Source organism: Bactrocera oleae, chromosome 2 (genome assembly GCF_042242935.1).
Source record: "Bactrocera oleae isolate idBacOlea1 chromosome 2, idBacOlea1, whole genome shotgun sequence".
Taxonomy (NCBI): domain Eukaryota; kingdom Metazoa; phylum Arthropoda; class Insecta; order Diptera; family Tephritidae; genus Bactrocera; species Bactrocera oleae.
The window spans coordinates 69943645-70015733 of NC_091536.1; the positions used below are offsets into that span (position 1 = coordinate 69943645).

The 72089-nt window shown below is 34.2% G+C and overlaps 4 protein-coding genes across 4 annotated transcripts; 1 reads left to right on the forward strand and 3 right to left on the reverse strand.

Moving 5' to 3' along the window:
- Positions 1 to 17124: 17124 nt before the first annotated feature.
- LOC106616238 (CLIP domain-containing serine protease B8) lies at positions 17125 to 20262 on the reverse strand. Its single transcript, XM_014232804.3, has 4 exons — positions 19366 to 20262; positions 19191 to 19287; positions 17757 to 18055; positions 17125 to 17667 (listed from the first exon to the last, which is right to left on the reverse strand). Exons 1-4 carry the CDS (start codon positions 19934 to 19936, stop codon positions 17336 to 17338), a joined length of 1299 nt encoding a protein of 432 aa, XP_014088279.2. The 5' UTR covers positions 19937 to 20262; the 3' UTR covers positions 17125 to 17335.
- Positions 20263 to 23169: 2907 nt separating this feature from the next.
- LOC138855740 (serine protease 7) lies at positions 23170 to 30805 on the reverse strand. The gene is made up of 4 exons (XM_070105584.1): positions 30064 to 30805; positions 26235 to 26741; positions 25952 to 26060; positions 23170 to 24035 (listed from the first exon to the last, which is right to left on the reverse strand). Exons 1-4 carry the CDS (start codon positions 30140 to 30142, stop codon positions 23441 to 23443), a joined length of 1290 nt encoding a protein of 429 aa, XP_069961685.1. The 5' UTR covers positions 30143 to 30805; the 3' UTR covers positions 23170 to 23440.
- Positions 30806 to 37082: 6277 nt separating this feature from the next.
- Positions 37083 to 40283, reverse strand: LOC106616219 (serine protease 7). Its single transcript, XM_036368382.2, has 5 exons — positions 40140 to 40283; positions 39653 to 40048; positions 38228 to 38336; positions 37858 to 38153; positions 37083 to 37496 (listed from the first exon to the last, which is right to left on the reverse strand). The coding sequence occupies exons 1-5, from the start codon at positions 40222 to 40224 to the stop codon at positions 37192 to 37194; spliced, it is 1191 nt and encodes a 396-aa protein (XP_036224275.2). The 5' UTR covers positions 40225 to 40283; the 3' UTR covers positions 37083 to 37191.
- A 19458-nt stretch (positions 40284 to 59741) lies between these two features.
- Positions 59742 to 62513, forward strand: LOC106616247 (uncharacterized). The gene is made up of 4 exons (XM_070108257.1): positions 59742 to 59901; positions 59975 to 60071; positions 60949 to 61022; positions 62307 to 62513. Exons 1-4 carry the CDS (start codon positions 59746 to 59748, stop codon positions 62418 to 62420), a joined length of 441 nt encoding a protein of 146 aa, XP_069964358.1. The 5' UTR covers positions 59742 to 59745; the 3' UTR covers positions 62421 to 62513.
- The last annotated feature ends 9576 nt before the right edge of the window (positions 62514 to 72089 follow it).

Consider the following 72089-nt stretch of genomic DNA (forward strand, 5'->3'; position numbering starts at 1 on the left):
CACGCTTACGCTGACGACTGAGATGGTTACGGTGACGGACAGACGGACAGACGGACGGAGACTGTATGTAGTTGATGAGCTGGACAATGCACTCACTCCGGCCAATATGTAATGTAGTCGATATAATGATGATGGTTATGGCACACATGACCGCGACCCAGTCTCCGTTATCCCCGGGGAATGTTGTTTTACTCCGCACAACATATTCATTTGTTGTTGTGTATTTATGCAGCTTAATCGGTAATCAATGAAGTAGCAGTTGGTCCTTTCTTGTCCTTTTTGCATTTTTATGTATTTTCTCTATTTTTTGTTGTTTAATATTAGAAGTCGAGGCTGCAAAAAACGCGTTTAAGGGAATAATAGTTTAGTATATGGCGGCGGATGCGAAGTTGATTAAATAGCAACAAAGTCATTCCGGCGTATTGATTTCGTTTAATGCGTCGTAATTGTGACGTATATCCGTCGAACGGTTTCTTCGTAGACATAATACCATTGCAAGTAATATACATACATATATTTATATATGGTATGTATGACATGATGAATAACTGATCAATCCGATAATTGAAGTTAATCATGTGCGTTGAGATTTAATTTCTTGGTATTTTCCGTTTCATTATTATTACCTTTATGAAGAGATTAGTTTTTTATTTTTGCATTGGCTGGATTATTACGGGTCTAGACTTGCGTATATTTAATGCACTTTTATCATAAGATCTTTCTTTATTGTTGGAATGGTGGTGCAATAAACAATTCTGGCCGAGAGAAGAGCCAAGTCAGCTAATCATGTCAACGTTACTCATATTATCAAACCTATGAAACACGAAGTGAAGGCAAGCTCTTCTTCATTTAGTATTTCTAACCCAAATTACCGACCGCTATTGTCAAAATGGGTGAGTGTCGGGCCCAGTAAACATCCTGAATTAACACAAGTATCTGAAGTAATCCATACAATTTTTTTGAGCAGTTCAAATTGGTTCTCGATGTTTTAGACTTTGGACTTTCGAATAGTGTTACATTTTTCGTTATGACAACTTCCTGGGAGCTTAACTTGGACCGTAATTAGGCGATAAATGGTACCCTTGCCAAATATTATCTAAAGACTTTCTGATTAGACTGACGTCGCTTCTATTAAGTATTACGGTCTGATCAAAGTTGAGCCGGATTTTCCAAAATGAATTGCGCATGCAATCCGATTGGAATAATATTTTATTCCTAGATTGGTTCGTTTGAAGTTTGGTCGCCATTTATGAATTAGATGCGAATAGCTGGCGATTTTTACCATGGTAAAAAATTTAACAACGACTATGGAATCATTGAAAATCTTTGCAGAAATGTTTTGGAGAGTCTACTTGATCACGAACACAAGTGTTTGATTGGCACAAAGCATTCATTGATGGTCGAGAAGTTATCGATAACTTGCCTCAAGCAATGAAAATCGATATGTTGACATTAGAGAGATAGCTGACGATCTCAACATTCTTACGGATCGAATCAGCACATTTGGCTAGACTCATACCAAAATAGTCAGTCTGTTGCAATAACAACGTCGAGATCGATGCTTAACTGAGGGCCATACATTTACACGGGTTCATGAATATAACGTCGAAACTGTTCAACAATCTAGCGAATGACGCTAAAAAAACTAGACAAAACCGAAAAAACCAAAACTTGCTGAGGACATTGAAGACAATCCCAGCCATGGTATTGAATACGTGAATATGTTTTTTTAATACGCTTTTATTTTTGTCAGTTTGATCCGAAAAATTCGAATAATAATATTCTGACATCATGCTAGGGAGTACACCCTGGGCATGATGTCTGTGGCAACAATAAATATCCTACCTACTATATGTAATTATTTTGAGGGATAAGCTGGGAAACTGAGTTATGAAACCCTTTCATGGAAAGGAAATTCTTTGATAATATTTGAGATCTGGGTGAGAAAGTTGGTGTAGTTTAGCTAGGGAAATAATGTCTTTCAAAATGACACAAGCTACAAAAACATCTATTCTTAAGGTTGCCACTTAACTAAGCAGATCTTTAGTGCCGGCTCAAAAGCAGATTAGAAAATATCTGTCACGTCTGTAGTATTCTTCAAAGCATTGTGGAAAATTGTAAGGCTGATAAGTTTGTCATACGAATGACCCCACTATTTTGGGGGATAAGCTTCTCTAATCTGTTAAAACCATTAATAAACTAATCTAACATTACTCAGTTTAAAGTTAATCGATTTATAATTGCAAATGATTAGATTACGAAGTTTTTTCGTATTGAACTCAAACTGGTTAGAGTCGTTGAAAAAGAAATTTAAGAACAACCAACATGATAGTCAAATACAAAGTTCGAAACAAAATTTATCCTCCACACACATATATTTTTTTTTAATCTATGCATTTTCCAGACAATTGAACAATTATGCGCGTTTTCCGAATTAGATGCTCTTCCGTAACAATCTCAAGATGGATGACTTCCTAACTTTGACTACACGAGTGTAAGCATAAATTTTGTTGGCAACAAAAGAAAAATCATTCCTATTAATTTGAACTGTTGGAATTTTTCATTACGACACAAATTAAACGCCTCGCGAAAAAGTAAGGAAAACCCCATACTAATTCATCCCTTTGAAAAAAGCACACGCAAACATACATACACCCATACCCTAGAGTTAATCTATCTCGGTCCATGTGAGAGGGAAAATTCTTAACGCGAATACAATAAAAACGAGTATAATAGTAGTTACGTCGCTGGTATGAGTATTTCACCTTTTGTATTCATATGTAAATTTACAAGTACCGCAAATGTGAAATTGTATTATTTCTTGCTTTTCCTCCTTTTCACTTTACCCTTACAATGGGCACAGCTCATTTTCTTCGTTGGAAAACAGCTTTTGAGTTAAACAAAAGTCATTGAGCCTCGCTGATCCTTGGCTTGAATTTGAATTGAAACTTGCTTGATGTGAAATGTGTCGAACAAATTTAAATAATTCATTTTACAATGGAAAACACGTAAATATGTACCGGTGGCTTTTGTTATTTGGCGCTCGCTGTGAGCGATTAAAAATTCTTAACAATAGGAAAAATAAGTAATTTTCTTACCTACAACTGCTTTTATGAATTAGATGTATGTAGGCTGCATGTGTTTGTATGTGTGTTTGGAAGTTGAAATCTAAAGCTTCTCCGTATGCCTTTAAGAATCTACGTCTTCTCGAACTGGCATAAGTTACTTATGCACATATAATCTTATATATACTATAAATATCCTATACAGAAAATACTACTATACGCGTAAGTAGTATTTTCTTTCTAGCCACTAAAGCGCTCATAGCAAATGGCCTGTATAGGGGTGGGGTGTGTGCGGGTTTTTCATTCCTTTAACGATTTTGTGTGATTTTATTCGTTGTGTTGTTTAACAATCCGCGAATTGCCATAAACATTTTATGTGCCTTTAATGGGGTTAAATGGTTGCCTCGACTAGTCGAGCGTATGTCAATAGGACTATGCGGACTGTAGTATCTTCCCTCACTTGCTGCATATATACATAGTTATTACTTTAGTAATTTACTTAGATTTTGTATAAATTAGATTGTTGCTGTTTTAGATCAGTATTTGAATAAGAGCAAATGCTTATACGACCGTAAGTTTGCGAAAAGTAAAAGAACACGCAACTCAAACAAAATTTGTTGAGGTCAATGAGCGACTGCTTTAAGTCTTACTTATATGCATATTATCAAGTTTAACTAACACTTCTTGCAAAACTAAGATTATTTATTGAGCATCCAGACTTAAAAAGCTCTGTTGATCAACAGTTTCTTCAGTTATTGCCACAGTTTCTCCAAATAAAAATAGGATCTGCTACAACAACATCTCAATATAGTCATAAAAATGCCTAAACGTAAATAAAAAAATCATTGTTTCACTTGACCATATTTTTTCAGAGTCTTACCTAATGTCCGCATCACTTTTCTTTTATTTCAAAAGCTTCTAGTTGGAACATACATACATACATACAAAATATATGTATCTAAATATTAGAATACAATATCCGTTATCAATCAACCTATTTCCTCTAACAACTGGCTCTGAATATCTCCATAGTTTTCTGGAAGGGAAATACACTACCGTAATACTGGACTGCTCCATTTAAACAAGGCACAAACAGAATTGATAACATTTTTTTCCTAGATTGGTAAAACCCTTTTTATGTTCTTGTAGCCATCCATAACAAGTGAAGGCGGTAATACAGATTTTTATTAAAATTTCAATATGTTTTTAAGCACTAGAAGAGAATAGAAAACAAGAAAAAACGTTAACTTCGGTTGCGCTGAAGCTATAATACCCTTCACAAATACAAAGGCCCCTTACAAGAACTTGATTCCGAACGTTCAATTTGTATGTCAGCTATATGATATAGTAATCTGATCTGACCAATTTCTGTGGAGAATAATTTGTTACGTTAAGCAATAACTCGTGCCTAATTTCGTGAAGGTACCCCGTCAAATAAAAAAAATTTTCATGCAAGCACTTTACTCCGATCGTTCCTCGTCAAATGAAAGAGTTTTCCATACAAGCACTTCATACCGATTGTTCAGTTTGTATGGCAGCTATATGCTATAGTCATCCGATCTGAATAATTTCTTTGGAGATTACATTGTTGCCTTAACTAATAATCCGTGCCAAATTTCGTGAAGATACCTCGTCAAATGAAAGAGTTTCCCATACAAACACTTGATTCCGATTGTTCAGTTTGTATGGCAGCTATATGCTATAGTGGTTCGATATCGGAAGTTCCGACAAATGAGCAGCTTCTTGGGGAGAAAAAGAAGAGTTCAAAATTTCAGATCGATATCTCAAAAACTGAGGGACTAGTTCGCGTATATACAGACGGACAGACGGACGGACGGACAGACAGACGGACATGGCTAAATCAACTCAGCTCGTCACGGTGATCATTTATATATATATACTTTATATGGTGTCCGACGTTTCCTTCTGGGTGTTACAAACTTCGTGGCAAAATTAATATACCCTGTTCAGCGTATAAAAAGAATCAATGGCAGCGTCTAATAGTGCGTGTTCAAGTACATTTTCGTGCTTGTTTTTTTCTGCAACACTCTTACAATTTCATTTAAGCGGACATAGAATTCGCCATGATTACAAGGACTCTTGAAATAAGTTTGAAGGACTCTCACAATACCGCTATCGAGAAGCGGTAGATGCATAATTTAGTGGACGTAAAATATTTCGTCAATCCAAATCAATTTGAATCAAACAATCGAATTTACTCTTGATATATTCAGTGCACGACACATTCGAATACTTTTTGCTATTATTCTCCCATATGAAAACTTTAGAGAACACAGAAAACGGAATGTTGGTGTGTCACCAGCATTTGTTAAGGAATTGATTTAAGCTCAGTTTTTTCCATACAGGTTATACCTTTTACAATAAGAAACTAAAATTGTAAATCGATACCTTAGTTAGTTTTTGAGTTTCAGCCTTCTGAAATGTAACGCCTCAGTTCAATCAGCTCCACCAGTTTACATTTTTCAAATTTGTTGCAGACACAAATGATCACAATTATTATACCCTGAACAGGGTATATTAAGTTTGTCACGAAGTTTGTAACACCCAAATGGAAACGTCGCCGACCCTATAAAATATATACATAAATGATCAGCATGATGAGCTGAGTTGATTTAGCCATGTCCGTCTGTCTGTCCGCCTGTCTGTATGTATTCTCCGAAGAAATTGTTCAGATCAGATCACTATATCATATAGCTGCCATACAAACGATAGGCTGCCATGAACGATAGGAATCAAGTTCTTGTAAGTAGCCTTTGTATTTGTGAAGGGTATTATGGGCTTTGATGCAACCGAAGTTAACGTTTGTTGTTGTTTTTGTTTCCATATTGTGTTTATATGGTGGTTCTCTATACAATGACCTGCCATTTTTAACAGATCAAAATTTAAATTTTAGTAAACTAAAAATTACCGAAATTTCGGGTAAATTTCGACTTTTTTTTAAATCCGCCACTTTGAGCAACATGGGTATCTTTTTTGTTTGTTTTTTGCGTCGTAGGAGAACGAGTGTAACTCGAAAAATTTAAAATTTTTTTCTTCAAAAAGTTGACTTCATATTATTAAAATATACGAGGTATATAAAGGTAAATATAGCCTTGATTTTAAAACAATGGATACAGTAGTTTGGATAGTCCATTAATTTTGCACGATACATTTTTAAAACTGTTAGATGGTCATTTGGAAGGTTAGAAGCAATGAAGATTTTAATAGATTATTCAATATTATTGACGCATGTAAAGATACAAGGCGATCTGGTATATGTAAATTCGGTTTCCGCTGAGGATATTTTTTGTTGTTTATAACTAATCAAATTTTGCAATTAATCTCACTAAGCTCAGATGTAAGACGACATCCGTGACACTAATTTAAAAAAAATATCTATCAATATATATTGGTTAAAAAATATGTACATAGATTTAAATGTGTTGGGTGTGTTGTTGGTGTATGAGTGTGTGCATTTTTTACTGGTGATTACCAAATATGCAAATTTTAATAATTTTCATAATTTCGCGATATAAAGAAAAAGAAGCTTCTACGATTTTAATTTGATCTACCGCCGCCCGCCTCGTAAGCAGCGTTTTTAATATGCAAACACATGCTGAAGCAACGATTATGGTGATTATCCTTACAGTTGGCACAGTATTGCTTCGCTTTATGCAACATGTTGTTGTTGTTAATGAAAATGGTACTCTATGTAAATATGTGTATGCATGTGTACGAGTATGTATGTATGCATGTAATAAGTACTTGGTTTTTGCTGTTCAGTGTTTAATGTGATGTGTTGAGTATTGCACCAATAACTTGTGTTGTTGTTATTACCGCTGACATCTTATTGTCGTTATGATTATTACTGTATTGATTGTTTATCATTTTCCAACTTTCGCAAATATTAATTTTCGCATGTTGATATTGCGTGTTTGACACGTGCGCCCAAATGGCGTACGGTAGCCGAGGGGGTGGGTGCGCGCTTTCTTCTTCACTTCAACAGTAGGCAGCATTTATACATGTGTAAGTGCTTACGTGAATGTGTAAAATTAACTTGTGAACATTTGTTTTGAAAGTCGCTGGCGTTACTTTTGCTTACTTGCTTCACTCGCATATCTCTGGCTTTTGAAATGGCCTGTAGGAAAGTTACGAACAAAAGTACTGTCACACAAATTGTACGACAATTTAAACTTACTAAAACTGGCACTTATATATTTTAGTAGATTTTTTTTTGGTTAAGCTTCTACTCTCATCTAAAAGTTATCAGGCCTGTACCTAGAAAGCTTCAAAATTTTAAGTTTATTAAATTTCTTGAAGATTTACACAATTTCGAAGAGGCGACAGTTGTTTGAACATTTTTGTAATTTTAGTTTTGATTGGGATTTAGGTAAACCACATTTAAGCGTATGATAGTTGAACACTTAGCATATTCGGATATGACAGCTGGTGTGAATATGTATATAAGGCGTGGTAAAAATAAATCCAATATATTTCCAATAGATATTTCGTTGTATAAGTTCGGGTTACCCTATATGGAGTTAAAAATATACAATTTCAAATTAAAAGAACATCTCGTACCGTTTTGAGATTAATTGACCCAGTAATATTTGAGCACTTGCCAAAGGTTGACACAAGAAAAAGGAAAATACATACGTCATATTTTCCAGTTAACAAGCCAGGCGGTTGAAAACAAAAAACGCTCAGCAAGACCAATTGTCAAAAATGTCCATAGAATAAAGAAAATTGTCGAATCCGACCGTCATGTAAGAATTGCTTCAATTGCCAGCCATTACTCAAACACGAGTTAACGCATAAAACCTAATGGACTGAATTTCCATCTGTGCACCTCTGCTGAATCGACACTAATACGATTAATTTCTGAAGATGTGGCTACTGCTGACATACGACAACCTGAAGTGAAAATTATCCTGGTCGCAGTGAGTCAGCGCAAGCTTTGGCCAAACCAGGATTGATGATCGCGAGGGTTCGAGGATTGACTCTTCTCCGAAAATAACTTTCTTATCATAACTTTCATTCCAAGATTTAATATCTCAAATAGTCTATGCTTGGCTTCGTACGAAAAAAATTACTGTAAATTTATGTGTATAAATTTTCCCATATAAACTAAATATTTCCGTATGAAAATTTATTGAATTAAGTTGTTTTTGAATAACTTTGCTGAAGTTTGGGTAATATCGAAATTAAGTTGAACCTTTTTAATTTTCTACAGGGTAAACACTTTTCCTGCTCGATGAGTATCTAGAAGTATATGTGCTGTTGCTTAACTATTTTGTAGCATATTTTTGGGGTTGGCTTGAAGCGACTACAGTGAAGTCGTAAAGTGGTTGGCGCTCTATGGCAGTAGGTCTGTAAGTACAGTTAATGTACACAGGAAACGTTGTTTGTTTGTATGTATTATTGTATTTAGTTATTGCTGGATGCGGTACAGTTGCGCTTGAACTGAATTTTTGTTGTTTAGAAAAAATGCAGAATATTAACAGGTCACAACAACACACAGAGGTAATTGGATTTAATAAGCGTAAGGTTCGTGAAAAGAAGCCACTTCGTCATCAACTTGAATGTTTTCGATTTCAAAAGCTCATAAAGTGATTAGTTTACTCCCATCATTTGTGAAAGCCAATTTTGAAAAATTACTAAAAAATTACCCTGGTAAATGAAATTGCCTAATTCGCTAATTAATTGCTGGAAAATTGTTTGTGCCGCCTTTGAATGACAAGTGACCCAGGTTTTTGCTTTATTGTGGGTGAACGGTGAGTTTTTCATTCATTTGATATGGTGGGTTTTTACTTTTGCAGGGGTCGTTGTTGGTTTTTTGTTTGTGGTCACTCTTGTTGCATTTTTGATTGACAGCGAAATTTCAAAACGACAGATGCAACAATTTTTTTTTAAGTATAATAAGTTAAAAATAGAGCTGGGCATTAGAAAGCCAATAATATAAATTGTGCCTTTTGGTGGTGGGTAATTTAAAATTGCATACTCGTTGGTTTATATACAAACTCATCTATAAATTGGCTGTTATATTATGTACATATACTGCTTTACAACTATCATATATTATATAACTCATCTCACTCACGTACGAGTCTAGCATTGATACACTTCATACCCACAACATTAAAGATAACGTATTGAGTCGAAACGTAAGAAATGTTGAGGTCCTCTGCTATCTTTCTGTTGCCAACACGACGGTTCTCAAGCACCGCTTCTTTAACTTTTTCGATTTTAGCATTATGACCAGAGGTGGAAAGATGACGCGCATAAGTTTGTTCATGGAAGCTTTAAAGCTTGTGAGGAATGTGGCACCAGCAAGGGAAGTGGACGCATCGAGGGACTACTTAGATCCGAGTTAGGGATGATAAACACATAATATACGAAAAGGTTTTCTCTCTTATAATCGGCAGGGCTCCGAAACTTGGTTGCTCGATATAGACACTCACAGTATGCGGACATTGCTGTTGTGCATGTACTTGTATAAATGCCATTAGGTAGATATGGCATCAATTAGATATATAGACTCTAACTATTGGATCTCACTTTCTATCCATATATACTATTCAAAAGTTTAGAAGACTTTCACACAGGTACAATAAAGAAGTATCTCATTGCCGTAATTCGTCTAAAATTGGATGCTGAAGATGGTTACAAAGCATTTACGAATCTCTCTGGTGCTACTTCCGGGCAACAAAATGTTAAGACAACTACAAATCTTATGACTGAATCTAGGATCTCTTGAAGTTTCTGGTGCGTGAAAGCAAGGCCACTCATAGTTGCCAAATCTGTCTCTTCGAACTCGACAACAATAATATATATGTGTGTGTGTGTTCAACGTGTTTTTGATTTGATTTTAACTCGCTGTTAGTTTCTTTTTTTATAACCTTCCAAAAAAAAAGTTTATGTCTGTCTTTTTTAATTTTTCGCTTATATACAACAATAAACAACCACGATGACAATAAAAGTCAAACTGAGCTGTGACTTAGAGTACAAATATGGATTAGTCGTGACAAAAACAATTGCATATTATAGAAACATCCCTGTAGGGAAATTCGGGTGAAATCGTAATATTTAAAATAAGTTGTTGACTTATATAGAGAAATATTATTCTGAACGCATATTTCAATGAAATAATGCAATTTTAAGCTGTTGCTACCTGTATTAGAACTTACGTTTATATACTCATAAAAAAATTTTCCAACAGAGTTCATGCTTTTTTTCAAATCAATTGTTGTTATGGAGACTTGGGGTAGCCCGCTTTTTTTGGGGTAGAATGAAACTTATATTGCTCAAATAAAAGTGAAATTTGTTGTAAATGCAAGTATTTACCAAACTTGTGCAGCTGAGCTACATATTAAAATAAAAGGAAAGGTAAAGGTCGAAACAGCAATAAAATTGAATGAATACAAATACAATTAGATAATGGCTTGTGGGGTTGTAAATATATTATATTATACCTATAAACATGTGTGTCAAACTATAAAAGTTGCTCAAATAAATGTTATTTTTATTATATCAAATTGAAAGAATATCCGTCACTAAAATAGAAAAAGACGGTTTTTTTACAAATTGAATTGCTATTTAAATAAAATACATTAAAAAAAATAAATAATATTTTATTCAATATACGAGTATATATATATATTATTATTATACCACGAAGAGGGTATATTAAGTTTGCCTTGAATTTTATAACTCCCAGGAGGAAACGCCGGAGACTCTATAGAATATATATATATCATATATATACCTATGATCAGCGTGACGATCGTCTGTCTGTGCGCAAATTAATCCTTCAGTTTTTGAGATATTATTCTTCCTCAAGAAGCTGCTTATTTATTGGACCACTATAGCATATAGCTGTCATACAAACTGAATTATTAAAATCAAGTTCTTGTATGGAAAACTCGTTTACTTGACAAAGTACCTTCACGAACTATGTGATGAATTAAACTGGTCAACAGCACACCTTATTTTTGTTGCTTTTATACCTCAAAACAAAAATAAGAATAACAAGTAAGGAAGTTCTAAGTTCGGGTGTAACCGAACATTTTATAATTTTGCAACTTGCAAGGATCAAAGCCGGGAAATTACTTCAGGTGTTGGCAAAATTTTATGCTAAAGGTAAAGTTTTGATCCGATTCAACCCATTTTTGACATAAAACATACTATTATCGACAGTTTCATTTATTTATTTTATTATATGAATTTCAAATATATATCTTACACATTGACCGATATTTTCGGTAAAAAGTCAACTATAGGCACTGGGGTCCACATATTCTGTACCTAGGGGCTTGAATAGTTTTCATTTGATTTAGACAATTTTTGGTCACAAGGTGGCATACTTTAAACGCAGTCTTACCTCGATACAATCATTGATTGCATAGTGGAAAATGGAATTTAAAATGGTGTTATATGGGAAATAGGCGTGGTTGTACTCTGATTTCGCTTTATAACATAGAAAATAAGTAGAATGTTATGTACCGAATTTGGTGGAATCGGTTAAGCAGATCCCAAGGTATGCGCGGTGCCACGCCCACTGTCTAATTTTAAACACGATTCTTATAAAGTCATATCATACCACACCAGAGGTAAAACTTAATGTCTCTGGCGTCTTTAGTGCTTGATTTATCACGCTTTTAGTAGTTTTTAACAGTACCGTTATATGAAAAGTGGGCGGGTTATCACCCGATTTCAACCATTTTCACACTGTTGATAGAGGCGCTAAAAAAATGATGGAGAAATTCAAAATCATGTCACCATTTAACTCGTCATAATTTCCTTAAAACCTGCCTTCAAACTGTTTCAGGCTTTTTAATCCTCTTTGCTAAGTAACTTCAAGAAAATATCACAATAAATATTATCAAAATAGTTAATAATTATTATATATATGAGAAAATCAGCATGGGATACATGACACATTTGGAGCCCTCATTTTGTCCTGATTTCTAAACAGGTACATAGATTGATATAAGCTTGATATGCCTCAGAAATGTTTGAACTTTTTCTTAAATCATACTTTTTCTCTCTCATTTTAATAAATTCGCAAATATAGCAAAAAAGGGGATTTTTTACTGGTGATTACAGAAAACAAAATTAGGAAAGACATTATTACTCTGCAATTTGCAAACACACACTGTCGTAAACAACGAGCGATCCAAGCCACACTATTTCTCTTCCACTCTTATGAGGACAACAGCCCGCGAAATCCGACATAATATGTCCACGAAACCTAAAAATGGTCAAATCGCTATAATTGCTTAAAAAGGATTCGATTCTCGATTTGCAATCGTCTTTTCCCATATATATTTGCTTATACAATAACTAGAATATATTAAGTAAACCCATGCGTAAAACAATTTTTTTTTGTTGACCTGTGTTACTTGTATTACAAGGCTGTGCTACAACCTCCGAAAAAACTGTTAAGATCGAGCTATGCAAACTGATCGATCAAAATCAAGTTCGTTTTTTATTTTTGAAGGGTATTATAGAGTTCTTGCAAGTTAAAGTTTTTGTTTTTTTTATTCGTTAATATTTTTCAATTATTATTACAAACAATTTTAAGTTAGTTTTGAAATGGAGTAATATTACCCGACAATAGAGAGCACCATTAATTTTAAGTCCTCATCGAGTAGTTGCTGGAAGTTATCAGAAAATTTTTCTTCCGAGAAAATTATCGAATGTTAGTCATTGCCAGCCGAGTAGTTGTCGTTGTTGAAATTAACTGCGTTTTAACACTGTCTAAAGAAGTGCCGAAAAGATTTATTTAGCAAGTAACACATGCTGATATACTGTATTTCTCAATTGCAAAATGTTGCGATATTTAATTTCTAATTTTGTTGATACTTTATCATCTTATTATTTTTTTCGTTTGCATATTTTCTTTTTCGGTGATTTAATTTAAAGTTTTTTTTATTATTATTTTTTGTTTAAACTAACTTAGCTTGTAAAAGTGAATAAAATTATGTCTTGATTTGTGATCTTTGTTTCGCGTATCGCTCGATATCACTGCCATTCCATCATTAATGTAAATATATGCATCTCGCTTCATAACTCTAGCCACATTCAAATGTAGTTCAAGGTTGTCAAAAAAATACACAAAAACCGCCGGCGACTAAATCGCAGCCGACATTCAAACAACCTAATGGAAAAGGCAAATGTTGATCACATCGCGATTATAAAAAAAGTACAAACAATACTTAATTGAACTGCGTTTGAAAATACGATAGTAGAAATAAAGGGTGGTGATAATTAATAGGAGAATATGTAAATAGAGATAATGTGAAGTTTTTGTATTTTTTGGTTCATTGTAAATCCCTCAATATTTTCTCAACTAGTTTAACTTACGGCTAACGCTTCAATCTTTCTCTCAGTAAAATTTTGATCGATATTCGCTTCGGCATCTGATTTTAGTCGCATTAAATCGCAACTTAACGATTTATTAAGGTGTTCGATACATTTACTAACAAAGTTGGTGTACCATCCAAAATGATCTAATACTCACACCAAGTAAAATATTTTTTAAGAATATGGTAGCTATACTACGCTTCACAAGTGCATTTCTTATAGCAAATATATGTATGACAGTTATATGCTATAGTGATCCGACCTGAACAATATGTTCATATATTCGACTATTGTAGTGTTGCCTTAGACAATAAACTGTGCTAAATTTCGTAGAGATATCTTGTCAAATAAAAAATTTTTCTGCACAAGAACTTAACTTTGATCTATGAGTTTGTATCACAGCTATAGACTACAATGATCCGAAATCGACATATCCGACAAATTAGCAGATTCTTGGGCAGAAAAAAGCGTGTGGTTGTAGATAGCTATCTCAAAAATTGAGGGGCTAGTCGCATATATACAGACCGATAGGGAGATGGACATGGCTATATCGACTTAGATCGTCATACTTATATATGTATATACTCCATAGGGTTCGCGACGTTTCTTTTGGGTGTTGCAAACATCGAGGCAAACTAAAACCTGAAAAAAACGGACCATCCTATGTAATTGTCACTTGCTTTGACTATGCCACATAGTCGGAAAAGCCTAATAATTATCAAACCAATTCAATTCCACATATCACACATGAAGAACTGTCAAATCCACCAAACCACCGAAACCACTATTGCCAGCTTTTAAAAAGTTGAGTTCAGACGCATTTACACTTTCACTCCTCGCTTGAAGGCAGACAACCATGGAAAAGCAAAAATGCAAATCGAGGTTTCGGGCACAACTCAACTCATTGGGCAAATAATTGGTCGCCACTAAATTAAAAAAGACGGCATTGTCATTAAAGTAAACACCTTCACTTTTAGCACACATTCACACATTTTTACGCCCAAAAGCGCTAATTGTTTTTCACACTTGTTAATCGATCAATGATTACGGAATGAACCGTTCATATGATGGACATTGATTCGCCCTTTGCGAAATTAACGGGATGCAAACAATCACAGCTCATTTACCACATGAATGTATGAATCCACCTGAAACCGTCCACCTTTTCGGTTGATTTGCTGTAATATAGCATTGTTTAAAAACAGCTGACTAATTTAAATGAGCCCAGGCTTGACGCGTGGGCGATTGATTGAACAATCGGTGTCACTTCATCTCTGCGTCTCGTCGCATTGCACACAACAACCGTTAAAGCGCGCACTATTGGCTGTATGGTAGTCACAGCCGACTGTCGGTCGTTTACCATATGGTCCGGATGTTTAATTGCATCACTCGGCAAGTCACCAGCTAAGCGTGTTGCTGCGTCGCACTTGACTGTTGGCAACGAAATGCCGGCTTGCACAATGCCACTTCGGTACACACACGAACTTACACACCTTTCTGTAAATATGGTATTTGCTTGTATGAGTTGACTGTCAATTACTTTTGCTTTTGTGTCTTTGCTTTATTTAATATGAAACTATATGTGAATATATACGTATATGCGTATATATGTACATATATATATATATATATGTATGTATCTATAAACACCACCGATGACTTCGATCGTTTGTTTATTTATTATGTGTAAAAAGTGTGGCAATCTCTGACGTCAGTGGTTGTGGGAATGTAGATCAAGTTTATTATTAATTTGCGGTGGTGCGGAATATCATACACAACAGCTGACTGCTGTATATATGGTAGTATGTATTATAATGATTCATATACCTACATATGTACATGTACGTGCAGGTATTTGCACATAAATTATATGTTTGAATAAAAGGGTTATATCGGTTTGTGAATTTCAAAAAATCTAATTTTTACTTGGTATATATGTATGTATATCGAATGTACTATATATATATAAAATAATATATTTGAGTATATTCTCCGAAAGCTTTAAGTTGATCCAGCAAATAGTTTCGGAACTATAAGTGTTTTTGTAAGAACTTTTTAACTTAGTGTAATCGGTTCTCAAATCTTTAAACGCGTATTTATCGATGCGCTATGTTCAGAGTCAGTGAATAAAATTTCTCTGAAATGGCTGGACAGAACGACTTGAAATTTTTAAATGATCTTCCATTCTACATTTATTATTGCCTGTAAAATTGTTTTGAGCACAGACCGGCTCTGGCAAGATAAAACAAATGTTGGTTTCCCACTGATCAGTAATATCTCGCTTATAACAGCTCAATTTGTTACATTACCTTGATGGTAGTGCCTCTGGAGTGTCTTTTAAGAATGATTCGTTCCAAAAAGACAGTTTCCATAAATGTAAATGCGGTTACTTTGACAGCTGAGCTGATATCTATCTCTCTTGGAAATTGTATACCTCTAAAAGTACCCTATATGATTGGAAGGGTCTAATATTTTTAATACGCACTTTGATATTAACTCTCAAATTCGCAATTTTGTAATAACAAATTCCTAAAAATTAATATATAATATGAAGAAAATTAAGCTAAGATTAATATCAGTCTTCAAAAGATACATTTGATCTTTTAAAAACATTATCAAGACAGTGGCAGGGACTGACTGCTTTCCCCTACACTTGTGGGACCAAACATGATAAGAGCTAAGCTTGGTCTAGGTGCAAGGGCTGACACTAGCAATGGAGCTGAAGCTAAGCCTAGCTCAACTGAGGTGTGGGAGATGTGGCATTATTGGACAGCAGCAGATGCAGCCCGTCTCTTCTATTTCCGATTACAAAATATCGTTTATCATATCTCTGTAGTAAATAATACAGCGTTAACAGAGGTGACGAATTGCAGATACATTTTCAAACAAAATTTAGACAATGTCTTTAGTACTCCAAAATTCGCAACTAAACTCTGAAACTCACAGCATTCATTTTTCTCTCGTCGAAAACCTACTTATTATCAGCTTAGAATAAATGTTTCTATTCCCAATGAAATCTTAAAGAAAAAAATGTTAAACCGCCAAAGTCACAACACGCAACAAATTTACTTTGATAAAAATTTTTACTGTAACTGTTACTCTCAAATTACAGTATCACCAAATTTCTGTAGAGAACGTCAAATCTTAGTGTTGGTGTGGTTCGACATAGAGAGTTTTCTTCCAACAAATTCAGAGATAATCTGTATTTAAAGCGCTTTAAATATAGGGTGATCTTTCTCCCTTCGAACATTTTGCACTAAACTTTCCGTTGAAAAATTTTTATATGTGATTATTTGAATAGTCGAATATTTTAGCCTTGGCGGAGAAAACTAACACCATGAACATGAACTATGCCAGCAATGCCTTGAAAAACAATATCTATTTGCTGTTATACCTAGATACATATATACATTTCTACACACTTTATTTATTCAGCTATGTAGCATAAGAAAACTACCTAATCCATTGTCGAGCAAAAATATTTCCGCAACAGTTGGGGGTTCGTTTGTTACGTTCCGTTTCACAAGTATTTCGTTGTCATTTCCAACCTTCAATGCTGAAAATAACAAAATTGCACGAATAACGTAATATCTCTGGAACGTTAAAGGCACGAGCAAACGTGTACCACTCCACACACCGACAAATATACACAACTGCTTGGTAAATAACAAACTTCTGTTTTTCTTGTTTAAATATTCACATTTATTATTAAAAAAATAATGTATTTGTCATTACTTTTTTCTACTTGAATAGCAAATATTCATATCAAACCTAACATTGCAATTATTTTGCATAAAAAGTATTCATTCGAAGGCCATATTTGTATGCCCCAGACTCTTGAACACTTTAAATTATCTAACTACACACTTCTTTACGCTTACACTTTAAATATTTTAAATGAATTTTCATTTCGAAACCACTATTTTGTGTATCCAATCGAGGTAGGCGGCGATATCCGTATATACCGCGGGATGGCCGGCCATACCGCAACGCGTGAAGCCATAACTCACCACACCGTAGGTCACCCAACGCGAGTATTTACGATCGAAATACATGAGTGGCGCACCGCTGTCACCGGCACAAGTATCCTTGGCGAATTCACCGCCAGCACAAACCTGTTTAGGACCCAATTCGATGCCAAATGGCGACAAAATCTTCGTACAGTTGTCACGTTCCACATATGGAATGCGCAGCTTCAGCTTGATCGGGCTGTGTATGTTGCGAAAGTACTTATTAACTGAGAGAGAGAGAGGGAGATGTGAGTAAGAGTTAAGATAAAGGATTTTCATGACAATTTAAAATTTTCAACAAATTTGATTTACTTACATAAGTCGGTGCGTCCCCAACCGGAGACCGAAAACATTTCACCCTCCTTATAGGGACTCTCCTCATCTTGGCTTGGCAGACAAATTGGCATGATGAAATGCGTGAAAGACACTGCACGCTTTAGTCGTATTATGGCGATATCGTTGAATTTGCTAAACGAATTCTCATTGTATTCGGGATGCACGAATATGCGTTCGTAGCCGATGTCCACAGCAGCGTCCGCACAGTTCAGATAATCGGGTTCCTCAATACAGTCTGGTTCGGTTTTGACATTGAATTCACCTAAGCGTACAAGTTTCCTAAAAATTTACACAAAACACATTGTTATTATTCATTCAAATGAGGTTAGGTGTGTTTTGGAAAAAGTGGTTTCGTAATGTAGTTTATTTTGTAGGTTTCAGTGAATTCGTCAATATAGATCATATGGTAATTTTTAACTTCCCGCTAAGAAAATTGAAAATTTTCTAAAAATGGGAAATTATTGGTTTCACCCCATTTTGCAAAAATCGAGTTCTCAACAGATCTCAACGTTCTGAGGGTCGAGGAAGCTTCCCCGTATTGGGGCTTGGCTTGGTGAACTATTCTTAAAACCTACATTTTCCGAATGAGGTTCTATCTTAATAGGATTCTAAAGAAATGAACTCAAAAAGAGTTGTCATATACAGTATATTATTTTATAAATGTATTTCAAATAATGCAGAACTTTAATAATAGTGTAAGCTAGGTGAGGTAAACTGAGTATCCAAGAAGTCATAAAAAATCGTATTTTTACTACAAAAAAATTGGAGTTACCACCTCGGTTTGAATAAATTCACTTAAAAAATTGCATAACACCTAGAAAATTGTTTTTTATTTTTGCTAAAACATAATAATGCCTTGAAAAGTTTGATATGTTAGAGCAGAGCTTGTTAGAGTTTCTAATAAAATTTTTATCTAATAATTCGAAAGCAATGCTGGTTCGTTATAAAATGAGTGTTGTTTAAAAAATTAATTGCAAAAACTTGTGGTTTGTCGTTCCCACCTCATCTTCAATTTAAAACTTTAAATTTGAACTTTTCAAAACCATTGGGTTGTCAAAAAAATATTTGAAGTTTCGTAAAGTTGGCTTGAAAATTTATGTCGAAATATTTAACATTGAAAAGTTTATATTGCTCTTGAGTATTTCTTCACAATAATTAATAATGATAATAGAGTTTAACCCATAAGGTTTACTAAACGTCACTGATTTAAGGCAGCTGCTTCAAAATTTAAGGTTAAAGTTTATAGAACACTGAAGATATTACATGTATGCGTTTGAAAAAAATATCGGAAGTACTTTTTTTTTTAATAAATCTTCTTCACTTCCAAATATTCCCCACGATTAATCTCTACCGTTTGCTTACAACAGCTCAGTCACTTTTAATTATACTAATTTTCCATTCTTTGGAAACTTACAATCCTTTCTTTTCACGCACACCTTCGCCCCGCACACAATGTGCCGCAGTCAGAATATGACGATCGTCGATAAGCGCGCCACTACAGCCGAAATCATCTGCGAATGAAAGGAAGATGAAAATCACTTTCTCACACAAAAACCGCTTAAATACACATGCATGAAATTAAATCATACTTGAACTGTAGACCAGTAACGCCAGCCACGGAAACTCATCCAGTTCGGCGATCTCGCCACCATAAATACGATTTGTCACCTGTTTGCCACATTCGTTGCGCAAATTGAAACTCTCTCCCGGTTCCACAGTTTGTATGCGACGTTTTAGTTTCTTACGTTTGAATTGCGCGGTCACATTTTGAAAACGGCGATATTCGAATTTCGAAAACTTTAGTGAAGGATATAAATAGTCCTGTCCATTAGCCGGACAACAGACCAATGGCTCTAGCACATCCGAGTCATTTTCTTTACAAGAGCACTGCACTTTCTTTAGAAAATTCACTTTCTCGGCAGATATATTCGGTACGCTGCGCGCCTGTAGATAGGCTGAGCAATTGCCGACGGCCAAACAAACACCCACTTTAGCCTCATTAGGTATATCACACTTTTGCTGTGCAGATGCCGGTTGAATCGTTTGAATATATTTATTTTCGTTAACTGCTGAGGGGCCAAGTAATGGAACGTCTGTATTGGCGCGCGCCTTTAAAACGACTGTTAGCGATAATGTGACGAGCAAACGATGGAAGTGCATTGTCGACTTACAATTTCGCCGATTCGGAATTTCGAAAATGTCCCACTCATACGTAAATACCAAGTCGACCCAGTTGTCTTGTCGACACTGCAGATCGTCAATGAAGTCACGTTTAAAAACCACGATTTATGTATGTTGACGAACGTCCTCCTCGTCTCCGCCGGTGTAACTAATGCACGGCGCGCGACTTGAATGGGCTGTTCGCGGCGATAACTCAACTTTACCAATTCAATTGAATAATTCGTATAACGTTTCAGTTATCCGCTCAAAGCACGGGCACGACCACACCAGCTTGACGTACCGCTCAGCTGTGAACTTAAATAGCGCTCAACGGCAGCGTCCGCGAGAGTGAACAAAAACGTTGTCAAGTTGTGCGTTCGCAGCGCTCAAAGACATTGTATAAATAATAGTTTATTTACGCTTGTTTCTTTGCTCCGTCACAACGGCAATGTCGCGCCTTCGACAAAAAAAACTAATTAAAGTTGTCGAAGCTCCAGCAGCGTTTTCGCCTACCTTTAATGCGATTAATTTAATAATCAAATAAATATTTGGAAAAACAGTCGCAATAGTCTTAAAATAATTAGTCCATCAGCTGTGCCATCATGTGGCGCCCTTAGCTGTGCTCATTTAATGCGAAATCGCGACGCGTCCATTTCGAAAACCAGATCTCCGAGTTGGGGCTGCGGTCATTTACACTTTATGTTTACCTTTTTATTCGTCATCTACAACGACGGCGACGCCACTTCGTTGTTGAAGGGGAAAAATTATGCAATGACGTAACGTCAAGCTCTCATATGCGGCGCGTGCGTACACTTCATGGTCGCCAAGCAGCATACTTGAAGCCGGTTCCGCACAATAATAACCTGTGTTAGTTTAAACAGCTGACAGCTGTTGCGGTTTCACTTTCTTTTATATCATGATTAAGTTAGCTGCTAAATAAATCGCTTTTGCTGCATACTTTTAGGCTCTCAAAATAGCTTTAAGCTTTGTACGTTGAGCTATTTAAGTATAAGACGTCTCGTTGTGTAGGAGTGTGTATTAAAATTTATTCATGCTGAGAATTGCATACACTTGTACTCTCCTAATATAATTTAATAATATTTTAGCGAGTGACAAATCGAACATACATTTGGTATAGTATTTTACAGACAAGCCAAATCAAATAAAGGTGAAATAATAAGCGTTTATACCATTTTAATTAGGTATCCACATAATCCCTTGAATTAAATTCTACTGGTTAATTTTGTTCCTACTTGATTCTGCAAACTTTCGACCAGCGTGTATTGCTAAAATATAGCGAGCACCGAAGTAACGAATCTAAGTCGGCTAATAAACATTTGCGCTTATACTAGTAATACAAGTAGAAACTCAGTTGGACTTCTCAGTATATTTCTTATGTGAAAAATGTAGATTGCTGACTGTTGTTTTTTTATATCAAAAATGTCAGAAATATAACCGGACCTGGTACTGAATGCCAAGAAGCTATGCCATTTATAAATATGCATTTTTTAGTTGGGACTTCATTTTTCTTTAGTTTTCTTAACTAACAACCAGCTCAATTTCTTGATAAAAATCGATATATCGTTTGACAAAAGCAGTTAAAAAACGACACTCGGATGGCGTGCGAGGTTTATACCAAACTAATGAACGGAAAACCCGCAAACGGAAATGTGCCGTTAAGCTACGCATGCAAAGGTCAACTGCTCATGCTTAGAAAACCACAAGTTTAGCAGACAAATTAATAATAATTTCTAATGTTCATATAATACAAGCATTTACAATACTCGTTCTGCAAGTCATACTAGGAGAGAAAATAGTTAATACATATCATACTTATATATAGAATGAAAACAAACCGGTTGTTATCAACTATCATTGAATGGAGGAAATTCACACATATTTTTATTTAAAAAAAATTATTATTCCCATTTTGGTTAGTCTACTTTTCCTTGGTTTGGTCTTTTTGGCTATGAGATGCATTATAATTATTCATTATTGCAATAATTGCAAGTTTTCCTCAAGACTTTTCGAACCTATTGTACTAATAAGCACCATGCAAGCTGAACGATCGGCATCAAACCCTAGTATCGAAAACCTTTTTATTTTCGCGATAATTTCATGAAATTTGTCACGAATTATTGTGCAAATTAAATGTATAATCTCCGAAGAAAATGTTTAGATCGGACTACTATAGCATATAGTTGCCATACAAACTATACGATGGGAATGAAATTGCTGAATGGCAAAGAAATTCTTCAGAATGGACCACTATATTAATAGCTGCCATATAAATTGTCAAACTGTCAAAATCAAGTTTTTGTGTGGAAATTTTTGTATTTGTGTAGGTTATCATATTTTTTGTATTTGTAGCTTCGATGAAAGTTTACGTTTTTTCTTGTTTTAATTTTTGTATTGGTAAAATCTAATAAAACTAATAAATTAATTGGCATTCCGAATGTATTTATTTGTTTTGAAGAATGAAAGAACAAGCTTTTAAAATTTACCATACATAAACTTCTGTTATTCTGTTCTACCATACATGTTGAGTTCGAGTTTCACAGTGCTGTCTCTGAACAACGATAACAGTGTTGTATGTCAGCCACTGTTTAGGGAAGTCATTTTTTCAATCTATAATGTTCATTCTGATCAGATCCGATCAGAGGAGAATTCTACATATTTACATTCCTTCTAAATTGGCAGTGGATTTATATACTATTTTCTTATCGGCAATACATTCAATGGTTGGGTATTTCTCTAATTTTCGCGTGCACTCGTATTTTAACCACGACGATAATAGGTTAGAAATAGGATTGGTTTTTATCACCCTTTAACAATAATTTCTTAATACACAATTCTCCAATTCAGTAAATTTTTAAACTAAATATGTTCAAACTCATTTATATGAACTACTAAAAAGTCATAGACTTGAAATTATCGGTTTTCAATAAAGCGTTGACTGCCAATGAAGAGAATGTAATATATGTAAGTGCATTGAGGCCTAACATAGACACTGCAGGGGAACAAAGCCACCCCTTTGTATAAACATTTTGTAAATAGTTTGTCAATCCAAAAAGTTAGATTCAAAAGTATAACAGTAGTAAAACCATAGATGAAAATATTTAAGAATAATTATACTTGTTAGGGAAGATTACCATTTCAATAAGTAATAAGAAATTCGTAACATTAATATTTTTAATAATTTTTATTGAATTTTTAAAAACACGAAATAACTGTTTCTTCATTGCATTATAAATACTTGTACTATATAATATAAATTATTTTCTACATATAGCTAAATGAATTATGATAAATCTGCTTGTTATAATATATGTATATTTATGGATTATTGTTTTTGGAATACTTGAATATGACACGAACGATAATGAGAAACTAATGGCAAGATCACAATTAAATTCATGTTATTAAATGCTAATTCAACCTAGAGATATACATATAAACTTAAATAATTTACATATAAATTCAGTGCATTAAGACAAAATTAAATTAATTGCGTAATTTGCTTCGTATCCAGTCGTCATAGTTCGCCACGCGAGTATGCACCGCCGGCCAGCCGCTTAAACCGCACTTGTAGCCAAACGATACGATGCCCTCCAAGACCCAAGCATCGTTGCGAAAGCGCATTAGTGGACCACCGGAGTCGCCCTCACAACTATCCTCGGCATAAACGCCACCGGCACACAGTTGATTACTCACCACGTTCACCTTGCGTTCGCGATACTTGCGCTGACATTGTGACAAGTCCACAAGTGGCACTTGTAATTTTTGTTTCACAGCACTTTTTGGCCTGCGCAGCGTGCTACCCCAACCGGCGACGGTGTACTGTGTACCGCTAACCGGTGCCGAGCGCTCTTGAGCCACGGCCGATGGCAAACAGATGGGACGTATGGAATTTGAGAAGCGTATATCCTGATCGAGACGAATCAATGCGATATCATTCTGCTTATTGGCAGAATTGTCATCATATTGCTCGTGTGGAATGGTCTCCTCAATGCCGACACGTATGGCCGCGGGAGCGCATGAGTAGTCATTGCAATCGGTTGGTTTCGTGGTGTCATATTCGCCTAGTCGAACGCCAATACTAAGAGAACAGCAAATAATTATATTGTTAATATTTTTAATTGATTTATTTGTTTGACTATTCATGGTATTTTTCTCTATAAAAAACTACTAATATTATGTACAAAAGATTGCAAATTAGGGTGATTCTTGCGCATTCGATTCGTAGCCGAAACCAAAACCAAATTAGAAACAGCCAGCACCTTGATGTTTAGACAATGACAGAGTTGATTTGTCGGTATGGCTAGAATCTAGCTGACCATTCGTCCGGGTTTGGCCGGGACAGTGCGGATTCCGAGTTAAGCGTCCCGGCCGTCCCGGGCTTAAAAAAAATGATTTCAATAAAATTGTGTTGCTCTCTCACCGATTATGTGTCGCGATTTTCAGTGAATAATAATATGGAACAAATCAATGACCAAAAAAATACCGTCTCGGATTTTGCCGGGACAAATATGATCACCTAAGGCTTGATCCTAAGTCCTAACAAAATTTTGTAAGCGTTTAGTAAGCGTTCCCTGCTGAACCCTAACAAAGTCGATCCATTTATAAAGCGGAAGGTTACCGGTGATGAAAAATGGGCCACTTACGGACCCATTAAGCAAAAACGGACATTGTCGAAGGTCAGTGAGCCGGCGCAAACAATGGTCAAGTAGGGATTGACTATCAGGAAGAGTTTGCTATGAGTGTTGGTGGAATTGGCATGGAATCATCTACTGTAAGTTGCTCCCCTACGGTCAAACTCTTAATTCGGACATGTACCGTCAAAAATTGAACAGTCTGAAATAAGGAATAGGCCAGAATTGGTGCTTTGGCCAATAGGAGAGGAATTGTGTTCCGTTAAGACAACGACAGGCCAGCCACATCGAAAATGACTCACAAGAAGCTTCGGAGGCTTGGTGTGTATGTTCTTATGAGTTCATCTTATGGCCCGAACCTGATACCAAGTGATTATTACCTCTTTCTGTCTACGGCGAATGATATTGCTGGTGAAAACTTCTCCTCAAGGGCAGCTTGTCAATGGCATTATGAAATACCACTTCAAAATGGCAATAAGTTATGGAACAAAACAGTGCATTTTTCACATATGTAAATCGGATATTTTTAATTATGCCAAATAAAACTGAAGAACTGAACTAATGAAAAAATAATGGATTTCTTTTAACTGTAAATTATATATAGTTGAAATCCATTGGCAGAGCTTATAAATATGAATAGGTATAAGTACTAAAAATTATGACTCTCATCACTTTAGCAATTTTTTATACCCTGGACGGGAAATATTAAAATTGCCACGATGCTTGTAACACCCAAAAGCAAACGTCGGAGACCTATAAGTATATACATATACATACATATATATAAACAATCAACGTGATGAGCTGAGTCGATTTAGCCACGGCTGTCTGTCTGTCAATCGATATACTCGCGAACTAGTCCCTCATTTTTTGAGATAACGATCTGAAATTATTCCTAGGGACCCGAATGTTTCCCTTTTACCTGATTCTTGACTAATAATATGTGAGATTATACCAAACCCAGGTAAAATTAAATGCACACTTCTGGATGTCCGAAAAATCAAAATAAATGTTGGTCCTCCGCCGGCTGGGTCGGAAAAGGAGGTATTTAGATTTCGGTCTGTTAAATTTTTCACACGTCCTTTTCTCATCAAGCTCATTTTTCAGAACCACCGATATCGGACAACTAAAGCATATAGCTGCCAAACAACTGATCGATGAAACTCAAGTCCTTGTACGGAAAGTTCATTATTTGACAAAGGTATCTTCACGAAATTTGGCACAGATTATTATCCAACCACTATAGCTTATAGCTGTCATTCAAACTGACCGATCAATATCAGTATAAATATCTTTTTATGCCCTTTTATGCTATGAAAAATATTTAAAAATTTTTGAATGAAATCCGCAAATTGTCACTTACAGTGTTCCGATTTGCTTCTCAATGGCACCTTTCACGCAATGCGCCGCCGTCAGTACATAGCGGTTATTTATGAGCGAACCTGCGCAATTGGTTGATAAGCCACCGGAACCTATAATTACAATATATTTACAACTCTATTATATATGTGCTACCTATATAAATATATGTAAATATACAACAATGCAAATAAGTGTGCGCATTCCTACATTTGCTGTTAACTCAAACTCAAATAGATCACTAAATCAAAATCTACATAAGTAAAAGTAAGCGATTCGTCACTTACGTCGATTGTACTCTAGCAACACCATCCACGGAAACTCATAGAGATCCGCATCTGTGCCGCTGTAGATTTTATTCGATATTGTCACACCGCCACAGGTGGGCAAGCGCGGCAGCACGGCCGCGGCAGATGTTTGCGCACCAACTGTCTGGTCTCTGGGCTGCTTGCCGCTGCCATCGTTGCCGGCGATGCTATCAAAGCCACGCCCACCACCAGCTACTGCGCTTAAGCGCTGCCTCTGCCGTTGTCGACCCTCACCAAAGCCGACGGGAAATAGCACCGTGCCGGTCTGGCGGCTGTAGTCGTCGTAGGTGTTGCGCGTGAAACCGGTATCTCCGGTGCAGCACACATACGGACCATTGCCGTATCCGCCGATACATTCGGAGGCGCGCAGAAATTCGGTGTCGAGCGGTTGGATTGCGCCGCGTTGCAGCACCGACAACAATGTCTGACAATCGTAAATCGAGACGCATGTGCCGGGACGTTGGTTGGGATTGAAACAGCGGCGCGCTGAAAAAACGTAAACAAAAAGTGTAAATAAGAATGGTTAATACGCATGCGTAAATACATGAAGAAAGATAGCGTTAGCGGTTAAGTTGGTTTAGTTCGAGGTTATATTTTTTATATAGACATACATATATACAGTTATATATCTATCTGGGGATTCACCTTTACCACTCTCTTTTATCTGCAGCTCATTTAGGTCTGGTCTTGTATGCCTTATTTAGTTGCTAGCTCATCGTCAATGCATTTGGTCTAATTGAACATATTTGCGGTTTACCAGTGTTGCCATTTTATTCGTATATTCTGTTATTTTTTTATTTCAATAACATTTGCGGTCGAGCGCTGCTGCTAATGAAAGGTTCTTTACTTTTAACGGCGACGCACATGTGTCAAATTTGCATAAATTAGCTAGCCAACCACCTCGCTGATTACATTATTGACGCAATGACAACAATTTATATAGATATACATATGTATGTACAATATATTTACTCATCAGTCTGTTTGTCATTTATAAGCGCCATTATTATTTTTTTATGTTCGATTCGAGTCAATGTGTTGAAGAATGCTCCACACTATTCGATAATTTTTTTTTTTTTGGAATAACCCTTTCAGATGCAAATGACATTTATCGAAACCGGTTGTCATATTAAATTTAGAAATTTCTAAAAAAGGGGATTTTAATAGCGAAACAGGGGTTAGTCAACGAGATCATTGCTTAGTTTATCATTTACAAAAACATATAGACCATTCAAAGGAGAAAAAACGCTTTAAAGCGAAGTATACTTAAACAAGAAAAAACGTTAACTTCGGCTGCGTAAAAACATCTGGAATTGCAGATTAACCAATTGTTCGGACATTGTAGAGTTATCTTGGATAATAATCTATGTCGAAATTCGTGAAGACATCTCGTCAAATGGAAAAGTTTTCCATACAAAAGCTTAATTTGTTCGTTCAGTTGGTATGGCAACTATATGCTATAGTATTCCGATATCGGTGGTTTCGACAAATGAGCAGCTTCTTGGGGCGAAAAGCAAAATTTCAGAACGAGATATCAGAAACTGAGGGACTAGTTACCGTATATACAGACATACGGACGAACACGTCTCAATAGATTTGCAAATCATTGATATAACACTTCTAAATATTTTTCCAATCAAAGCTAAATTTCCTTTTTGCATAAATATTCCGCAAATTTAAATCAAGCCAACACTGCTGCTAACTAACAAAGAATTGCATAATAATAAATAAAACAGAAAAGATGCTAATCAATATTCATTCAGCTGCAACCGCACCCACTTTCTAAATGAGATTTAGCGGTTGAAAATTTAATTTAATTTTAATTGTTTATTAAAATTATAAACCATATAATATACTACAAATATATGTTTATTCCTAGGTAGTTACCACCAGCTTGATTTAACTGCTTTATGCAAATGCGTCATGTTTGCATACTAGAACATGTGTTATGTGTGTCTGTTTCCAGCATGTCAGTTACGCCACGCAACCGTCATACATCGCACAACCAATCGGAGCTCCTCAGGTGGATACAATACCCCATGCAAAAGGTGCTACATAGTATGTAAGCGTTCTTTAAGTGCTGCCGCGACCAACAAAACAACATAACTAAACGATTTTGGTTTTGTTTTGCGGATTTTTTTAATTGAAACGCGGATGAACAAATGCATAAACTCAAAAACCACACACAGTTCCGCATTTTGTGGCCAACATAAATAAAAATGTATGAACATGATGCATGTGTGCGATGTTTTAGTTTTTCAGCTTGTGGTCGGTATACGTGTGGATCGTCATACTTACATATAAACATAAGTACAACGGTGCGCTAAAAATGTCTTTTCGGCATAATAAATGCCAATTAAAAACAAAGATTTCCTTAACGTTTGTTTACATGTAATTACATACCAACATACATACAGATATTTACATATAAATATATCTCCGCTAAGTGATAAAATTGGCAACACTTTAACGTGCGCCTCTTTATGAGCTTCCGACTGTAGCTAAGTATGTGTGGCATATTGGTTTATTAAGCGTTCGCCTTATGCTGGAGGTCACTTTTATACATATAGGTATAATATTAATAGTGTAAATCAGTGAGGAGTGAGGCTAAGCAAAGTAGTACTAGATATATATTTAAAATAGATTCATTGAAAATTATAATTTTTTAATTTATTTAAAAAAATTTTTTGTTTACAAAAATAATAGAGTGGCCAACTGACTTAAAATATATGTATTTTTTGTATATAATAAGAAAATAGGATATAATAAAATTTTAAATATGCTCAAAAACTGGAGTTAAAGTATTATATATTGTAATTAAATTAATGTGGCCACCACTAATTACAATCCTGAATATTTAGTGCCAAAAATTTAAAATAATGTTATAGATATATATAAGATGCAGGCTAATTTAAAAGCTTTAATTATATACAATTTTCTGGCGTTGCCACCTGTTTTGAAAATAAAAGGGTTTAAGTTTTTGTTTAAAAGAGATAGCTTTTGCAGAAAAGAAAATTGAATTAAATAAATTACAAAAAAAATTTAAAAATATTTTGCACCAATATTAATATGAAAAGTTATTTACATTTAATTTTTTCTTAAAAACCTTTTCCACTAATATTATTACTAAGATGTATGAATAATCGTCCACTCATTTCTTATGCAAAATATATTATTTTCTTACTTATAATAAAACTTTGCACTTGCATCTTATTTTTATATTCTGAGCAGGGTATATTAAGTTTGCAACGATGTTTGTAACACCCAAAAATGAAATGTTGGAGACCCTACAAAGTATATATACACAAGTATATATGGTAAATGACAAGCGTGTCAAGCTTAGTATATTTAACCATGTGGTCTGTCTGTCCGTCAGTATATACGCGAACTAGTCCTTCAGTTTTTATGATATCGATCCGAAATTTTGAACATGTTTTTTTATCAACATGAATTTGCTCATTTGTCGGAAGCGCCGATATCGTACAAATAAAGCATATAGCTGTCATACAACTGACAGATCATGCTCCTGTACGGAAGACTCTTTTGTTTGACAATCTCTGAATATATTGTTCAAATGGGACCACTATAGCAGATAGCTGCCATACAAACTGATCGATCAAACTCATCTCCTTCAATTAAAATTTTTTTAATTTGAAAAGTTTTATTTAATAAATTTTTTTTTTGATTAACGCTTCTAAATCTAAAGGTGTTATTTCACAATATATAGAAAGCGTCGGACAAAAAAGTGGGGACTGCTTTTCGATCGTTTATAGTTTACAGTTATAGTAAGTTACTGCTCAATACTTACTCTGCGTTTCGAAGTATTGTCCAAACGCTAAGTTGGTTGACAGCGCGCTTATAACGGTGATAAAAAGTGCGCGCAACATTTTCAGGCTTCAATTCTGAAGATTTGTTCTGCTAATTGAAGATGTTTTCTGCTAATTTTTGCTGTTTTAAGAGTAGATTTAAAATTTTGCAAAAATTTACTTTTGATTTATTTTTCTGCTTGAAACTTCTTAACTCTTGCAGCTTTAGCTCTTACACTCACACACACTCACTATAACAGTTATTCACACGATTTTGTAACTTCGTTATTGATTCAGAGGAATTGCAGCACACGTTTATGCGCAGAGTATTGGAGCACAACTGAAATCTCAGCTGAATCAGTGGTCCACTTTTATACTTCACGCTGCCAATAAGATGTTCAAAGAAATCAAACTGGTAATTGAAACAGTGAATTTCATAAATGAGTTGACTGAGTGACTAAATTGAGTGCTTTAACACGCATCGAGCCTTTAACCAGTTAAGATGTTACACTGACTACACATGTGTTTGTTGTTGTTTCGATTTGTAAATCACTTCTACAAGTAAATTAATCCATTTGCTATTGCGGTTATGAGTAAGAATAGTTTAAGAGATTAACTTCGGTGTTTATGTCGAAATTCATCGCCTAGCGCAGAAAGTCGAAAGCTATAATTATGGCGTAATTTTTCAAGCCTGATAAGCAACCGTTGCTGTTTCGTTTCTATAAGGTGATAAGCTGATGACGTTAGTGTATGAAATTTAAATTTTTTTTAGCGACGTACGATGCTTTATGAGTCCTAGAAGTGTTACAAATTTGAAACATAATCATTTGGCTGATTCACACGCTGAAATTGAAATTTTTAATATTAAAAAAAAATAGATTCGGTTATTGCTTTTTTTTTTATATATAAACAGCTTTAATATATTGTCCCTTTCTATATTTTAAAGCTCTTCAATTTTCTTAGCGCGTTCTTTAATAAAAATATATATGCGAAATTAAGTCGTGTATAGGCTAAGGAACTTAGTATATAGTTGTTTGCTCGCTAACAGCTGAAAAATAGTTGAAGATGTTCCGCAAACGAGTGATAGTGCATACAAACTTACAAAGCTTTCAGTGAGTGCGTCCATATATGTAAATTTCTTTCCTATCAACCAGATCTGCAAACCGGTTTTGAACCGAACCGCCTCTTTTTACTGGCCTTAAACCGAACCACGAACCAAACCGCTGTTTTTTTTTAAATGCGAAAACCGAACCGGAAACGACTCAAAAAATTGCTTCGGTTCGGTTCAAAATGAAAATCCCTAATAGCCAATTGAGGCCTAAATAAGTAGAAAGGTTACAAAAATTCATAAGAAACTTAAATTCGGCAAAATTGCTCAAAATATAATTTTAAAAGAATTCTCAAAAGTCCTCGTCGTTCCGGGGTTTGCCATAAAATTGGCACGAGGTCAAAGATAAAAAATGAGTTTTATACGATTTTCAGCAAAACCGTGAGTTATTTCGGAAAATTACCTCAGAACGAAATTGTAGATCACATAATTTACATAATTTATCAATAGTTTTTTGTAAGAGCCATCATTTTGAATAAATCCCCATATTTTGCACACGAATTTTCGTAATCTTGAATGTGTAAATTGACCGGACTACAACAAACATTTTTAAGCTAAATATAAAAAAATATACGATAGTAAACTGTCACAAATTTTCTTGAAAGCAACGCCATGAGATTTAATTTTTCTAATTTCAAATAATTGCGTTTGTGTTCTAAAAAGGTTGGCATACTTTTTTACTGGTTATTGTTTTTGTAAATATTCACTCATTTCAAATGAGTGTGAATCCAGTACACGGTACGAAAATTCCAGAAGCACTCACACACCTGATTTGTGGTTTGTGGCGCTACACCAAAAAGATTCAATTATCTGCATATAAATAAACGAGGGCTATTTATTAAAACAGTGAATCTTTGTATGATACGTGATAGTAGTATAGAAGTCACTGCTACTAACCCCTGCAATGTAGTTTCGAACCGAAAACTTGTTCAAACTCGTTCGAAATGTTCATTCGAATTCCATGATTAGTAAAATTTTAAATCAAAATTTTAAATTCTGAAAATTGTTTTCAAAAATTTTATTTTTCTCTTTTTTTGACGAAGCTCCTCGTCTGAAGTTCATCATTGTTTCGAAATGAAGCTGCTCTAATTTTAAATAATCGAAAATTATTTCTTTATACAATATATATGTAAATTATTTAATACGAAAGAGTGTTACGCGTAAGGTTCTACTGATTACTTATCGCTTCAAATCGAGCAAATGTATCTTCGATTCCAACTTAAATGTATGACAATAATACGTATATAGTAGGCTTTGATACCAAACAACTTCTTTCCACGATTTTTTCTTAAATTAAAGACATATTCTTTCTAAATACATTTGCTACAATTCGTCCAAATTTTGTCAGTGACGAATCGATCAAACAACTGGCATATTATACATTATATAATAAGATTACACTAATTTAATAAATAAGTATTATTATCTTCTATAATTAGTAAGTATATTGGATCAAAATGAAGTAGCATTGAGAAATGAGGCGCAAATTCCTAACTTATCATGCTACCCTCGTATATAAATATACACTGTAGCATCTATTACAAATTGTGGGATAAAAATCAAGTTTGTTGTATTGTTTGTTTTCCTATAAAATGGTGTTTTGGAGAATCCGGACCACTAATATCAGAGCTAGTATATAATTTTGGCAAATTAAAAAAATTTCCATTGTTTTCTTGGTTAAACAATAATAATTCGTCATATCAAAAAAATAAAAGTACATGCTTTCGCCTCTAACAGAGAAATTATAGAGAAAAACTCTTATATTTCAACCAACATATGACCAACTCGTCCAACTATATCGCTTTGGGTGAATGCAAAAATGTTCAGTCAGCTGTGCTGAAAAAAGAGAGGGTAATTAACCCTAGTAATTAAACCTTAAAAAAGTTTTCAAAAAGTCAAAGATTTTAAAAGTATTATTTTCTTCACTGAGGTGATTTATTTCATGAGGTACACATAAAGACCGACTGAGCAAACTGCACGTTAGAAGTTGCTGCGAATTCCTTCTCGAGCATTTCGTTATGACTTATCTATATCTATACAGGCTATATTAAGCAACGAATTTATTACTTCTTACACCCAGAAGGAAACGTTGGAAGCTCTAAAAAAGAAAATTTTTGCACACGTCCATTTCTCTTCAAGTATTTGCTCATTTATCGGAATTACCGATATCGGACCACTGTAGCTGAAATACAAGCTCTTCGATCAAAATCTACTGATTGTAGCGAAAACTTTTTTACTTGACAAGCTATCTTCATGAAATTCGACATAAGTTATTGCGTGAGACAACGCTTAAGTAACTGAGCAAATTGTTCAGATCGGACCACTTTAGCATTTAGCTGGCACACAAACTAACCGATCAAAATCAAGATAAAGATCTTTTTGTACCCTTTTATATTTACGAACAAAAATCTGTTCACATACATAAAAAATATATACAAAATTAATATTGCATTTTTTTTTTGCATTTAAATTTTAATTATGCACACAATTTCTTGAAAAACTTGTTGTTTTCTTGACTTCTTATTGTCTATTTTACTAATTCTTTAATTCGAACGTAAAACTCAATGACTTACAACGCTACACAATGTACATCTTTCACGTATGCATATTCCCAATGTAGGCAAGTTATACACACACGAGATCGTTTATAATATTTGAGTGTAATCGAATAAAAGTAAATCATGCTCATTTGTAGATTGCTCTGCATTCAGCATGACAACAGCATTTGTAGTGCGTTGCTCTGGATTGTCATCCAATCTAGGGAAATACCTGATAATATTATATTTCCGTTTCCGTAAGTGCATGAGTCACGCATTCTAACAATATTATATATTATATCTAGCTACGCTCTTCATCTTCCAGCTAGCTGTTGGCTAGCAAGATTTTAGTAGTTTTATTGCAGTTTAATGACTCCCCAAGTGCAACTAGCGTTTGATTTGACATTGTCTCATTATAAAAGTTAACGAACTCGAGTTGGAGTCTCGGCTATTTTAGCAATTTACAGTTAATATTATATAATATACACTAGTTGTGGTTAACTCTTTTGTGGAATTCTGCAAACAGAAGCTGTTGACATTTAATCGCATGAGTAATTTGTGCTCTCAAGGAGGAACTAAAATTATAATAAATATTTTTTTTAATAGTTATAAAATAAACAAGAAAAAAGATGCTGTTACGCAAAATTTATTTATGTGAAGTGAATATAACATTAAATATTTTGCTTTTGATATTAAAAAAAGGGTACACATAGAAACAAATCTGATCTAAGTGTGTCTTAAGCATTTCATTACATTTTCTAAAAAGAAACAAGTAAGGAAGAGCTAAGTTCGGCTTTAACCTCTACTCTTTCAACTTGCAAGGATCAACAAAGGGAAATATCATCAGATGTAGCAAAACTTTATAATAAAAAATGTTGCGAAAAAGCACAACATTCATTACTCGACGAAATCGTGAATAGATAACAATGAAATTTAGTATTTGATTCAGTTATATTATAGGTCATAGACTCACTTAGTTATATAGCTATAATTTAGTACGCGTGAGCTAAAATTATATAAAAACATCTTCAAATTAGATACCAGTATACTATTTGATATTAACTTAACCGAAGAGACAAAATTAAATATATTGAGATGATGTGGAAAACGTTAACCAGAGATTGGGAATTCATTATATTAGGAATATGAGGTATATACCAAGGCTTACACTAAAATCTAATTTAAGCGCTAACCCTTGTTAATATAATTTAAAAATTTGTAAGCATACTTGTCCACTTAATTTAATTAAAGTATCACACATTTTGATCAACCTAAACGGTTTATAGTCAGCTGGAAAGTTGGATATCTCTATACAGAGTATATTGGGTCTTAGCTTCTTGCATGAACATTTGACATTGTTAAGGTATACTCGAGAACATTTTTGCAGGCAATTTTATAAATAAATAACTTACACACTGACCAATATATTCGGCATAAGGTTTGTAAAAATAACAAAAACAATTTTATGTACATATGTAGTATATGGGAATTGGATACTTCGTATACTTAGACTATAGTATAACCAATATTACACGTACCCTTAAGTTTTCTAGCGATATCGTATACATTGACCGTTATATGCGGAATAAAGTCAATCGGAAGTTTGAAAATCACTCACCCGATTTGATCCATTTTAGGCACAACAATGCAGCATTATTAGAAAAACACGCTCACTCAATTTTATTAAGCTAACTCACATATTGGCCGATATAATTCCATATGTGGTATAAAGTCAGACGGAAGCTCGAAAATATTTCTAATAGTTAGGTATATGGGTGAAGTTTTAATCCGATTCAACCTATATAACACAATGAGTCTCAATACTACTTGTATTATCGGGAAAGGATTCTCTCCGAATTTTAATTATATATCATTTCAATTATATAAACACATGTATATTTTTCTACTCTTGCAGCATGTAGCAACAGAGTATAATAGGTTTGTTCACCTAACCTTTGTTTGTAACACGTAAAACTAATGATGAGTAATATGAAGTATATATAGGTACATACATGATCAGGACGAGGCCAGTTGAATTCCGAAAGACTGTCTGTCCGTCATTCCGTCCGCGCAAGCGATAACTAGAGTTAAAATTAAGACATCTTGATGAAACTTGGTACATGTGTTAGTTGGCACCATAAAAAGTTCGGCACTTCAGATAGGCATAATCATCATTGTGACGCCCACAAAATGACATTACTCGAAAACATATAAAGAGCTTAAACTAAGCTACAAATTAAGATCACCACCCACACACCTTTAGGTGAAGTCCCATATCTCAGAAACAACTCGACCAACTTCAAACAAATTTAGTTAGTTAGGTTATCCAATCATTCCTATCATTCACTGTAAAAATTGGCGAAATCTGACTACAACCAGGCCTACATCATATATATATATTAATTTCAAATTCAATATAGTAGAATCAATTCAGTATAAATCAAGTACTAATGAAGATAATGAAATAAAAATTGGCAAAAATAATGTCTTCTCTATGGTCTATAACTTTTTATGCCCCCATACAAGTATATCAAATATATGGTGCTCAGTGTCTAATGGTGGAAAATATCGGTCGATATATTAATAAAATTCTAAGAAAATATTTTCCTGATAATAATGTGTCCTTGTGTTGAAAATTTTCGAACTTCCGGTTAACGTTATATCGTATATATGAATGATGAAATCTAGAGAGATAATGATAATTGTCTGAGATTTTTGTTAGTTAGATTGATTTTAATATAAATACATCGGACTAAGTGGTTATATGACCTGCTTATTAAGTAAGCTATATGTAGCTAGAAATTTTTTATCTTATTAATTTTGTTACTTTAAAGTTTCTAAACATGTGACAACTCTCCTCGAAAATATGTTGATTTTTGGTACTATAAGCTGTAATCTATTCAGGTATAGTTGTCTTCTTTTATATAAAATTACAACATTTTGGTCAAAGCAGGGGAAGTTTAAAACAGGTACAGTTACAGGTACTTTTCTCTTGTAAATTTTTCTAATCTTCATTTATTACTTAATTATTCAATACTTTACTAGGTTTTTTAATTTGAAAATTTTAAAGTGGTGGCAAATTTCCAGCTTTAATTATAGTTATTAATCTAAATACCGAATGTAATACACATGAATAATAAAAAAATATATTCAAACACAGTGACGATGTGTACATTACGGTCGTGATAGAGATTTGTTCCTTCACACAATTTTAAGCTGTTAAGACAGAATAAAAGAGTATTACAAATCAGAGTGTTCATATCATAAAAAAGTGACGGTTTTCAGTAAAACATTCCAGTTCCAAAGTAAAGCGTCCATTTGAAAAATCTTAAGAACTTTTGTTTATAACATACATATATAGATATACACATTGAAATCTGGTCATGTACAAATCATATATATATTCTTTATATTCCTATAAAAATGTTACAAATTATATATTTTTGAATATTAGCTAAGTAACCCTGTATATTATAACCCTGTTACTACCAAGGTTCCATGTGATCAGCGATCCAATCGATATAACTTCGTACACGAGTATAAATTCCCGGAATATTTTCTTGACCGCAGCTCTGGCGCCCAAATGACACAACACCCTCTAGAACCCAAGAGGCTGAATGAAGGCGCATAAGTGGACCGCCAGAATCACCAGTGCATGCGTCTTCATAAAATACACCGCCAGCGCAGAGTTGCTCATCAGATAGTGATGTCTGAGTCTCGAAAATATGGCGACACTTTTCCATTGAAAATAGGGGCAAGTGGACTTTTTTCTTCACCCTGCTATGTCGGGCTAAATAAGAAAATGAAATTGATAATATATAATATCAGCAGTATTTTTCATATAATTTAGTATTTGTATTATTATTAGTTTTATTAGTTTAAACGTAAGTGTTATAAGGTAACAACGATGCCCACGTCCACATAAGGGTTGGGGAAGTTATATTATGCTCTCGTTGGAATCAGCCTAAAAGTAGGACAACAAGAGTGGCACCGCCTACATTAAGGTTAAAATTCCTATATAAAATTTATTTGACAGTTTTTAACCAATCTAATTGGCAGGTTTTTTGAATTGAATACTTAAAATAATTAGACCTTACTTATGTGTTGCAATTTTTAAGCAAGACTTCGTTCGCGATAAATTTTCTACTTACATAAACCAGTATGACCCCAACCAGCTACAGTCAGAGGTTGTCCTTCAGTTAGCTCCTTTTGTAGAGTTGGTACCGGCAAGCAAACAGGCTGGATGTAGTTATTAAAATCCACAGACATATTCAGTCGAATCAACGCTATGTCATTATGTTCATGTACATTTGTAAACGGATCGTAACCGTAATGCTTGTGCACGATAACAGATTCAACGCCGAAGCGTTGAGAGGACGGTGAATACTCATAATGATTGTAATTATATGAAGATGAGTTTGCTTGATCCCCTATAAAAATGGTAACGCTGGAATGTAATAGAAGTGTATTACAAAATATATATTTAGATTAACACTAGATGGCAAACTAGTGTGAACTTACAGTTTTCCAATTTTCTGCTCTATAGGACCGACCACACAATGGGCTGCAGTTAGAACATATCGTTCGTTGATTAAAGAACCGGCACATTCCGACAGAATTAAGCCACTTTCTGAAAGCCAAAAAAAACAAAAAAGATCTTTGAAGATATATTCATAATTTATACTCCAATTTTTGAATCATAATGTTATATTAATATTACTTGTGGCCTCTCTACGGACGCAGAAGCGTAGTAATGTATTATCTTTTCCCAAGAACTTGCCAAATTGAATTAGAATACTCACATATATTCACACAGTATATTTACATTTGTATGTAAACATTTCACTGATTAAATAGCTATTCCGCGAAGAAAATATTTAATGCTAACATAATTTCACTTAAGTGTACTTATACATACTGGAAAGGGAAGTTCTAATTAAATTTACATTCGTATATTCGATCAACCCAGGGTTACAACTTTCTAGAAATATAAACTCTTTGGCAATTCGAAGAAATACTAACTTAACACATCACCACTTTTAAGATTTTTTAGCTAATTTAAAGTCAAAATGATTTATTATTATTTTGTAATTATTTGTTAGCAGCCTTGCCACCTGTTTGAAAAATATTAACGTAAATACATTAAAAAGAAAACGTAGCAATACGAAATAGCGAGTTTGAAAAATCTTTAAAAAAAATTTAAAGCTTTGCCACCTGTTAAAAAAATAATATTTATATTTAATTATATCAAAATATATGTTTGAGAAAACTCACTAACTATTTAAATATAATATTTTTATTTAGTGCATTCCAAAAAAAAGTGAATTAATGACATGAAATTTATCATACTTAAAAAAGATTTTTAACGGAAATATTTTTAAAAATGGTCTCACCTCTTCAAAAGCATATATTAATAAACGGTAACGGTATGCATTTATGAGCATTGTGGCTGATATGTATAATGCTTTCACAATGAATACCCGACAATTTCGAGAAAGCAGAACTCGACCGGATCGATTCATAATTGATTGGAATTGAGCTATTCGCGATAAAAAAAAATCAAAGATAATGCGCTTTTACACCAAGGCAGACCATAGTAGTAACTTATCACCATGCTTTTCTACTATCTTGACTCTTTACTTGAAAGACTCGTTGAATTGACGATTTTGGTGTTCTCTTTGCGCAAAGCGATATTTTAACGATTTAGTTTTTGAACTACTAAACGATAAAAATTTATCGTATAGCAAAGAAATAAATCAAACCATTTTGATTGCAACAAAGCTATGAAATTTTGGAAAATAATTTAACTCTTTATACATACTTAGTTCTCTTACCACTTTAGGTATGAGCCAAATTTGCTTAACCTTCACTTCAAATATTTTTTTAAACTTTCACTTTCTGCAAACTATCACCAATTGCTGAATAGTATACCCCTCCAAAACTTACCGTTCTTATATTCCAACTTAACCATCCAGGTAAATTCTGTAATCTCAGCTTCCTCACCGCCAAAAATCTTATTCGAAATAGTCAGCGCACCACAGTGTGGGGGTGTAATAAAGGCGACAGTCTGACGTCCGACATCAGGTACTTCCGTTATTTTCGTATCCGGAAAGATAATGCGTTGTTTCTGGTCATCATTTGGATCGAGAAACTTCGTATCGCTCGTGCAACAAACGAAGGGAAATTTTCCTCTTGCATAAGCGCCACCGTCACATTGCGACATACGTACGAAACTATATTGTGCCGTTAATTGTTTTCTTAACACGAAAGCCAACGAACGGCATTCGTAGATTGATATGCACTGGCCGACTTTATGATTTGGGTTTAGACAGTTTGGTGGCGCTTAAAACAAAATAAACCAAAAAAAAATTGTATTTTCTTTTTTGTTTACCGCAATATGTACATATGTATATACAAGTATATTTGCTTTTACCAGATTCGTATGCTGGCCCATTATGCGCAGCAATGAGAATGTCGCTAAAAAGCAACACTAAAATTCTAGTAACCTGTCTCCACATACTTTGCTACTGTTGGTCTCGCATCTAAAATGCTACTAATTCCGGGATCTGACAAGCTGATCGATCGTGCAGCTGAATGACATTAAGTGGGAAGAAGCTTTTGTTGTATTAAGCTTTTACAAGTATAATCTTGCTTATTTATAACTGCACTGAGAATACGTTTGGCTTCGGGTTTTCTTTTGTTTATAACTATCGTGCTGAGGTAATACTGGAACATTAGAACGGTTATATGGATATTGATATGAGTATTGTATAGTATAAAGAAAAACTTGGTAAGCGTTGATTAAATAGAGGGCTGAGAGCTTTTTGACTATATCAGCTCTACAGTCATGCCTATTTATGCATGCAAATATATAAATATGTATGTAGTAATTCATTGATAAACTATTAATCACGCATATTAGTATATTCGAATGTAGATAGTTGTGTTTGGAGACGACTTAAAGGGGTTTTCTAGTCCGGACCGGTTTCAAGTTGTGAAAGTATTTTTTTGTTAATGTAATTATTAGATTTGGCAGGCATTTTCAAATTCCAATTATGCGGGTTTTCTGCAATAACTAATAAATTTCGGAAAAGTAAAAGTTTCATATCAGGTTATCCAGTAATTGGTGAGATTCTTGGGATCGACCTCCTAACCTAATCTATCCAGTGATAGGGACACTTATTTAATATATTTAAGGGGTTTTATTCACTGCCAGTTCAGAAAAACTGGACTTTACGTGAATTTTTTAAAGAGATTTTTAATTTAATAAATAATTTAAAATAAAGTACTTCAACAACATTTAATGTACCATACTATACTAATATACTTACGTATTTGGTGATTCATTTTGAAAAATTTTGTATTCCCTTGATCCCGTAGCTGATTCAGTAGAACCTGCGAAAAAAGGGGTTTGGTGGCGAGGTAGTTACAATTTAAAAAAGAAAAAAATATCTACTAGATTATACTCTGAGTCAGCTGTGTCCAATGTCAATAGACTCTCATGCTTATTTATTGATACTACTAGGTGGTTTCAATTGATGAAACAAGTTTATGGCGATGATTACCCATCCTGTAGCAGTGTGCAGGAGTGGTTTCAAAGTTTTCAAAGTGGTCTTGAGGACATAAATGAGAAATGAACCGAAACCCAAAAAATCGCGCCTGGAGAAGTCAAAAGTGAAGACAATGCGGATTTGTTTTTATGATTCTAAAGGTATTGTCCACAAAGAATTTGTTCCAACCGGCCAAAACGTTAATGCGGTATTCTACCTTAGAGGTTCGAAGCGTTTGGTGCGCCGTATTTGACGTGTTCGGCCCGAATATCGCGAAGATGGAAGTTGGTGTTTGTTACACGATAATGCGCCGTCTCATCGATCGACGCTTGTGGCCGATTATTTGACCAAAAATCACATTTTAACAACCAACCACTCCCCGTATTCACCTGATATGGCACCGTGCGACATCTATCTTTTCGGAAAAATGCATTTGCCGATGAAAGGAAAGCGTTATGCAGACGTGGAGGCCAAAAGGCTTGCACCGGCATACTGGCGGCCATACCGGGCAACGAGCTAAAACACTCGTTCGACATGCTTTTAGACCGTACAAAAAGCTGTATTAAAGCAGAAGGAGACTATTTTGAATACAATTAATTGATTTTGCCGATAAAACCATTTGTTCTGTCTTTTTTTTTAAAGTCCTGTTTACTTTGGAACGCACTTTGTACAAACAGTACAATATAAAGATCGTGGTATTTTTACATCCACTAAAAACAGGTTTATTTAAAAAATTTGTTTACCTTAAAATATTTTTATATATTATCGACAACGTTTTTTTAACAACATTTCAGCTATATAATATACATACTTCTATATACTTCACACGAGATTTTTCAAATAAAAACTTCTAATCCAAATTAGCAAGCAAAATTCTTTACCCGTCGAATTTATATGAAACAAATAAGGAAGTTCGAAGTTCGGGTGTAACCGAACATTTTATACTTTCGCAAAGTAAAGTGATATACAGGATTTTCGTATATATTTTAGTAAAAAGTAGAAAGTATTGCATCCATTATTTTCAATCACAAGTAGATTCACTATTACTAGAAAGAGATTCTTTCGGAATTTCATTAAGATTTCTTATGTATTGACCGATAGATGCGGTATAAAGTCAACCGAAAGTTCGAAAATATCTATGTATATTAGAAATTTGGGGGCTAAGGGAAATATTGACCCGTTTTTACTTATTTTGGGCACAAGTGCATGCTGTTTCCACAAAAATATACTTCCCCAAGTTCCAATTCAAGAACTCATAGACTAACCGATATGTTTGATAAAAAATCAGCCATATGCACTGTGTTCACATATTTGATGTCTAGGTCCTTGAAAAGTTATAGTCCGATTTTGGCAATTTTTTGTCGTTAGATTAAATACCTTAAGGACACTATATGTGCAAAGTTTTACACTAAAAATTTATTGATGTTTGATTTGTATAGTGTAAAGTGAAAGAATCAGATAGAATTTAAAAATTTGTTATATAGGAAGTAGGCGTGATTGTCAACAATTTCGCCCATTTCCATAGTGTGAAATAGTAATAAGAGGACAACTTAGTACACCAAATTTGGTTGATATTGGTAAGTAGCTCTTGAGGTATAGAATTTCACCTAAAAGTGGGTGGTGCTACGCCCATTGTCCTATTTTTACACCGACTCAAACAAAGCCATCCTGGCTGTCAAATTTAAAGCTTTTGGCTCTTTTATTCAGTGAGTTATGGCACTTTTAGTAATTTTACACATAACCGTTATATGGAGAGTGGCCGTCGTTATTATCTGATTTAACCCATTTTCACGTTGTACGAGTGTAAAAAAGTGCTTAAATGACGTCTTCTCAGCAAGCTTGGTTGATATAGCTTCAGTGGCTTGATATGTACAAGTCATCATTTAGAGGGTGGGACCACGCCTACTTTAAACATATGTTTAGCCCACATGTGCCCCTCAGTACTGCAATCTATTGCATGAAATAACAGTTTGTATCCTAATTTACTACATAGTTACGGCAATTTTAGGTTTTCGTTTAATGACGTTTTGTGGATGTGGAAGTGGTCCGATTACGCCCATCTGCAATACTAACCCCCCTTGGGTGCCAAGCAATCGTGTGTTTCATAAAGATATCTTAATTTTTACTCAAATTATCGCTTTCACAGACAAGACAGGCGTTACCCTGATCATTTATATATACCTATACAACTCCATATCTATCTCGATTAGGTTTTTTATTATTATACTAACAACCGTTAGGTGAACAAAACTATTATACTCTGTGCAATATGTTGCAAGAGTATAAAAATTATTTAGAACAAAACCTATAATTGGTTTCTATATTAAATTTATAGTTGCTGAGTACAACTGCTTGGAATACGATAAATCTAATCGTTTAGGGCAAAAGCACAAAAGCTCTAAACACGAGTTGTGTGAAACCACAAAAGCTGATTTTCCATGAAGTGTAGCTTAGAATTCCGTTTTCAAAAAAATTCTTAATTTTTACACAACTCCTATAATATTGAAAATGTTTGACTTGCCGTGTGAGCTGCTCGTAGTAAGACTTCTTTAAGCGAAAGTTAGAGAAAATTATTCGATGGCCCGACCAATATAACTAGTGAGTTTTTAAGAAAAGCACAGGCACAGGCATTATTCTGATAACATCGATATCATTGTTGTTGATTGGTGTAAACCTTTGATTTAAAAGTGAAACGTGTCATGATGAAATGGCAAACCTTAGTGAACACACTGACAAAGTTTGACACAAATCTGTAAACAAATATGGGCGCCATGGGCTGTAAAAAACACGTCATCTTTATTGATAGACGCTGTTAACCCTTACTCATTCACAAACATCGCGTAAAATGAAACCATGAGCTGTAAGAATTATATAAGATCTTCAATAAAGTTTTTCGAACCCAAATGCATGACGAAGACATAGATATAAAAACGAAACTCTCCAACTCTGAAGATGTTTTATGAGTTACCAGGAAATAAAAACGATAAAGGCAGGACAATGCATTGAAAACTGCAATAGTAAAACCTTGAAATCAGGTGCCATTTCGAATCGATCCAAGCTTGAAAAGATTGAGTAGGTCTATTACTCGAAAAGTTAAGTAATCATTGTCATGATCTGTTACATCAAATATATATAATCATAGGCCAAGCAAACTTGATATTCAAGTATAAAAGATCATGAAGCTAAGATCGCTTAAAGCCATGTTGAAATAATTAATTGAAGAAGTCGAATAGGGCTAACTCTACTCTTCATTCTCAAAGGTTTCAGTTCCGAATTTTAATGTTGCCACTAATAGAGAACATTTTAATTTACAACGCTACATATTTTTAAAAATTTCTAAACAATTTCGAATAAAGCCTCTACTGCATGTCTTTTTAAATGTTCTTTCATCCAAACACCCTGAACCCTTTTCCCCGCTATGAAACCATTGCCTATGTATCATAACCATATTTGTGTGCTGTTAGTAATTTGATACTTTTTGGGTAAATTAAACCAGATTCAACCTCAACAAACACTCACACACTTCTCTTGTTAACGGTATTACAAAATATTAAACAATTATCATTGAAATAGTGCTGCCAAATAAACAGATAAACCGAATGGACCGAATGACTCAAATAACATTCAAGTTCAAAATCTCTAATTTGTAAAGTAATATTATATTTTCTGTTATCTCTGGGTTATAATGCCTTTCACCCTACGGTGTTAAGCACCAAACCGATGACATCAAGGTGGCGCATAAAGTCTCCACGGGATCTAGTTATGCGCCGAACTTGTTGGCTTTGACAAGACCAACAAACCATTTTAAGTAACCTTTTAATTTCCGTCAATTTCCTTTTTGCTCGCGTTTTCCTTTGTATGTACATATGTACGAGTGTATATGTTTGTACATGTATATTTGAATTAATAGTCGAACGCTTCGAGGGTGTGTGGGGCATAAGCCAAAAAAAAACAACAACAAAATACATTTCCGTTTTGCCATAAGCAAGGCGAGTTCACCGCAGGGTCAGGCAGCGCGCTCAAAAAGGGTTAAATTGTCGGCAGACGCCGCGAAAGTGGTAAGGGGTTGTCGGAGGAAAAGCGAAAGTGAAAACGTCAGTCACAGACTACAGCGGGAGATTTAAATAGAAATATCACCAATGTTGTGTTTTTTATTTGTTGTAACCGTTATTATTTGGTTTTAGTTTTTGTTGCCCGGTTGAATTAATGGAGCTAATAGTGGCTGTATAGATAATATTTCTATTTACTATTGCATAAGAAATTATTGTATTCAGTCAGATTTTTCATTTCTCAAACAATTATATATACTATATGTATTTATGGATTCATGTATGTAATCTGTGCTTATACATTGTATAGATTTCTGAATATTCATATGATCAAAAAGCTTTTTAGAGTATATAATAATTCATTGCCTACACTTAGGCGCAACCGCGAAATGTAATTGCGTATTTATTTTGATGGAGTTTTTACTTCCGGTTTCATTTTGATTACCTCTTTTCTCTTGAATTCAAAACGTATTAATTATGGTTAAAATATCGGAAATAAATTCGATTCATTTTGTATAAAGTTCTTCTCCTTCACCGCTTACACGACTATTGCCAAGTTAACAACAGCGCACTAGCTAGTCAATTTTTATTTTCACAATTCTCCATCTGATCTCTCCAACGGAGTGGAGGTCTTCTACTTACTTTGCTGCCATCAGTAGTCACTGCATTGAAGGCTTTAAAAACTGGAGTGTTCTCAGCCATTCGGACAACATGACCTAGCCAACGTAGCCGCTGTCTCTTGATTCAATGAACTATGTCAATATCGCCGTATATTTTGTACAGTTCATCGTTCCATCGATTGCAAAATTCGCCACTACAAATACGCAAAGGACATAAATTTTCATCAGATGTTGTCATTGTAAATAGTGACTGAGTGACTTTACTTTTCAATAGCCTACTCAATCCGAAGTAACACCTGCGTTGGATTTCAGGGCTAATATTTGTTGTTGGTGTTATTGCTGTCACCAAAATAGTTTAAATTATCTGCGACTTCAAAGTTATGACTGTCAACAGTTACGTGGCAGCCATGTGGAAAATGCGGTGGCATACGCTGGCAGCTGTAAACTCTTCCCTAGCTCTGTAGCTATTATTTCTCCAGCAATAGATTGAAGAAGTCAAAAGATAAGGCTGGGCTTTAGTAGCGCCGGAGAGAGCAAATAAGTTTTTCTCCAAGCAAGTTATGAAGCGATCTTTTTAATCTAATATTGGTACAAATAAATCGATCTAGAGAATCGAGGTGAGTGGCTTTAGCGATATAGATGACAAGCCGAATACCACCTGTCTTCAAATAAACTACCCGAATTCTCGCGTCTTGAGTGCACATCTCTCTTGACTCTCTAGAGTTATCATAAACACTAAAAGCGATGTCAGTCTTAAATACAATATAATGTAGATTAATTTTTGCTATAAGTTTTTCATTGGATTGGGCAGAAATGTTCGAAGTAAAGAGATTTATCGAGGGAAAATGGTATCAATTTATAAGTTCCACGCCATCGTCAATGTTTATATGGATATATCTAACGATCCCGCTTTTCGTGTGAGCTTAGAAAAATTCTGTAAAAGATTTGGTGATCGCTACGAATTTAGCATTCACCATTGCCATATATCATATGACACACGTACAACAATAATAATAAAGATTTGAAGCACGTGTGGAAGTAGGACAGGACCGCGGATTTTAGGAAAAAAGAAAACCAAAGCAAAGTATTTTCGGAACGGAAATTACGCAATTAAATCAAAAACCCTTGCATCCTACATACTCGGACAGTGACTTTTCTCCCTTGATTGCGACCGTCAAAAATAAGTTTAAAGAATTTCGAAGTGGTCGGACGTCGGGTTTTTAACAATCACGCCCACCGTAGTAAAAGGGTACAATCTCGTAGATGTAGACCACGCTCAATAGACCGCGGTTATCATATCCAGCATGTAATATTGGGTATCAGAAATCGGTCCATGCATTGAGAGCTTTGCTTACACCGGACAACAAGCGCCACCTGAGACAACTACACAGCAGAAGAACCTGAAGAAGTCTCTACATCGTATCGTGACCGTCGAGTAAACATGGATCCACTGGTACACACTAGAGACCAAGGAGCAGTCGAAACGGAGGTCTTTCCCCAGGAGTAGCTGCGCCGAAGAAGATGAAGGCTGTTCCATCGACCCAAAAAGTGATGACCACTGTTTTCTAGGAGTCTCAAGGTTTCATTTCCATACATTTAGGCATGTACCATAGTTACATACAAATAATGAGATGTCAATTACGTTTTACTTATTAATTTTTGAAAACATAAAAGCCCATACAAAAGTGTACGAAATCCTTTAAGCAAACAAACATATGTATTTTAGAATCGAAATAGACTTAGATTTCCTTCATGTTGTTAGCACACAGAAGATTGAACATCTCGCCTATTCACTTTACAACAAAACGCAAATAACAGCGTAAAAACCAACGTGTAGAACAAAAAGATCAAGCCAACAAAAGCGTCCATGAACTAATGCTGAGTCGCAATTTCGTTCCTACTTCGACCAAAAACGCTTATGATGAATACGACCATGGGGATGAAGATTGCGATGCTGATGAGCAATCAAGATTTCACTATTGTTTGCCTACTTCGCCGCGAAGCCTTTTACTTCCAAGTCGCACAATAGTTTTTGGCTGCTCCTTACCCATGTCACTTTTCACCAGCTGAGGCGCATAGAATACCACCAACGACAGCGGTGTCGATGCTCGTCAAACCATATGCACACAACATCTCGTAATATAATAAAAAGCTGAAACAAAACGCTATTAAAAACGAACCGTTCAATTTAACTACATGACACGCAGCTTGACGTTTGACGCCACATAAAAATGCGTAGACATAAAAAATCAAGAGAAATAGGAAAATGCAAAATTATTATCCTTAAAGGCGATTCTAATTCATTGACACACGCATTTGATTTGCCGATAGCGTTTACGAGCGATATCAACGGTGTCACGGCCTTTTGCGCACTGGCTGCCTGTACAAATAGTATAAACCGATGAATGCCGACACCTTTGGTGGAATTGTTGTGTGCACAGTTTGATGCGATTTTTATTGCTACATTGTGAGCTTTTTACGATTTTTGCATTTGCCAAATTCACGCGCAAAAAAAAAATACAATAACAACAAAATAATATCGGCAGCCAAGTGACGAGGCGATTCTTTGCGGTGCTAGATTGATTGAAGGGTTTACGCAAATATAATTCGTACAGTGTTCTATTTGACTAAATCAAACTAAATGAATGTTAAATTTTTGAAGAAGTTTTGTCTGTTGAGAGGAGACCCTTTTAAGAAACGGACTTTTATGATGCAAGAATTTGTTCGGATAGAATTTTACCTTTTACTTCTTGGTCTCTCGATTTCCTCGATCTATTTCCTTCATATGTTTATATTCCCAAATAATTCAGATGAGTGAAGAGGGTAATAATGACAGCCGTTTACGAGTATTTTACTTAAGAGACACCAAAAGCGATATCTTCCTTAACTCTGGAGTTCCAAGTACTTATAGTTATTTCTGGCCTAACTATTTATAGTATATATAGGTTTTATTCGTTTTCTAAATATGTTCGGCGAAGATCAAGAAGAAAGAAAATAGGGTTGAAGAAGGTTTTGCGTAAGAAGTTATATTCATTTTTTTTAATACTCTCTTTATGAGTTAACCTGAGTTGTGAAAGCTAGCATTGTAATTATGTAGAATGAATCGCCTCTTTTAGGAACTTCATCAAACTCTACCTTCAAACGAATATCTGTTTATCATTTAAAATTTTTTCATCTTGAAAACAGCTGACCATTTACTTCGATGTGCTTCGCGTGTGACTAATCTTTATGTTAGTTTAGTCTTATTGACCTCAAAGTATCCGACACTACTATCTTGCTCAATCATTTCGCACTTAATTTACTTTGAGTGTCTTTCAAAATGATATTGAAGATAGCACAACGAATACCTCTAATATTTGTCTAATCTCATATCATAATCGCTAATAGCGGTTTATTTGAAAGATATTTTAATTAATAGGCATATTTTCCTAATAACAGCGTAAGCTACAGTGCTAGATAGAATCGGTTTAGTACTTCGCCTACAGCTAGATACGATTTTAGATATGATTTTTCAACTTCCATTTGACTTTATACAACGTATACATATCGGACAATATGTGAAATATTTTAATGAAACAAAATTATTTTATTGGACATACTGTAGGTTGCTAAGGTTGCTAATGAAATAGGCGAAATCAGTCCATGGATTACCACAGAACGCATTTCCCACATATATATAATCATTTTCGATATTATAATATATAATTGTATGGAAAACTGACAATATATCTTCGCGCAGGACTGATTATTGTCCAAGACAATGCTGCAATATCCGAACTAGTTGTTCAGATCATATATATTTCATATAGCTGCCATTCAAGCCGAACGCTCAAATTCAATACACAACTTTTCATAAAATATCTTTTTTCTAAAGTAACCTATATAGATTCGAACTATTTACGCTAATGATGTGCCTAGGAAGAACTACCAAAATGTTTTCAAGTTTCAAGCCGTTGGCCGGTTACGTTTTCAGATTTACAATAGTTATGAATACTTCTAGTTAGAATAAGAACTGCACTTGGGAAGGGTATTATAGCTTATTATTTGCGTTTTTTCTTGTTTTCTTCTGAAAACAATGGTAATACTTGAAATTTAAGTAAAACAATAATTAAAATTCAATGTAAAAGCAAATAACTGGGTGAGATGAAATGAATAACAAAACTAAAAACTAAATAAACTAAAATTTTTTAACGTTTGTTAATTTGTTTGCAATTTATTATGTAAACTAAGAGCTTTTTTGTTCCAGCGAAAACTTCGGGATCCTCATAAAAGAACTATCCCCATATTTTTTATTGCATTTTTGATTTCTAGTTCCCGTATATCTATTTATTGCTCTTATCTTATATATTGTTAAATACCCGTCAAAAGTATATGTTTATGTATAACTGTCGATTGTTGTTGCTCTTATTCTCGAATTGAAAACTACTTCGGACAAAATCTACAAAGCATAATTTCCTTTCGCGCGCATTAAAAAAAATTTACTGGCTGCTCGCTTTTTGACCAAATCCTAAGATAATATGAACAATCTACACTCTTAAGCCGCATCCAAACTCTTAGTGAATATTTTCTTATATTAAGCAAGAAAAAACGTTAACTTCGGTTGCACCGAAACTATAATACCCTTTACAAATACAAAGGCTCCTTACAAGAACTTGATTCCGATTTTCTGTGGCAGCTATATGATATAGTGATCTGATCTGAACAATTTCTGCAGAGAATGCATTGTGGCCTTAGAAAATAACTCATGCCAAATTTTGTGGAGATATTACGTGAAATAAAAAAGTTTCCCATAAAAGTATTAGCTTCCGATTGTTCAGTTTGTATGGCAGCTATATGCTATAGTGGTCCGATATCGTCCGTTCCGACAAATGAGCAGCTTCTTAATGAGAAAAGGACAGGTGGAAAATTTCAACTCAGCTTCCCAAACTGATCTTTTATGTATATATTTTACAGGATCTCCGACGTTTCCTTCTGAGTGTTACAAAACTTCGTGGCAAACTTAATATACCCTGTTCAGGGTATAAAAATACAACATCGAATTGCAAATAGCTTCACTGTGCAATAGTAAACGTATAGGGTAAATTTCATTTGCAATAGATTTAAAAAGCATGTTTATGCCAACACGCATAAAAGTAAACACAGGATGCCATTTTTCGTAATTTTTACTGCATTTTTATGGGCATAAAGTTCACATTTTATGCACTGCATTAGTCCTCGCCGCAGACCTTTGCATATTCAGTTGAGTTATTATCGCAAAAGTGGTTTTTGTGGGAAATTTCTGCACACACAGATATTGTTGCATTGCAAAAAAATGTTTTGACAAAAAAAATTATTTTATGAGATTGAATAGTCTACAAAATGTTTTTATTATATAACTGGATGTGGCATTAAAGGGATGGGCGTATACAAATGCAAAAAAAGCCACAATGCAAGCGAGAAATGTTGCTCGGAATTCTATTAACTCGCACCACGTCTCAATTAACTGTTATGTAAATTTACACGAATTTCACTTTTCATGCAAATAAGCAAACTTTCTTAATTAAATGCGCAATTTTATTACACCAAAAATAGTTTGTTATGGAATTTGGAACGCCGGAGGGTGGGCAGGTGGCATTATAAGCTATTCAGCCAGCTAGGCAGCTAGACAAACGCAGGGTAATCAGGATTACCGCTTGCATAAATCACTTCGCATTGACTGCTACATTCCGTGCGAAACACGCCCACTGGCAACCATGCCCCCACCCAGCGTGAACGCAACTAAGTCGGCACAAAATAGCAGGCAAGCAGCAACAAATTTAATTAGCAACCAAAGCGTGCAACATAAATGCTGCTGCAGTCAGCAACAAAGTTTTGGGGTAATTAAGCTTGGTGAAATGGATGCTTGCCCCGGCTTTTTACGCCCGTTCAAAGGTGCGAGCGCTGCGAATCCTTTCGAAAGGAAAAATAAAAGATAGTATCATTGTTGTTGTTGTTCAAAAGTAAAAGCGTTAATTTATTTATTGTACAAATTTATTGCTGAAAAGCGCAAAGTATGCGAAGCATGGAAAATATTTACAAATCTTTGAATGTGCAGAATGGGATGCGGCGTGGGGTTACTAGCTGCTACGGTAGTGATTTAAGCAGCAGAAGGTTAAACTGATTCAAGTATGGAGCGTTAGAGATTGAGGAAGTTGGTTGGCTTTTTAAACTCATGCAATATGTTGTACAGGGTATAATAGTTGTATTCCCTTAAAGGTTGTTTGAAAGATCTAAAATGAATCGAGCTAAATATAAATATGGAATATACATATATCAAAATTACTAGGATGATGAGATGAATCCGATATACCATCTGATCAATTTGGACTCGAACTCACAAAAATAAAATAACCTTTTCACGTTTTTTAATATAACTCTTTAGTATTGTATTTAAAATAAACTTCTGAACCAATTCAAGCATGCCAACGTCTGTTGATAGGAGGCTAGCATTGACACGCTTCATAACCAATGCCTTAACCAAAATCCATTGAGTCGATTTATGAGCATTGTTGATATCCTTTGCAATTTTTCTAATGCCAACACGACGATTTTCAAACACTATTTCTTTAACTTTTTCGATGTTCTCGTCATTAACAGCGCTGTATGGACGACTGGCATGAGACGAGTTTAAGATGATTGCACGATCTTCATTGCGTGCTTTGAGCCACTCAAATACTTCTGTTCATGATAAAGTAGGCTTCCCAAAACACTTCTGAAACATTTTTATTGATTTCGTGGCCGTTATTTCACCGGAAGCACAAAATTTCAAGTAAACTCACTGTTCAATTTTTTTTTTCATTTTCAATGGTAAAAAGCGCTATACAAAATTTTAGCGTCGTAAAAAAACAGCTGTCGAACACTTACTTATTGACATAAGGAGAATAAACTTGTCACGAACTAAAAAAGTTGTACCAATCTAGCAAAAATTGGCTTGCGGGTGTAGTGTAAATTAATCTGTCCGTGAAATTGTTTATGAATTTTGTGCTCTGAAAATATTAGTATTGTATATACTACATATTGTCGGAATCGAAATATCTAAAACTGTTCAAAATTTTTTGCAAGAACTAGGAAATCTAATAACTTTAATGCAGTTATCTCTTGAACTAAAACGCTATCTCAACCAAAATTATATTTAATATAAAAAATATTTTATATAAAATTTATATTTTATTGAAAAAGGTTTAAATCGCGTTATAAAGACACTTATTTCCCATATAACGATCAGGTTCAAAAGAATAACGAAAAAAATTTTAATTCCAACAATGGAGATGGTATAATAAAAAAACAAGTGGACCAAGTCAAAAATTAGATAATTATGTTATAACTACATCGGCCACTTTTTGATAAAATTCCATTTCACACAACTAAATTGACTGAATTCCTTTACTACAATAACATTCTCATTCGGTAATCAGACTACAATACAATATAATCCCCTAAGCTTTTTCAACATATTGCAACTATGACCTAATCTAAATCAATGAAATCTTTTCTTTAGCCTCCAAATGCCTAACATAAGCATCTCCATGTCTAAGTCTAACTTGTTACAGAAAATGTTGGTTAATTAACTACTGTTGCTCTTTTCTTGGAAACAGTGTGGTCTGCTGCAAAATTTGGTTAAAACTAGTTCGGACCTTCCCCTAGCGCCCATATAACCAATATATTCACCTCCCAACTTTCGGTTTAACTTCAATCTATACATAGGTATATGTGTATCTGTTAAAATGTGAGGTACATTAAAAACAAAAATTTGGTGAAAATAATTCGGTGTAAAATAAAAGTCCATACCTTCTCACAGCCTTTATACGCCCAATATAAAAAGGCCGAACTTCTTCGTAGACATAATACTATTGCAAGTAATATACAAACATACCTACATACTACATATGTATACGAGTATTGTTCCTCTGTCTGACTATAAGTTATATTATACTTATTAGTTAGTATGTGGTACATCTTAATAAAATTATGAACCAATATTTCGTTTAAAAGGTAAAGCCAGTCTCGAATTTTCAAATATTCGGGCTTTTTGGGTTAATGTATACTTACGGATATAAAATACAGTATTCAATTGGTAAAATATTGGTCCAAAAAGTTGCCTGCAAGTGTCCGCTACAGTGTTTAAACGTTCGTGTCAGTCAGTAGCCTTCATTATTAGCAAAATCTTTATATAAAATATATTTTATCTACTCAAATATATTATATAATACTAGTATGTTCAGTAAAGCTTGATAGAGAAAAACTCAATTCTTTACTTCTCGAATAAATTGCCAAAGTTTAACCTTAAGGACTTCAGACTGGTTTAATATTATATAATTTCATATGCATGATGGGTACAGAAATTGATGAATTTAGCTCATACTTTTTTCTAACTCCAATATACTAAAGTTACGAATTTTTATTAGTTCGTTTGACTTTAAGTTAATTATTTCAGATAGTAAGAAATATAACTTAATGAAACTGCGTAGGTAATTTCGTATTACAATGTCAACCCAACACCCAAATCGGTTGACTGTTTCGTTCAAAAAGTAAAGTGGCATTAAATAAATTAATTAAATGCTACAATATCATTTTTTCCTTGTTTGGTAGCTCTTGAACTAACCACTATCTTACTTTTTCAGATGTTCCTATAAGCTATTAATATATTGAAATAATATCTAAATATTGATTTATCCATTTGTTTATACTATATAAGTAGTTATAATAATAAAACAATTAATTGCATCACTAAATTGTTTTCAAATACATTATCAATTAAATACCAAGTTACTGCTTTTATTATTAATAGACCAGACAGTGAATCAAAAGAATTAGTACTTTCCAAAATACTATTTACAAGTTAATTATTTGTGCAGGTATTTCCAATATGCTACGGTATAAACAAGTCGTCGTACTTGTTCGGATCTAATAAGTAATGCCATTTCATGTTAGAGAAAATATTTATTTTGTGCTTAAACAGTTATCTCATTGCATTTACCGCTATTGTTGTATGATACACGTGTGATTATTATAGCTTTACTGAAACTTTGTTGATATGATTATAGCGGGTCGGTCGTTTCACTTTCGGGTGATACATCAAACGTTATCACTGGTCTCTGCCACTGCAACTTCGCATTCAAAATATGTTTTGACAAATTCATAACGAATTGGTATTAAAAACCAATTTTTCATAATATTCTATAAAATTCCAACGACGTAATTAATTTTCAAATTGTTTTTCTGACATTTTTTTGCAGTAAATACAGAAGTACGTGTGTTTGTATGTATATCTTTCTATATATTTAGTAAAATTAAGATATATAACACTGGGAAACAGTAGTTTTGTTTTATAAAGTTTCTTACTCGATCGTCTATGATTTCGCCACCCTGATTCCAAATCTGTAGTTAGTCACTCTCAACACTAGTTTTCGAAATATGAACATATTACATTTTTAGTCAAAACTACTACAATTTTAGAATTGAAAAAATAATGCTCTTACTTAATATAAAAAAAACTTTCTTTTATATGCTTTTCTTGCATAAGTAGAAACATCAGTCTGGCCCTCCCTTTTACATACTGCGAATATCCTGATGAAAGCGTTCTGCTTGTTCTTCGTTAAAGTTGTCTAAATTTTTTACTAAGCGGTCTAAATAACTAAAGAGGAAGTGCATCTTGACGCTCATGTTACATCCTAGTCTCTGTGTCTCAATGTGTTGACTGTAGTCTGGAATTTTTTTTTATATTTTTAGAAATTTTGCACAATCCAACTAAATTCAATCCATACATATTTCTCCTTATCAGTTATACAATCAGTAAAATGTTGGTCTTTTGTTAGTTCCCTGATTTGAGGAGAGAAGTCTAAAATACCAGCTTTAATTTTGTCTGCTCCACTTCGGAAATATTTTATGGATATATTTGAAACTTTCCTACACTATAACTCTTTGTTTAGAGCTTTTACAAACTGTTTTACCAGACTTAACTTTATATGAAGAGAGGATAATATAATGCGGTCTCAGGCTACTAGAGGGCCATTCATCAAATTCATACTACTCGGTACTAAATTCCCTCTCAAAGGACAAACTTTTTTTAACTGAGGGTTCTGTGTTGGCTCGGCTATCCACTAAGGGGGGCAATACATGTAAAATAAAAAAAATTTATTTTTTGTTTTTTCATAAATAATTTGTTTAATATCTTGAAAATATCTTGAAATATCTTGAAAATATGACTGTAAATTTTTAGAACGAAAATCGCATTATTTATTATGAAAAAATGCATTTAATTGTTCCGCCTCAACTCGACGTTCGTCCATGCTCAAAACTTGAATCGCATGCAAGATAACTCGGAAAGTTCTCAACCGATTCTTATGAAAATTGGCACAAATTTTTTTTGTAGTGTTAGCTTCTAGTTATACCACCACAATGCCACAAAAAGTTTCAAAAATTACCCTTTTTGACCCGAAAAATGTCGGGAAAAGGGTCAAAATTTCGACTTTTGTGTCTGAGGCGTGTCAGTTTTTGATTTTTTGACTTTTTTTTTTGTTGGTATAACTTGAAGATACATGTTTCATGCACAAGCTCCAATCTTTTATTTTATCCCGCCAATGGATGCCTTTTGCCGCGAGAGCCTTAAGGGAACGATTGCTACGGCGGGCATTTTGAAAAAAAAAATTTTTTAAATACGATTTTCATATTCTACTTGTAATATGTACTTAATAAACATGCTGAGTTTCATTATCATTCATTTATTTTTTCCATTTCAAATAAGCCTCCCAAAATTGGCCTAAATTCAGGGCGATACATGTAGCCCATGAAACGCCGGTATTCGGTATACGCTTCTTGTTGACCCAAAAGAAAATTTACTATTTTATACATATAGTCACCACAAACAGCACAAAACTATTCGAATCATTTAAACAAGTTCTTCTTAATGTAGAATAACAGTTTATTTATGAAATTTAGTAATTTTTTGCCCTAAAATTAATTCAAGTAAGCCGATTAACGATATTTCAAGAAGTACCTGTATCACTATATATAGAGCTTATTGGATGAAACTGAAGATAGATTCAAAAACAGCGCGTCAAATTAATATGAAACAGTTACAAATTCCATTAAAAAAGTTTAATCTTGCTTACCAGTGTAATTAGCAGTATAAGTTATTTTCCGATTGGTATATTGATGACGTCCGAAAAAATATATTTATGTTTATTTTTACTCATGTTCACATAAAGTTTTTGTAATGACAATCCCCAATTTTGAATTGGTTGTTTTGCTTAAAAGCTTTAATTTCTGAAGGTCACAATGGGTACATACTCGAACATATATTTTGAGTAAATAGTCTTGGCACTTCTTTTTAACAAAATAGTACATCACATATTGTTTCTGACATTCAGAGTATGGTTAATATGTGGAGGAAGACGGATTCAACTGAAGAGTGCCGTTTTTCAAATATATGAAGAAGACAATGAACTAAAATAACATCGAATAAGAATTAACGATAGAAGTAAGAAGTTTGAGTGTGAGAATGATATTTCTACAAATATTAACTATTCTAAGTTAAAGCGAGTTTTAAATCGAAATAGCCAGCGCTTTTATTTTCTCCAATTACACCAACTAGATATCGCACATAAGATTCATCTAACGAGCTTTATGAAAGATTAGGCCCACTGTTGCTGAACCCACTGGACCTTGATGACTCATTCACAACTTCATCTTGACCTCGTTCTTCGCCCCCTTCAATTTAATTTTGGTCCTCAAAGCCGCTATAGACAGCTACATATATCTGTAATTGGTATATCTGAAATCTCTCAAGAAACGTATTGATTGACACTAAAGATGATTTTACATAGTTCGAAATTTATGGCCCACAAGCTCTTATTCACAGTCTTAACTTGGAAGTTGTAGACAATTTCGTTCTTATTTTGGACCCTTAAGGAATGATACGAAATTGTTCTCTCTTTAAACGAAATTAATTAATAATTCTTTCGTCAGTCCTACCGTAATACATATGTGTTGCAGAAGCGTAGTTAAAGATCATAAGTATTAATATCGTTGAGAAAAACAGTAGAGAAGAACTCGGTTTTACTTATAAATAACGAAACAGCAACTAACTCAGTTAGAATATTATAGAGTCAATAAAAACGAAAATATGAAAATTAGAAGGTATAATGAACCTTGTATCAAAGTGTTTTTGTTTATTATTTTTTTTTTTTAAAGAAGCATCAACTCACTTAAAACAAGAAACAACGTTAACTTCGGTTGCACCGAAGCTATAATACAATTTCCAATTGCAAAAGATCCTTAGGAATTTGATCGGTCAGCTTGTATGGCAGCTATATAATATAGTGATTCCATCTGATCGATCTCAACGATTCGGAGATAGCACCGTTGCTTAGGACAATAACCGATGCTAAATTCGATTAAGATATCTCGTTGTCTTCAAATGTACAATAACCTTAACAACTCATTCACCTCATCACCTTAAAATAAAAGTTGACATTGCAAGCCGAGAGTATACTAATATCAAAGAATGTTCTCAACAATTATGTAAAAAAACACTTTTTTATACTCTTGCATCATGGTGCTCCAGAGTATAATAGTTTCGGTCACCTAACAGATATTGTAACACCTAAAACTAATACAGATAGTGTAGAGTTATGTATAAAAAATCAGGATGACGAAACTGTTGAATTTCGATATACTCGTATCCATGATAGTTTGCTTGTCGGTCCGTCTATCCATGAAAGCGACAACTTATGTACAAATTAAGATGTCTTGCTGAATCTTGGTGGACGTGATTCTTGGCTTCCAAGAGGAGTTGATCTTGCAGATGGGTTATAACGGTCCAATGCCACGAGTACAAAATACAGTTAAGCAAAAACCTATAAAATGCTATAATTAAGCTCCATATTCTAAATATAAAACTGTATAAGTGCTAAGGACAGATTCCACTAGAACTTCCTCAGACCAATTTAACTTAATTTGGTGCCTAATATTCTCTTGATATTCTTATGTTTACTTATGCAATTGGGCGCAATCGGACTACAATCACGCATACCTTATAAAGGAGTTTTTAATTCCATATGATCCTTTCTCTTAGCAGTATATAAATCAAGCACTTATAGCCATAAACTATTGAAATTGGACCACAAATGTTTAAGTCCCCAGATACCGAATATGTGGATCACAGTGGATATGGGTGATTTTTTACTGAAAATATCAGTCAATCTGTGTGATATACTATTGAAATTCAGATAGTACAATTGATCGTCAATGCTTTCCCTAGCCCCTATATAAATATTTATTATCGAACTTCCATTTGACTCTCTCCAGTATACTTGTATGTCGGCCAATATGTGAGGTATCTTATTGAAATTCTAATATTGAATACATATATATATTATGGTTTAATGCCGGAAATGTATGAAATCGGTTCATGAATTATTCCAGCTTCCACATACCACATACTAGATATTACTATACCATAATGACTTTCGTTACTATATATATATATATTCATAAAATTTTACACCTTATCGAGGATCGTTGAATAATGCGAAAAGCTAATCAATCAAATCAGACGTTGAGCAAATATTTCCAATATAGTGTTTTCTGACTTTGGCAGAGTATAAAATGTTCGGTTACATCCGAACTTATCACTTCTTTACTTTTTTAATTCATCATTTTAAACCCATATAAATAATTAGGCAATGTAATACTATTATACAATCAAAGTTTTTAAGCACAATAGTGAAAATAAAAAGAAAACAAAATAAATTGTTATCAACAAATAGCTACTTGTAATTCTATGTATAAAAGGAACTGCAATGTCGATGACAGTAAAATTTCGTAAGAAACTTGAAACAAACCACTACAAAATGTTCAGCGCAAAATACTTGATCGTTGTAGCCTTACTGGTGTTCTGTCTAGTCTGCCAAGAGGCTGTGGAGGCACATTTCCTCGGCAAAGTTGAACACGATGTGGTGAGTTGGTGTTTTGAAAATAAACCCAGAAACTTAGATTTAATCGTATTTGTTATTATTATTTTATTTGTAGCACAAGGCCGCCGAAAAGGTGGACAAGGTAGCTAAGACTATTGCTAAAGCGAAGGGCGCCATTGCCGCTGGTACTGCTGTCGCTGGAATTATTGCCGGTGCTGCAGCTGTTGCTTAAATAACTGAAGCTGACTATGACTATTTTTCAAAGCCCAATAAATAAAATGTAAAGAATGGAGCAAAAATCTTTTGGTTTTTATACAAATTTCTGCCGACAACATCTCCGTTCTCAATTTACCAGTTCAATCCAGCCTAAACCGTGGAGATGAAAGTTTTTGCTCCGTTTCCCCCACAAAATATTGTAGAACTGAATGCGATGGTAATATATCAGTGCTCATAAGTTTCACTAAAGCTAAATAATTTTTTTAAGGAGTAAAAGGACATAGAACAGTTTAGGTACATTGATCAAATCATCGATGTCGATGTTGCTCACTATTTCAATTTTTTTCATTACCCTCTAAGCCTTCCAGGCCGATACTCGTTTTTGAATCTTCTTATTATAGTTTGACATATTGGGGAAGTCCGTCAAGTAGTAAGTATCTTTTATCGAGTTAGAGCATACCTAGTCTAGTCCTAGTTCCATAATTACAAGACACAATTTTAAGGCGGCTTGAAATTTGGTGTCGGAGGAAGGATTTCCTATCATACTGACATTACCCTATAAAAAACTATTAAAAGTCTCTTATTCCTGGACATGTTATATATTATATTATTATGAATCATATTTTGAACATCATATAAAAATTTAGGAACGCGTTTTTAACATGAATGTTATAAGAAACTCGTACTCGTGCCTTTTTGGGTTCCAAATGCAAAACCACAGAAGTATAAATCGAAAAACAAACCTTCAATGATCTTTGTTGATAACAGAAAATTTTTATTTATATTTAATATATTATTTTATCCATTTTAAAACTAAGCACATTTCATTTTAAATTTTCCATATAAGTATTCCATAAAAGTCAAAATTTCTAGGTAGCAGCAGCACCGGCAATGACTCCAGCCACAGCGCTACCAGCAGCAATCACATTCTGGGCCTTATGAACAGCGTGAGCCACCTTATCGACCTTGTGCGCGGCCTTGTGCTAAGGAGAGAATAATAATATAATGGTAGTAAAAATTTAAATCCTTTTGTCGATGAATTTTTAGAAGTTAATATACCAATTCGTGTCCGAAGTGTGCCTCCACAACCTCTTGATAGAAGAGGCAGAATAGCAGTAAGGCTACAACGATCAAGTATTTAACACTGAACATTTTGAAGTTATTAGTTAAGTTTCTTCTTTCGCACTATATGCTCACTTCGATATTACTAGGGCTTTTATAGCTAAATTTCTTTTAAATTGTCAACACTGATAAGGCGAGCACAAGTGGATGTTCCCTTATATAATATGTAATTCTGGGAAAATTATTTGCTAAATAAGTAATTCCGGTATACATGTACGTATGTACGTACACTTTACCGGAATTATTGTTACTTATGTTTGTTAGTTTATTGTTACAAAAAACCCTCTTGCTTCTAAAACAAAATTATGACTGAATTTTTGACCTAAACGTTTTCTAGAAATTTCCCTCAATTTTGCGCAAAAAACTGATCTTCCCAACAATGTCCTGTCTGAAACATTCTATATATCAAATGTTTCTAGACCTAGGTACATTCCTATATGCTTTGTAAACCTACAACCAAGTTGTTTATAAACGAAACCTGCTTTGGATCTTCTATTCAAATAAATATTTTTAAGCACCCACTAGTTTTTAAAGCGTTTTTCAATATTTTTCGTACTTTCGGATTATTTGGAAAATATTAAAATATATCAGAAAATCAATAACGAAAAATTGATGTACAAAGGATAAATAAAAAATAACAGAAACCAAATTTAAGAAAACATAAAAATGTAAAGATAAGTATGTTCATACACAAAATTTTAATTGAAAACTAATTTTGCTTCAAAAACATTTCCAAGGATATGTATATTTATTGAAAGTAGTTATCCAAACATTATAATTGACTGATAAGTTCTCGTTATTATTACACACAACTGCAAATGCTTAGTCAAATTGTACTACATTTGCCTTATCAGTATTTGCAATTCAAGTAGAAAATTTGGTATAAAAGTCACTGTAATATCGGAGCGAGCATATAGTTCGAAAGAAACGTCTAAACAAAAAACTTCAAAATGTTCAGTGCTAAATACTTGATCGTTGTAGCCTTGCTGGTGTTCTGTCTCTTCTGCCAAGAGGTTGTGGAGGCACACTTCCGACACGAATTGGTGGGTTAACTTTTGAAAATATACCCAAAATTAATCGATAAAAGGATTTTAATTTTTATTACCCAGCACAAGGCCGCGCACAAAGTCGATAAAGTGGCTCACGCTGTTCATAAGGCCCAGAAAGTGATTGCTGCTGGTAGCGTTGTGGCTGGAGCTATTGCTGATGCCGCTGCTGCCTAAACATAATTTATTACGACTTATATGAAAAATTTAAAAGACATGTGCTTACTTAATATTTAGATAGAATAAAAAAAATATTTAACACGCGTCAAATGTTGCTTTTGTTTAATGATATTTCCAATAAATCTGACTCTCTGGAATTTGAACTTTTTAAAATTAAATTTAGCTTTCTTATGAATAGCTTTTGAATTTGCCCGTACAAGACACATTTTTTATATACCGTTTTTTTCAGTTAATCTTTAAATGGCTTTCGGAAGAACCCGATTCAATATAATGAATAATTTTCTAGTTAAAAATAAATAGGGCTAAAATATTCAGGGACTAAAAAATTGTGACTGTGGGTACAACTGAAGGGAAAATTGATTTAATATTAAGAAATTTTATTACTATATATGTTTTTACAGGTCGTTAGAAACAGATTCTATCAAAGAAATATTGGACATTCCTCAAATTATGATCCAAATTATATATGATGGGTGGTCGGGGCAAGTATATTTCCGATTTTACCTATTTTTGGATATATATGTATATTGCCATATACGCATAAGGCATGTATGTATATATCCTTGCTTTGATATTAGGATGGCGTTTTATGTAAGGCAGTAGTTGTGACTATTGCTACAATTCATTTATGTTTGATTTATAATTACATGTTTCGAAAACTTCCAAAAGGACTGGCATTATAGCATCATCCGTTAAATATTTTCCGTTTCTGTTGCATTTTTTGGAAGTTTGTTAAGTTGATATTTCCCTTATTTTGTAAAAAAAAAAGCATGGGATAAATCGCACCTTAAATTTTACTAGCGATTTTCACTGAGAAGAGGAAGGTTTATCTACCAGAGTAGGTGGTTACGCCCTTAAAAGTTTAACTTATGCCTACTTAATTAAAACTTAATACCACCTTTCGTAAAAAATGTTTTTAAATCTGAGTAAAGAACTGTTGAAGAAAATATGACATTTACAGGGTAGTTAAAGTATAAGCATCCGATGTTATTCCATTTAGCTGGTTTTAACGCTTATCGACAACAAGCCAAAACCTTATTTCCCAATTAAGCTCATTCTCCATGCCAGATTTGTTACGTAATTCCTACAGGTCACTTTGAAACTCGAATTTTTTTGTATACTTTATGGCAGTTACTGATTGCGCGCTTAACAGCGACATCTGTTTTTCGTTTCATAAAACATAATATATATGCTTGTATATATGTATTATACTATAAGTATATCTATATACTAGAAAATGTGCGTATATATAGAGTATAACTCACTTATTTTCAACTTCTGACTAGATTTGAATAACAATAATTTGGTGTTTCGGTAATAGAGAATATCTCAGTTGAGCTAGATTGGGATGACCAAAAGACTTAGGAGGTTATATTCACTTGCAAGTCAGAAAAAAAAGTATTTTGTGAGTATACATTATTTTATATATAAATATAAAATATTGTAGACTTTCATAATTTAATGTACTTTACTAATAGGCAATGCTTTTTGAAAAAAATTGGATTCCCTTTATCACGTAGCCGATCGCCAGGGAGGCCTTCTAAACAAGGTGTTTAGCAGCGACGAAGATTTATTTGTTTTAAATTATCTTAAATCTAAAAACGAAGAGAGTTTGTTAAAACACTTCCGTGTGGCTTAAAAATCAGATTTATTATCAAAAATCATATTCCTTCGATCATTAACTGAAAAATATATCTAAAAATCATGTGAAAATTTCAAGCCGATGCTCCCCGACTTTGAAAAGAGCGCATCGAGAAAAACACGTTGGGGACCGATTACACTAAGTTTAAAAATTCTTACTTCAGCGCTGATATCTATGAAAATTTGATTTCTTCGATCAACTTCAAACATTCTCAAATATTCGTACATTCGATATATATACACAAAAAAAAAATCGATTTTTTTCAGTTCACAAGAGATATGACCCCTTAATTTGACTCTGAAAACACTCATCGTTTTTATGAAAGTTTTTATTTCAGAAATAAACTCCAAAAGCAGGCGTTATCTGTACAAAAATTCTCTTAATTGGAAATTTATTTCAATCATTTAAACACAATATTTATTTACATATTTCCTCGTTATTTAGAACAACAAAATTTCAAAAAAAAGCATATAAATATGTATATATGGATGTATTGTTTATATACATACATACATATAATTTATTAAATACATATGTTATGTATGCATGCATGTGTGTGTGAGTTTGCCACTGATATCCTCGTTTCCACTGATCAGCCGAGAATTAGGTCAAACGTTGTTTCGTGGAAGATAATAGCTGACATAAGCCGAATGTAAAACTAGAACGGAATGAAAATAAAAGTATACAACATTTTTTTATCTGCTTTCGTTGTGTTTGCGGCGAAACTGTTAACTGCTGCTAATTGCAGGTTCTGGCATTAATCAGCTGCCACTGAAGGTGTGAGAGAGGAAGCCATTCCTATTAAAAAAAAAACAATTAATAACAGCAATTTGGTCTCTTTATATAACCAACCCTTTGTACTAACGGCATGCATGTATTTGTATACACATAAATACTTATACGCTAAATGTTTTGAAAGCTAATAATTAAATTATTTTTTTTTAACTATGACTAACGGCCATATGCAACTTTTGCGTTAAAACGCTTCCGTTTAAACGGATACCTTTACGTTATATTATCGTTAATTCTTTTTATTTTTTTTTATGATTTATTACTAATTTACATGCTTAAAAATTATTTAGATGTAGTTGAAGCAGCTCAGCACCAAGTACATACATATATAATACATACATACCATATGTGTATGCATATATTAGCCTCCACTCACATTTCCTACTGGGCATCCCCTTGGCAGGCTTTCATACATTCTTGCATGCTCAATAAATTTCATAAGGTTATACAATTGGATAACAACACATATACTTATTTATGCATGTGCAGGCAGTTCCATACAGGAGAGTGTGTGTGTGTGTGTGTGCAACAGAAAATGTACAATTAAGCTCAGACCGTGCGGGACTTGAGCAACGTTGTTTTCGGTTTCAACGGCAAACCGGTTCTCATTTAAAGCACTCATGGCAACACATACATACACATAATCGTATGATATGCACATATGTATGTATATACTTGTACTTTCACGTATTCGCATTTATTGATGTGCATGTGGCTTACTGCAAGCTCTCTGTTGTTTTTCCTTTTTCTAAGTTAGTGGTCAAGGTCTAAGGAGCAGACGACATAAAGGAATCGAAGAAACACGGCAGCACATAAACATATCGCTTGCATATACATACATATGTACATTTATAAGTATATGCTTGTAAGTACATATGCATATGTATGTACATACATATATGTAGATGTATGTAGAGTTGCATGCTAAATGACTGTGGGCCGGCTGCGGTGAACCCAGCAGCAATCGCAGCGCATCTAATATTCAATTCAGTAGTGCATAATCAGGTATCAAAGCAAGTTAACGACTTTTAAATATACATTTATGATAGTTTCTACCTTTCGATCCTGATGCAGCCTGTAGTGCCCATGTCGATAAATAGATGGTATGATCTTTTCCAGGGCTTTTTGGCTTTTTCAAGATAAGCAGGATTACGCATCAATCTCAATGATCATATAATTGTGGAATTCGCCATGTCGATAGCTAAACTGATATGATCCGATGGCGTTTGTTTGCATTCGGTCTTTCTTTCTTACCTTTAATGATTCGTTTTAAATAGAATATTTGGGAGTTCCAACCGTCATCAAAGATTTTTAATATCTTCTCACACGACTATTTTGGTTAACTTCCTGTGTTTCTGCTTCAACATCACATTTCCCGTTGTGCATGTATTTTTGTTTTTTAAGGTCGAATTAATTTCATCCGATTGTAACTTTTCGATGTTGGCCTTTCTGGTGCGGGTGTGCTTTATAGCTGAGTGTAGCAGGATCATTTTGGCTGGGAAAAAGTATTATTCAAGTAGATGTTCGATTCCGGGATGCTCATACATATGGAATACCTGTATTATACCTTCCATCTAACACAGCATGATATAATTAGTTTTTACTTTCCATTGGAACCTGGTGCTACAAAATCGATCTTTAAGCAGTGCTGAAATCCATCCATATTAAAGGGTTAATTAAAGTTACGAACAGTGCAATTTCCGACACCACCAAAGAGACCAAAGTCAATTGAGTTGAAATCGCCAAGAGCAAAAATACCCAGATTAGACTGCAGAAATCTCTTAAACGGAATGTGCTTGCGGGAGCGACTGGCCGAACGACCATTTCCGACCTTCTCTTCTCTTTTACGCATTAAAACTTCACGAAAAACTTAAATAAAACTTCTGGTGCCCTTCATTAATCTATCCATCTCACCCTAAAAATTCAAACTATCCAATAATTATCTATTCCTGATCATCGGAAATAAAAATTAAACAATTTAAGCGAACCATTAGGGCAAAATAGATTTAAAGCCGTAGTGCAAGCCTTTATTTATTTTAACCAAATCATTCAAGCTTTCATAGCCAACCTGCAGAACCGTAAACCTGTCTTTACTTCATTTGTGACTTATCCGTATGTCAGTTTGTAAATTGCACGGTTAGTGATGATGTAACCCAGAGCACCTCAACAGTGTGCCTCTTCCCAGCTCCCAGCAAGCAGTCACAATGCCTACAGGCGCTCGTTTGTTCGCGAAGGAAGGGGGAACGCATTTTTATGGCCACTAATAATGTGAATAGTAATTATGTGCAAAAAATGCAAATACTTATATAAATATGTACATATGTATGTTTGCCAGTGGCCATATATGTAGTTGCATGTAAACCAGAAATTCAAATTTATTTTCGCAATAAAAGTGAATAAGCGACGAGGCGCAGGATGCGACCTGACGAACTGGTTTGGTAAGATTCACTTTTTATTTTCAACAGCAAACAAAAAATTTGAAGAAAAAAACATTACTGATAAAGAGATACCGCAAAATATAATAACTATAGTCACACACGCGCACACGAAGAGTCGATGGCGCAGGGTTGATGCGAACGGGCGGAGCTGTGGCTTGCGGCTGCACTTGTTTCGGTAGACTGCTGCTGTGAAGGATTGTGGCTGCTGTTTGTTGTTGCTGCCTTTTAATTGTATATTCATCTGCTTTAGGTTCTTTTAGTGCGGCAATGAAGACCGCCTGGCAGACCGAAACAGCGTTGAAGGTTATGTTGAATTCGTTGAACAGGTTACTTTTTGGCTTTTTCCCGGTTTTCAGCATATTTTTGCAGCGCTTTTGTTTGTTTTCTCTTTTTTTTGCATACATAGTATATATTCGCTCATTTATCTTAAGTATGCGCGAGCAGGTAGTAACATACATATTTACCCGTACTTGTGTGGCAAGTTTTTTTTATTGCATTACCTGCCAATTCGAAGGACAGACTGTATAGACAGCCCGCCTCGTTGGCGTGTGGTCAAGTTTATATGGATGCAGTGGGTCTGTGGTGTTCATCATTTCCTTAAACGGGCATACATATGTATATGCAATGAGACCTATTCATACATACATATATATAATAGTATGATGATTTTTATACAATTTCGAACTAAATGCTTAATTCATTATAATTACAAACTCCTTACTTATAAACAGATAAAGGTTTCGAACTATATACCATTATTGGTTCATATTAGTTAACTTTCTGTTGTTCACTAACTGCTTTAGTTCTTAGTAAGAATTGGGGGTTAGTACAGAAATTGTAATTTTTTAAAGTAACGAACTTAGTTTACCTCTTTATTGTTGTTCAAAAGCAGAGCGTTTCCAAAAACCTCATATCTGTATATTCGGAATGAGAGCGAAATAGAAATTAAGTACCTATTTGCATATATGTATGTATATAAATATATATAGCAGATTTGTGATAGGATAAGGCGCTATGTCAAGAGTCAATAGGAGCTCTTATCTTACTTCATAAAGGACTGTATCATCTACCCCGAGGCGCGATTGCCGTTAATTTTCTATAATAATTCAGCCCCTACACATTTGCACCTTGGAACACTATCAATACAGTGCGTATCATTAAAAGTACTATTACGGATGGTGGATAATCCACAACAGGACTACTTTTAGTTAAAAGGAAATTTAGTATTATGATTGGGTTCATGGAATAGATATCCCAAATAACTTTACTCCTGAAACAAGGGAGTAAAAAAATGATACCTTGCAAGCCAACCAGCAAATTAACGAAAACAACAGAAAATATCCTAATTATTATCTAGAAAAATACTGCCGCCCAGTTACGCTTAGAAGACCTTATGAATATTTCGGACCTTTATGGTCTAATATTATATCTGTTTCTCTAATTAAAACTCAGAAATTCCCAAAGAAATGACCTAGTCATTGATCTCCGAAACAAAGTCGACTATCAGCCTTATTACACTGGCCAAGCCATGGCTTAATGGGCCGTCGTATGTTCTATTAGAAAGTTGTTTCAAACTCGATTATTCCGAGTCTTCAAAAAACACAAGTTGTCTTCCATCCTTCATCATTCCTATGATATCGTAATATTCTGCCTTCCAATACAATATTGGTTTGTTAGCTTCAGATAAGGCGAGAGTTGTCAAACCAAGTATTGCACGCTTCGAAGCTCCATTCCACGTTTTTGTGATTAGATAATTGAGTATTACAAGAAAAAAAAAATCAATAAAAAAGATTATTTCCACAGGGAGTCCGGTACCATGTCCTCTTTACCATAAAATTTGTATTTCAGGTACTGGGTAAAGGATTTCTAACTTGACTATCACACAAAGAGTCAACAAAACAGTTGATCCCTAGTAAATTTTTGTTAAAAAGTCCTTCAAATCATTCTCTTCTGCGTTTTTCGACTTTAGTTGCCCGCAAGTGATATTATATTGTATATTATATTGTTGTATAAAAAAACCATAGCCTCTGACGAAAAAATTGTTTACCAGACCGATACGAACCCTAATTTGAATTTATTTGGCAAATCGGGAATACAATTCGAATGAAAATGATTAAATATTCAATTAATTCCCGAAATTACGAGCCTTATCGCGTTTATCACGTTCATTTCCTATGCTTTCAGCATTACGGATTAATGTTTACAAATAAAATTAAAATACATACATTACAAGTATATTAGTGCGAGACGATTCTTAATGCTTCAATAAATGTTATTCAATATTTAACTGACCAGAAAGTAAAGCAATAAATTAAAAATAAAGAACATTAAATGCGAAGAAAGAATTCTTAACACTATATTGGCAGGTGTAAACATTTTTTTCATACCAATAACAAAAAATCAGCGATCTTCACTAATACGCATTCTCACATCCACTAAAAGTAATCGCTTCCGTTGTTGGTTTTTTGGCAACCCCACCCGAAATCACTTGAGCGTACTTCCTTCCTTCACACGCCGTTTACGTCAGACACGGCTTAATGCCGTATCCATCGGCTCTGTAGCCGTCACCGAAAACGGTTACAGTTTTCTTTCTCGTAATTTTGCATATTACATTATTCACTATTTTGGACTGTTGTAATTCTTACTTATCTTATTTTTGTTTTTAGTTTCATTACGACCATGTTAATGGTGGATAATGATTTTTTATTATTTCGTCAAGTGTGTGCCGCAGAATTAATTATTTTTAATGAAGGTGTTAAGTGGATTAAGCCACAACATTTCACAGCTACATTTATTTTCACTCTGAGGACTTACTATTTTACTTTTTCAACTGACAGTTTAACTACTTACAAATGAGATTATGCGTGAAGAAAATTGGTGAAACAATTCTGAGATTTCTTGTACTTGTTGACAGCTCGAATTGAAAAAGCTTTACGCAAGCTTAATCAGCGGAAGTGGGTGCGTCATATATTTAAGAACGTTTGATTACTGCTTCTACTTCTGTCATAAGATCTGTGAGATAGTAAACTTAACTGCGCTGCAGCTGCTGAGATGTTGTACTGTTTGAAACCCAAAGGAGCCAAACAAGCCTTCATCTGACTACCGGCTTTTGAACAATCAAGCAGCATTACTGACCACGGTACTGCTCACAATATAAGTTGCAGAGTTGTTAATAACTGCAGAAGTTTATTTAGTTCTCTACCCAGATGCCTCCATGACTGTATTATCGGAATTGCCCGTTATAGGAACAAGTCGAAAAAGCTGACGAACTTAGCGCGATGGAAAGAATTCTGCCTTAATCCAAAATTTTAAATTCGTGGCACAAGGCATTCAGTGGATAATTACTGGTAACCACACGTGTGTTTATGTGTATGATATCGAAACAGTCCAACAATATACTTTTTGTACTTACTATCTAGGACTAACACTTAAAAGACACGTGTATAAATTTCAAAGTTATCGAATAATTGTTTGCTAAGATATAAAATTTTGAGTACACAAATTTAGATATTTGAAAAATTATGGCAGAAATAAATATTGTCCGAAGTTTGTACCGTTCTATAGTGATTTGCCGATACCGAAGACCCTGATCACAGTGGACGTTTTAAAGTTGTTGTTAAAGGTGAAATGATATAAATCGTGTTGAACATATCGCTTACGAAAATTCGGGTACTAGTAGGCATAATCGCCGGTATAAAATATGGAATGGCTTAGGCACTCATCGTATTTTTTGGACCTGATAACCAAAAGATTTTTTCAGTGCACAGATGTCACAAAAATGAAAAATGATCGCTGGAAAAAAAATCGCTGAGATTGAAGGCTATTCTCAAGCAAATTTTCAATCATTTCACAATAGTATCGCAAAGCTGAGGGATCTCTATACTCGTGTGAAAAGTTAGAAGATTACCAAAATCGGTGTATCGCCTTCGATGGAACCTATAGTAAATAATAACAATTAGACTGTCTGTTATACCGATAAATTGTAATGAGTTATATTCCGATTCGAACTTCCTTAAGATCTACTGATTTTAATACAATCGCGTACGATAACGTTTGTTTCTACATATTAGTCTCAAATCAACAAACTTTGTTGTTTACGAAAAAATTGATGAATGCTGGGGAAGAGCCTTAATCGTATTTAATTTTGCGGCATATATTATACATAACATATGCACTAGCGTTTCAAAAATGTTTTACGAGGTCTGAATCTCGATTCAACTTTGAGTGGCTAAAAAAACAAAATCATGAAAGAGAGAACACCATTTCAAGTATAATTTCTTACATAATAAATTGATTTTAAGAACGTAGCCTTTTTTCTACAGTTATTGGCGGTTTTTTTTTTAACAATGATCTTTAAAATGTGGCAACCCTGTTACCAATAAATGTTCAATATCGAATTCAGTTAATACGAAACGTGATTGCAACTGATAACAAAATCACGATTTTGTGAAAATGAAAAAGATTATCGAGGGAAGTAAAGGACACCAAATATCAACCAGTTAGGCCGAAGTGAGAGGCTTAAGTTGTGCACACAAACTCCACATTTATGTACGCGAAAATGAGAAGCAGCAGCTGTACAAACACACATACGTACGCATGTAATGGCTGGAATTTAGCTGACGATAAAAATAATTAAACGCCTATTGTGTGCGGCCATGGCCGATGGTCCAAAGGTGCTGACTGAAAAGACAAAAGCAAAAAAAATGCAAGAACAAGGTGTATACTACACATGCAAGCGAAGTGTGTGAGGAGCTGGAGTACAGCGCTGAGTGAAGCCGATCGGCGAGGAAGTAC

Excerpts from the sequence above, each read along its gene's own strand:
- LOC106616219 (XM_036368382.2), bottom strand. The coding sequence starts at position 40,224 with ATGTGGAGACAGGTTACTAGAATTTTAGTGTTGCTTTTTAGCGACATT. Across the intron at positions 40,049-40,139 it reads TGGGCCAGCATACGAATCTG|CGCCACCAAACTGTCTAAAC; the intron begins GTAAAAGCAAAT and ends TTTTGTTTTAAG. Across the intron at positions 37,497-37,857 it reads TTGGGGTCATACTGGTTTAT|CCCGACATAGCAGGGTGAAG; the intron begins GTAAGTAGAAAA and ends TTTCTTATTTAG.
- LOC106616238 (XM_014232804.3), bottom strand. The coding sequence starts at position 19,936 with ATGCACTTCCATCGTTTGCTCGTCACATTATCGCTAACAGTCGTTTTA. Across the intron at positions 19,288-19,365 it reads GTTACTGGTCTACAGTTCAA|ATGATTTCGGCTGTAGTGGC; the intron begins GTATGATTTAAT and ends TTTCATTCGCAG. Across the intron at positions 17,668-17,756 it reads TTGGGGACGCACCGACTTAT|TTAATAAGTACTTTCGCAAC; the intron begins GTAAGTAAATCA and ends TCTCTCTCTCAG.
- LOC106616247 (XM_070108257.1), top strand. The coding sequence starts at position 59,746 with ATGTCGATGACAGTAAAATTTCGTAAGAAACTTGAAACAAACCACTAC. Across the intron at positions 59,902-59,974 it reads GCAAAGTTGAACACGATGTG|CACAAGGCCGCCGAAAAGGT; the intron begins GTGAGTTGGTGT and ends TTTTATTTGTAG. Across the intron at positions 61,023-62,306 it reads TTCTGGGCCTTATGAACAGC|CACAAGGCCGCGCACAAAGT; the intron begins GTGAGCCACCTT and ends TTTATTACCCAG.
- LOC138855740 (XM_070105584.1), bottom strand. The coding sequence starts at position 30,142 with ATGTTGCGCGCACTTTTTATCACCGTTATAAGCGCGCTGTCAACCAAC. Across the intron at positions 26,742-30,063 it reads ACAATACTTCGAAACGCAGA|CGCGCCGCTGTTTCAATCCC; the intron begins GTAAGTATTGAG and ends ACGTTTTTTCAG. Across the intron at positions 26,061-26,234 it reads GTTGCTAGAGTACAATCGAC|GTTCCGGTGGCTTATCAACC; the intron begins GTAAGTGACGAA and ends TTGTAATTATAG.